Source organism: Cygnus atratus, chromosome 1, assembly GCF_013377495.2.
Source record: "Cygnus atratus isolate AKBS03 ecotype Queensland, Australia chromosome 1, CAtr_DNAZoo_HiC_assembly, whole genome shotgun sequence".
In the NCBI taxonomy this organism is placed as follows: Eukaryota; Metazoa; Chordata; class Aves; order Anseriformes; family Anatidae; genus Cygnus; species Cygnus atratus.
In genome coordinates this window covers 139,912,187-139,982,325 of record NC_066362.1, presented here as the reverse complement: position 1 = coordinate 139,982,325, position 70,139 = coordinate 139,912,187, and the positions used below count along the sequence as shown (strand labels likewise).

General features: G+C 40.5%; 5 protein-coding genes and 1 pseudogene across 5 annotated transcripts in view; 4 read left to right on the top strand and 2 right to left on the bottom strand.

The window, feature by feature from the left end:
• LOC118253555 (lysozyme g) overlaps window positions 1-2,748 on the top strand; it is a 3,591-nt gene extending 843 nt beyond the window's left edge. Inside the window, exons 4-5 of the mRNA XM_035558030.1 lie at window positions 53-191; window positions 2,615-2,748. Coding sequence (XP_035413923.1) covers window positions 53-191; window positions 2,615-2,748 — 273 coding nt within the window. The remainder of the gene's footprint in view (window positions 1-52; window positions 192-2,614) is intronic.
• A 3,938-nt stretch (window positions 2,749-6,686) lies between these two features.
• On the top strand, window positions 6,687-10,000 carry LOC118253583 (lysozyme g-like; annotated as a pseudogene).
• Window positions 10,001-17,553: 7,553 nt separating this feature from the next.
• MRPL30 (mitochondrial ribosomal protein L30) lies at window positions 17,554-20,203 on the bottom strand. The gene is made up of 5 exons (XM_035558033.2): window positions 20,052-20,203; window positions 19,734-19,814; window positions 18,767-18,913; window positions 17,830-17,903; window positions 17,554-17,741 (listed from the first exon to the last, which is right to left on the bottom strand). The coding sequence occupies exons 1-5, from the start codon at window positions 20,100-20,102 to the stop codon at window positions 17,609-17,611; spliced, it is 486 nt and encodes a 161-aa protein (XP_035413926.1). The 5' UTR covers window positions 20,103-20,203; the 3' UTR covers window positions 17,554-17,608.
• MITD1 (microtubule interacting and trafficking domain containing 1) lies at window positions 20,202-25,274 on the top strand. Its single transcript, XM_035558032.2, has 7 exons — window positions 20,202-20,442; window positions 20,736-20,837; window positions 20,971-21,107; window positions 21,187-21,273; window positions 21,905-22,020; window positions 22,377-22,437; window positions 22,525-25,274. Exons 1-7 carry the CDS (start codon window positions 20,289-20,291, stop codon window positions 22,618-22,620), a joined length of 753 nt encoding a protein of 250 aa, XP_035413925.1. The 5' UTR covers window positions 20,202-20,288; the 3' UTR covers window positions 22,621-25,274.
• Window positions 25,275-27,548: 2,274 nt separating this feature from the next.
• LIPT1 (lipoyltransferase 1) lies at window positions 27,549-29,386 on the bottom strand. Its single transcript, XM_035558031.2, has 2 exons — window positions 29,269-29,386; window positions 27,549-29,003 (listed from the first exon to the last, which is right to left on the bottom strand). Exon 2 carries the CDS (start codon window positions 28,731-28,733, stop codon window positions 27,612-27,614), a length of 1,122 nt encoding a protein of 373 aa, XP_035413924.1. The 5' UTR covers window positions 28,734-29,003; window positions 29,269-29,386; the 3' UTR covers window positions 27,549-27,611.
• Window positions 29,387-36,581: 7,195 nt separating this feature from the next.
• TSGA10 (testis specific 10) lies at window positions 36,582-66,150 on the top strand. The gene is made up of 18 exons (XM_035558035.1): window positions 36,582-36,708; window positions 37,446-37,500; window positions 38,950-39,150; window positions 39,583-39,738; window positions 40,442-40,615; window positions 40,780-40,857; window positions 43,438-43,589; window positions 45,043-45,158; window positions 50,864-51,018; window positions 52,229-52,284; window positions 52,516-52,684; window positions 54,607-54,717; window positions 55,269-55,454; window positions 57,166-57,375; window positions 60,281-60,483; window positions 60,782-60,886; window positions 62,631-62,753; window positions 65,454-66,150. The coding sequence occupies exons 3-18, from the start codon at window positions 39,124-39,126 to the stop codon at window positions 65,476-65,478; spliced, it is 2,046 nt and encodes a 681-aa protein (XP_035413928.1). The 5' UTR covers window positions 36,582-36,708; window positions 37,446-37,500; window positions 38,950-39,123; the 3' UTR covers window positions 65,479-66,150.
• Window positions 66,151-70,139: the final 3,989 nt, after the last annotated feature.

The following is a 70,139-nucleotide window of genomic DNA, read 5'->3' as shown; positions in this document are numbered from 1 at the left end:
TCCTAAACATGTCATCCATTACCACAGGGAAATGACTTTTTGATATTTCTAGGTTGACAAAAGAAGCCATAAACCCCAGGGAACGTGGAATGGAGAAGTCCATATCACTCAGGGCACAACAATACTTACCGATTTTATAAAGAGAATACAGAAGAAGTTCCCAAGCTGGACAAAGGATCAGCAGCTGAAAGGTAACGTGCAGACCACAGGTTTTGTCCAGGAGAGAAGAAAAAGTCTAGGACAAGAACACACTGAACGATTTCACAGAGTCATAGAATGGCTTGGGTTGGAACTGGATCTCCTTTAACATCACCCAGTTCCAACACCCCTGCCATGGGTGGCAATGCCACCCACCAGACCAGGTTGCCCAAAGCCCCATCCAGCCTGGCCTTGAACTCCTCCAGGGATGGGGCACCCACAGCTTCCCTGGGCAACTTGTTCCACTGCCTCACTGTCCTCTGAGTGAAGAATTTCCTCCTAACAGCTAATCTAAATCTCCCCTTTTAATTTAAAACCATTCCTTCTTGTCCCATCATTATCTGTCTTTGTAAAAAGTCACTCCCCATCTTTTTCTAAGCCCCCTTTAAGTACTGAAAGGCAGTAGTGAGGTCACCCCAGAGCCTTCAGGCTGAACAGCCCCATCTCTCTCAGCCTTTCTTCATAGGAGAGGTGTTCCAGCTCTCCGATCATCTTTGTGGCCCTCCTCTGGACCCACTCTAACAGCCCCACATCCTTCTAGTGCTTGTGGCTCCAGGCCTGGATGCAGCACTCCAGGTGGCAGAGTAGAGGTGGACAATCACCTCCCTCACCCTGCTGGCCACTCCTTTGGTGATGCAGTCCAGGACGCAGTTGGCCTTCTGGGCTGCAAGCACGCACTGCTGGCTCCTGTCAAGCTTTTGTCCACCAGAACCCCCAGGTCCTTCTCTGCAGGGCTGCTCTCAGTGAGTTCTTCTCCCAGTCTGTACTCATGCCTGGGATTGCCCCAACCCAGGTGCAGCACCTTGCACTTGGACTTGTTGAACCTCATTAGGTTCACATTAGGCTCACCGGTCTGTAGTTCCCAGGCTCCTCCTTCCTACCCTTTTTAAAAATGGGAGTGATATTTCCTGTTTTCCAGTCACCAGGGACTTCACCTGACTGCCAGGTCTTTTCAAATACATTGGAGAGAGGGTTGGCAACTACATCAGCTAGTGCCCTCAGTGCCCCTGTCAGGGCATGTCATCAGGCCCCATAGACTTGTACCTGTTCAGTTTCATCAGGTGGTCTGGAACCTGCTCTTTGCTTATAGTGGGAGGGACTTTGCTCCCTCAGCCCTCACCTACAGGTTCAGGGAAACGAGAGACATGGGAAGCCTGACTGGCAGTGAAGGCTGAGGGAAAGAAGTTGTTGTGTACTTCAGCCTTCTCCTTGTGTCATTAACAGTTCTTCATTATCATCCATCAGAGGGAATAAATCCCCTTGGTCTTTCTTTCCTGGCCAATGTACCCGTTGAATCCCTTGTTATTTTCTTGCTTCCCTTGCCAAGCTCAGTTCCATTTGTGCCTTAGCTTTCCTGCCCCCATCCCTGAACATCCAGACAGCATCCCTGTACTCTTCCCAGGCCACATGTCCCTGCTTCCCCTGCCTGTGCATTTCCTTTTTGCACCTCAGTCTTGCTCAGCTATCCCAGCTTCCTGCCCTCCCTGCTGGATTTCTTCTACATGGGGATGGAGAGCTCTTGCGCTCTAAGGAATGTGTCCTTACAGAGTTGCCAGCTCTGATCAGTTCCTCTGTCCCTAAGGACAGTGTTCCAGGGGCCCTCATCCACTAGTCCTGCAAGTTTTCTCTTTCAAAGTTCCTTTGTTCCTCAATGACTACATTTCTAAGAGTGTCACTTGGTTTTTCAGAGCTTTTATTTCACAGGCAAAAGGCAAGGTTTGGCAAACTGTGTTGTTTCTGCCTTTCCTTAACGTGGCAGCCTCTGTGTGTTTTCAGTGCCATGCAGCAAATATTTATACAGCTGAAATCTGGTTTATAGAAGAGTCAAACTCTTCTCATCTGACAACAAAGAATCTCCTACAGCCACTCAAGTTAATAAGTAGCTCTGAGTAGCTTGAACGCAGCCAGCAGCTCTCTCTGTGTTGCTGTTGATGGGGAGAAAGAGGTATTTGGGGATCGCAAAACGGTGTCATGCAACATGGAAAAACTGCCTGCTGCTTGGCAGCCAGGGAAGCCCCTGTGCAGTGCAAGGTGTGATTATGTTTTAACACTCTTTAGAGAGCAGTAGTTTTCAAGAATGAGTGAGAAGTTATGAGGCTGTTGGATCTTATATTGCGTTGTGAACAAGCCTGCTGCAGCCGGAGGCCTTGTGCTGGGCCAGGTGGGTGATGCAAATTCATCAAGCTGCAAGTGTCTGTGAACATACCCCCCAGTATCTTTACAATGTGTTGGCGGATGCAGCAATACATGTAGGCCTTTTGCAGAGCCCTGGTTAAGACAGAGAAGCTCTGATAACACCACATCCCCAATTCCAAAGTCCTGATAAGCAAAAGCTTCCTACACAAGCAAAAACAGGATGCATCAGGGTGGAATTTTGTTTAAAGTCTGCATGACATCTTTCGGTGTTTCATTTCAGGTGGGATTTCTGCCTACAATGCTGGAGCTGGGAATGTCCGAAGCTATGCAAGGATGGACATTGGCACTACCCATGATGACTACGCCAACGATGTGGTCGCTCGAGCCCAGTATTACAAGCAGCATGGATACTAGGCTGGGGCACCTGCACCGAGTGACTTCCCTACCATCGCCTTCCTGACACCCAGGAGGGAGGCAAAACACAAGGAAGAAGATGCATCCAAGTCCATACAGATGCAAATGTACAGGAATGACTTACATGAAACAAGAATTTGTAGGCTAAAGCTCCCATTTATAGAAACAATATTCAGTGAGACACTGGTAATGTAGTTTCTTTAAAAGCAATATGGTTTGGATTTTACAAAGGGAATATTAACAGACTCTTTTGTGCTATCTACATATTTCTCTTAGTTTTGGGGCCTATCTTGTATTGCTTTGAGGCGTATCTTGCATTGCTATTGATAATTTTCTGCCTTCCAGATCTTAAAGTGCATTTCTGCTCAAACCTGTTGTTCTCTTAAGAAATCAAAAGGCAAAATACTTCCTTGGGTATCTGCTTAATGATTTATTTTTTTCAGAGCTGCCTGATACTTACTTCATATTGTGGAGTAGTCATTTTTTTTCTGACCTCTAATTTTTCATATAAATGCATAGAACAGAGATGGATTTTTCTGTCAGTTTTCAGTCATACAGAAATAAGCAAATAGAAAATGAATAAATGTGTTATTAGCAAATGAAACAGGATTCCAATGTACTCATATTTCCGTAGGAGCACTCTTCATAGGAGAGGTGCTCCAGCCCTCTGATCATCCTCATGAGCCTCCTCTGGACTCACTCTAATACATCCATGTCCTTGTGCTGTGGCCCCCAGAGCTGAACACAGTGCTCCAGGTGAGCAGAGCAGAGGGGAAGAATCACCTCCCTCGCCCTGCTGGCCACACTGCTTTTGATGCAGTCCAGGGTGTGGTTGGTTTTCTGGGCTGCAAGCACACACTGCCAGCTCATGTTGATTTTTTCATTAACCAGCACCCCAAGTCCTTCTCCTCAGGGCTGCTCTCAATCCATTCTCCACCAAGATTGTATGTGCACTTGGGATTGCTCTGATCCAGGTGCAGGACCTTGCTCTTGGCCTTTATGAACATCAAGCCCATGAAGATCAACCAGGACAAAGGCAAAGCCCTGGGGCAGAATAACCCCATGCACTGGTGTAGGCTGGGGGCCAGCTGCCCAGAAAGTAATCTGTGTAAAAAGGGCCCTGGGGCTCTGGTGGACATAAGCCCTTGCAGAGAGGTTGCTGAAGAGTTGCATTAGCAAAAGCATGGCCAGCAGGCTGAGGGAAGTGATCATTTCCCTCTCTTTGGTGCTTGTAAGACCACATCTGGAGCACTGTACCCAGTTTTGGGCTCCCTGATACAAGGAGGACCCTTACATGTTGGGGGCAATTCCAACAGAGGCCACCCAGTTGGTTGCGGGCTGGAGCACAGGACACACACAGGGAGCAGCTGAGGGAGCTGGGTCCTCTCAGCCCAGAGAAGAGTCAGCTTTGGGGGGACCACACTGGCTGAGCCCTGACTGCACTGGCAGGCTCTGCAGATTCTTTCCCTTCCCCCCCAGTGGTCTGTCTGCCTGTGCTGAAGGTCAGCTCTGATGTGGGGCTTTGAGGACCCTCATCTAGAGCCACCCCTGCAACCCCCCTGCTACCGGGTAGGCCTAAAGGCCTGAGTCTGCAGCAGCTTCCCACACTTGCTGGAGTGTCCAGGCTGCTTTGTATCACACACATGTCGGGGCTTTTGTTGTGAACCACAATGCAGACATGCCATTCTCTCCCAGGAGGCTGGGTACAGGTTTGTTGAGGAAAACATTTCTTAGGATATAGAATCATAGAATCATCTAGGTTGGAAAGACCTTCAAGATCACCAAGTCCGACTGTCAACCTGACCTACCAAGTCCCATCACTAGACCATGTCTTTTGGTGTCACATCCATACATCTATCTATTAAATACCCCCAGAGATGGGGACTCCACCACTTCCCCGTGCAGCTCATTCCAATGCTTGACCATCATGTCCATGAAGAAATTCTTCCTGATATCCAATCTAAACCTCCCCTGGTCCAACTTGAGGCTGTTTCTTGTGTCTTATCACTTGTCAGCTGGGAAAAGAGACCAGCACCCTCCTCACTGTAACCTCCTTTCAGGTAGTTGTAAAGAGCAATGACGTCTGCCCTCAGTCTCCTCTTCTCCGGACTAAACAGTCCCAGTTCCCTCAGCCGCTCCTCATAAGTCTTGTTTTCTTGTCACTTCACCAGCTTCATTGCTCTTCTCTCAATGCACTCCAGCAACTCAATGTCCTTTTCGTAGTGAGGGGCCCAAAATTGAACATAGTACTCAAGGTGCGACACGTGAGGTTCCATGCATGTATGGATGATTAAATGATAATTTCTGTACAGGACTCCAGAAAACACAGGAGATCTACCTGCCTGCCTCAGTTACTGTGTTGCAGACTAAGTAATCTAGTACATCCTTTACAATCTTCCCCCAGCAATAAGGGAGTAGCAGCACAGGCCATTTGGAGATTACTGGTTTGTAAATCATCTTTATTGTTATTCTCAATTTCCAATATTTATCTATGTCAATTCTGTATGAGCGTATCTGCTTCCCGTCCAAGGTACTTTCCAGGGTTTCAGTCTTGTTTGCAATCTTGAACATGAAAAGCTCCACGCAGGGGCTGCAGTGACTTTTTGCAGCTCATTCTTGATTTGAGGTGCCAACGGTATAAGAAAGGGTTATGGAATTGGTTCTTTCAAGACAATGACACATGATGAGTTCCCTGGCTTACAATGTGAAAGAGCTGATCGGAGTAAAACAGCATTTCATTCTCACAAAACTCAGCACAGGGGAGGCATGTCAGCATGGATGAGCAGTGACGGGGAGGTCTGCCATCCAGTGGCTAGCTTTCTTATTTCCAAACAGCTACTGTGGTTTTGATACACGCTGTGTTGTTACTTGTGTGCTCATTTTGAGAAGGGATAAAACCAGGAGCTTCGCGTACCCCCTGCATATCCAAATTCTCAGTAACTGCAGCTCTGTCATGTGGTAGTGTTGTGGGGTCTTTGCTTCCAGTAACTTTATTACATCCAAAAGCTCAGGCTCCTCTTTTCCCATTGCTGTCACTTTATCGCTTCCAACAAGAGGCAGCCTGCTCTTTTCAGATGAGGCTCCTCCTACTTCCAAACAATTAGCAGCTGGGTTTTGAATCTGATTAAAAGTTACTTCTTTTTTGAATGATGGCTAGAGAAGAAACCTTGCGTTTGGGTAGCTACATGAGGAATTGTTGGGCGTTCCCATTTCCCGTAAAAGCCCTGGTGTGTAGTAAGTGCTGCGCCAGGCGTCTGCCAGCAGCCGTAACACCCGCACATCTCTAGCAAGCGCCCAGAAACGGTGGGGAGACATCCTGCAGCAAGCATGTCAGCTCGGTGACATTTCTCTAATATTCTTGTAAATAATTCATTCCACCAAAGTCTCTTTTCCATTAACTGCTGAGCCCAGGTTGGCATTGTTCCTCTCCGTTGCTGTTTGTATCTTACTTACCTTCTGCAAGAGTGTGGTTAGGCAACAGATAAACGTAGCTAAATTGCAAGTAAGACATTTACAGGATGCTTCTCTTTGATTTTTTCTGTTGATAGTACCTATAGGAAAGCAAACTGGAGCCAGTTAGTTGTGCGGGCTTTCTTTTGACTCATTGATTTTTTTATTTTGAAATGGATAAGAGCCTTTTGGAGGTGCCTTTCTGCACTGGCTCTGCAGGAAGCCTGAGTGGCAAGCTTACATTGAACACCTGAGTTTTATGCAAGCTAAAACTAGGAGAAATTAATTGTGCACAAATATGATGCCATAACTTCATCTCCTAGCATGAAAGTCCATGCAAGTATCTAAATGATGTCAATCATTTTCACTTCTGGATCTGAAGATATTTCAATGGCACGTGCTGCACACACTGCTCTGGCCTGACTTTTCATTGCAAATGCTGCTCTTTTGGCTGTTCTGATCTCTGTGGGAAGATATTGGATGTCAACATGTCTGGAGCTTCAGAGTCTGCAAACTGGAAGGGTTAGCACCAGGTGTGTGATAATTTGGTTGTTCATTCCCCCTCAAATCCATGCACAGGCCTGTGGCAAATCCAAGTCCTTGACCATCAGTGCCAAGTGAGCAGATATTTACACCATGACAAAGATCCTACTTGGGCACATACCTTTCTGTTGGGAATGGAGTAGCCTTTGGAATGCCGCAAGGAATATTCAAGACTGTCACAGCGAAGACTCAGGGTCCACTGGGCACATTCAAACCCTGCCATCAGACCTGTTTTTCTCTCTCCCTTATGAGGGTTTCTTCATGATCTAAGTTTTTGAACGTTTCCTTAGTGTAGCCGTAAATTAAAAGAAGTAAATCTGGAACTAATCCAACCAAAGGCTTGGATTTAAAATAGACACACCTTTTAGTCTGCACATTATAGAACTGCCATCTGGTTTTGAAAAAAAATATCTTTTTCTATTAGCCGTCTATTGATATCTAGGCTACTTCACAAAAATTAGTTGATTCTGTTACTGCCTCTATCTAAAGAGATTGAAAAGGATTCCGAACATCAGCTCAGTCATAATAACCATTCGAACAATTTGTTTCTGATTTTTAAAATGAAAGGAAAAGTGATGCACGATTTGCTGTAGGAGTTCCTGCTTCAGAGAAGTGTGCTGAAAAAGATTTGAAGAACATGGAGAAATATAAAGCCAAGATTATGAAAGTCAGCAACAGCGAGTATGTTGATCCAGCTGTGATAGCCAGTATTATCTTGATGGTCATATGCTGGGACACTACTGAAGGATGGTATGGGTGACCACAGAAATTGATTTGTTTTAATGCGAGTATGGCCTCTTAAAAACAGAAATCTCATCCTTGTTTTTTGAAGCAGAAAGCTTCAGTAGGGGCCTCATTGAAAGGCAACCCCTCATCTTGCTGCCAAGACATTGGGTTCAGCTGAGCAAAAGTTTACATCTCTTTTGAGGCAAGAAGTAGAGAGGTGGGACTTGGCAAGGGAAGATCGCAACCTGGCCTGTTCCCCATCCCAGCCCCTCACCCCCTCTAAAACTTGGAGCGATACCTTGGCTGGCTATTATTACTTAAATTAGGCAGGTCCAGTGGTAAGGGCTGTCACGCTCCACTGCCAGAGAAATGCAGTACAGTCCCAAGAGAAAGATGGATAAAAGGTAAAGGAAATGAAATGCTGCATCAAGCACCGTGCTGCTTACTCAGCTCAGACTTTCTAAGTTTGAAGTATTTTGTGAAGTATGAGAGGCCTAGCCAGAACTGGCTACAGTGTCCACCAGAAGGCTTTTTTTTTTTTTTTTTTTCCTTTTCCCACCACTTTTCAGACAACTTTTTGGCCATATATAACTGGCATCGACCCATTTTCCAGCTGCCAGCACCAGCGGAGGGATGCTGGTTAGTATCAGGGCAAGAGCAGCTGGCATCTACATGATGAAACTGCTGCTTGCTTCCCAGGGCTCTCTGGGGAACGAGGAGATTAATTTTTCTTATTTCATACTTTAGGTAATAAATCTCGTTTCAAAAACCTTTTTTTTAACTAAGTGTAGAGGCCCAGAGGCTGCAGCTGCATGCAGTCAGGTTAATTACCCTTTATGCACCGCAGGGACTGAGCTAGCGGGGGGAATCTTGCTTCATTATTCATGCCTACACTCACGCCTCACTTGTTTGCCAAGTTGTACGCTTATCCATACAATCCCCAAACATTTGCTGCACACATTCGGATACACTTCCCTGTGAACTCCATCCCCCTGAGGGCTGCACTGCACTACCTCGCGGGTAAGAGGCAAAGCTGCTCCTCCTGCCCTGGGAAGAGCAGAACAGAGACAGAGCCAGGGGCCGCCCTGAGGGAAAACAATGTTTTTGGCACCCTTGATGCAGATGGGGAGGACAGGAGCAATGGTCTTACAGCTGAAAAACCTTACACAACAGTAACGCTGTGACTGGCACCCTGTCATCTTTGCAGCAGCAGCTGTCTTGGTTTTATAAGGCTTGGATAGACAGAGGTGGGGCAGGCACTCCTCTCCCGTGCAGTGCACCCATAGTCTGCTGTTCACGCATCTGTTGGCTTTGCCCACTCCTTGGGCTGACCTCGCTTCCCCTCTGCATGACAAAAACAGGTAAACTATGAGAGTAAAGATCAAAATGAGTACAGGCAGCCTGTAAGTGATGAAGAGCTCTAAACTTTTTTTTTTTCTTTTTTTTTTTCTGGTGCATTGGTATTCCTTTCTTCCAGGTTGACAAATGGCGTAAGACTGTTGGGACACGGGACAGTGAAGAGCATATAAGACAAGGCACAGGGATTTTGTGTTGGATGATAAAAAAAAAATCCAGAATAAATTCCCAACGTGGAAAAAGGAACAGCAGCTCAAAGCCATGGCTTTGTCAGCTTTAAAATGGCAGCTTTATAACACTTCACACATATAAAAGTCAAGCATGGTAATGCTGTAAAACTGAGCACTTAAAAAAACTAAACACATCCCAGTCCCCCTGCTCATTTTATTGCTGCGTGGAATAGTATTTCATTGTACTCACCAAAAGGAATAGAAAAATATGATGTGTTTAGCTTTCTAGCAGACTTTTGGAAAACTCAGCAAATATCATGACATTTTTCAGTTGCAAGGAGCTTTTTTTTTCCTCTTCACCCTCCCATTTACTTTCTTTTATATTTCTATACCTACCTATAAAAAGCTACAATCCATACAACTCCAAAGACAGACCTTAATTCACATTAATTCCTAAACCATATGGTCCTCACTGAAGGAAACATGGTTTAGTCTTGGGCAGTGATCACAGCTGAAGACATCATTGTACCTGGGGCCCTTTATTCCAACTACAATACAAGTACGTCTGAGGTTATTAATGCCATTAGAGTTGAAGGAATACGAACAAAAGGAAACAGTCCTACAACTGAAGATGTTAGATTAGCAAAATACAGCAAGGAGATAATGAGCACCAAGTCTGGATGCAAATCATGATTTCTGCACAATCCTAAGACACAAATGGAACACCCCAGTGACAAAAGTAGCTGAAAATGCTAATACTGTGGCCAAAAATACTGGTGAAAAGAGACATACAAACCAAAACAATACATTTAGGTTGTGACTTTTGTTTGTGTACTGAAGAAATATCACCTCTGTTGAAGTGTTTCTTTCTCATTTCAGGTGGGATTTCAGCCTATAATGCAGGACCTAGTAATGTCCAGTCCTACGAAGGAACGGATATTGGCACAACACACAGTGAGTACGCCAATGATGCGAGAGCCAAGATTTTTAAGAGAAATGGTTACTAAGAAAGATATCTGAGTAATGATTAGATTTGAGTTACTGCTTGGAAATTTTCTCCTAATTAAAATAAAAAAAAAATCCTGCATTTCTCCCCCAGAAATGGGCTGGGGTTTGGGGGGTGGGGGGAGTGAGGGGTTTTCCAAAAAAAAAGGCTTCCCAGACTGTATGCACAGCTCAACCAAGGGAAGAGATTATGTGTCTCTATATATACTATAGCATATATATATATATGCTATAACAGAGCACCTGTTAGACCACAACTGGAGTGGAATTGTTTTAGGCCCCTTGACACTGGGAAGACCAATTAAGTAGAGGGAAGTCTGCAGAGAGCCCCAAGCTGGTTGGGGTTGGAGAACTTGCCCCATGAGGAGAGAGAGCTTCAGGGGCACCTAATAGCAGACCCCTCCTTATCTGTAGGAGATAGAATCATAGAATCGTTAAGATTAGAAAACTTCTTGTCATCTGCAAACTTACTGAGGGTGCACTCAATTCCCTCATGCAAATTATCAATAAAGATATTAAAGAGGATGGGCCCCAACACTGACCCCTGGGGAACACCACCGGTCACCACCTGGATTTAACTCCATTCACCACCACTCTGGGCCCAGCCATCTGGCCAATTTTTAACCCAGCAAAGAGAGTACCTGTCCAAGCCAAGGGCTGCCAGCTTCTCCAGCAGAATACTGTGGGAGAACATGTCAAAGGCTTTGCTGAGGGTGAGCAGGGCAAGCAGGGGGGGCGGAGAGGGCAGAGTTTCCCCCCGCCCATAAGAACAACATCTTTAACGGCTGTCGACTGCTAACTGGATTGCGATGGTCTTCACTAGGCAGAGCACTCTCACTAGAAAGTCTGTGGCCACCCAGACTGGCCGCCTGCTCAACAATGCGGCAGTTCAGGTCTCTGGGTGCAGGGAGCCTGTTGCTGCCATCTGAGGGAGGCAGAGGCGCCATGTGTGTGAGGTGTGAGCAGGTGGACGACCTGGTCCGCCTGGTGGCAGAACTCAAAGAGGAGGTGGAGAGGTTGAGGGCTATCAGGGAGTGTGAGTGGGAGATAGACTGGTGGAGTGACTCCCTGCAGGGCCTGAAGGAGAGGTACCGGGGTGAGACACCCCAGATGGGGATGGACCCCCTGCCCTGTCACTGTCGGGCAGAGGGTGGCGACCTAGAAGTTGAGGAGGGATGGAGACAGGTCCCTGCTCGACCTTTCAGGCAACGCCCCCCCCTACCGGCCCCACCTTCCCAGGTCCCCTTACGCAACAGATTTGAGGCCCTGGAGCTTGAGAGGCCAGTGGGTGAGGATGAGGTAGAAAGTCTACCCAGGAGGATGCCTAGGGCGAGGAAGCCGACCCCACGCCTCAAGACTGCCTCCACCAAGAAAGACAGAAGGGTGATCGTAGTAGGCGACTCCCTTCTCAGGGGAACGGAGGGCCCTATTTGTCGACCTGACCCTACCCGTAGGGAAGTCTGCTGCCTCCCTGGGGCCAGGGTCAGGGATGTTGCCAGGAAGCTTCCCAACCTGGTCCGCCCCTCTGACTACTACCCTCTTTTGATAGTCCAGGCTGGCAGTGATGATATTGATGAGAGAAGCCTGAAGGCTATCAAACGGGACTTTAGGGGACTGGGACGGTTAGTGGCTGGAGCGGGAATACAGGTGGTGTTTTCATCTATCCCTGCAGTAGCAGGGAGGGGTACCGAGAGGACACGGAAAGCCCACCTGATTAACACGTGGCTCAGAGGCTGGTGCCAACACAGAAATTTTGGTTTTTTTGACCATGGGGCGCTTTACTCAGCACCCGGCCTGATGGCCGCAGACGGGTCCCTATCTCTAAGGGGAAAACAGATCCTAGCCCAGGAGCTGGCAGGGCTCGTTGAGAGGGCTTTAAACTAGGAAAGAAGGGGGATGGGGCTGAAAGAAGGCCTGTTGGAGCTGTGCCAGGGGGAACAATGGCTGAGCTGGGGAAGATGGCAATGGCCCAGCTGAAGTGCATCTACACTAATGCACGGGCATGGCAACAAACAGGACGAGCTGGAAGCCATCGTGCAGCAGGAAGGCTATGACTTGGTTGCCATCACGGAAACGTGGTGGGACCACTCTCATGACTGGAGTGCTGCAATGTCTGGCTATAGGCTCTTCAGAAGGGACAGGCAGCACAGAAGGGCTGGTGGTGTGGCTCTCTATATTAGAGAGTGTTTAGATGTTGAGGAACTTGAGGCTGGGAATGATAAGGTTGAGTCCCTATGGGTTAGGATCAGAGGGAAGGCCAACAAGGCAAGCATCCTGGTGGGGGTCTGTTATAGACCGCCGAACCAGGATGAGGAGACGGATGAGGAGTTCTACAGGCAGCTGGCAGAAGCCGTGAAATCGTCAGCGCTTGTTCTCGTGGGAGACTTCAACTTCCCAGACATATCCTGGAAGCACAACACAGCCCAGAGAAAGCAGTCTAGGAGGTTTCTGGAGAGCGTGGAAGATAGCTTCCTGATGCAGCTGGTTAGAGAGCCTACCAGGGGAGGTGCCCCGCTAGACCTTCTGTTCACGAACAGTGACGGTCTGGTGGGAGATGTGGTGGTTGGGAGCTGTCTTGGGCAGAGTGACCATGAAATGGTAGAGTTCTCTATTCTTGGCGAAGTCAGGAAGGGGACCAGTAAAACCGCTGTCTTGGACTTCCGGAGGGCTGACTTTGAGCTGCTCAGGACGCTGGTTGGCCGAGTCCCTTGGGAGGCGGTTCTGAAGGGCAGAGGAGTCCAGGAAGGCTGGGCGCTCCTCAAGAAGGAAATCTTAACGGCTCAGGAGCGGTCTGTCCCCACGTGCCCAAAGACGGGCCAGCGTGGAACTAGACCGGCCTGGCTGAGCAGAGAGTTGTGGCTCGAGCTTAGGAGAAAAAGGAGGGTTTATAATCTTTGGAAAAGAGGGCGGGCTACTCAGGAGGACTACAAGGATGTAGCGAGGCTGTGCAGGGACAAAATTAGAAAGGCCAAAGCTCATCTGGAGCTCAATCTGGCTACTGCCGTTAAAGATAACAAATAACGTTTTTACAAATACATCAGCGCAAAAAGGAGGACTAAGGAGAATCTCCATCCTTTACTGGATGCGGGGAGAAACTTAGTTACAAAAGATGAGGAAAAGGCTGAGGTGCTCAATGCTTTCTTTGCCTCAGTCTTTAGTGGCAAGACTGGTTGTTCTCTGGATACCTGGTACCCTGAGCTGGTGGAAGGGGATGGGGAGCAGGATGTGGCCCTCGCTATCCATGAAGAAATGGTTGGCGACCTGCTACGACACTTGGATGTATGCAAGTCGATGGGGCCGGATAGGATCCACCTGAGGGTACTGAGTGAACTGGCGGAGGAGCTGGCCAAGCCGCTTTCCATTATTTATCGGCAGTCCTGGCTATCAGGGGAGGTTCCAGTTGACTGGCGGCTAGCAAACGTGACACCCATCTACAAGAAGGGCCGGAGGGTAGACCCAGGGAACTATAGGCCTGTTAGTTTGACCTCGGTGCCAGGGAAGCTCATGGAGCAGATTATCTTGAGTGTCATCACGCGGCACTTGCAGGGCAACCAGGCGATCAGGCCCAGTCAGCATGGGTTTATGAAAGGTAGGTCCTGCTTGACGAACCTGATCTCCTTCTATGACAACGTGACGCGTTTGATGGATGAGGGGAAGGCTGTGGATGTGGTCTACCTTGACTTCAGTAAGGCTTTTGACACCTTTTCCCACAACATTCTCCTCGAGAAACTGGCTGCTCGTGGCTTGGACTGGCGTACGCTTTGTTGGGTTAAAAACTGGCTGGATGGCCGGGCCCAAAGAGTTGTGGTGAATGGAGCCAAATCCAGTTGGAGGCCGGTTACTAGTGGAGTCCCCCAGGGCTCAGTGCTGGGGCCGGTCCTCTTTAATATCTTTATCGATGACCTGGATGAGGGGATCGAGTGCACCCTCAGTAAGTTTGCAGATGACACCAGGTTAGGTGCGTGTGTCAATCTGCTCGAGGGAAAGAAGGCTCTGCAGGAAGATCTGGATAGGCTGGACCGATGGGCTGAGGTCAACTGTATGAAGTTCAACAAGGCCAAGTGCCGGGTCCTGCACCTGGGGCGCAACAACCCCAAGCAGCGCTACAGGCTGGGAGATGAGTGGCTGGAAAGCTGCCTGGCGGAGAAGGACCTGGGAGTACTGGTTGATAGTCGGCTGAATATGAGGCAGCAGTGTGCTCAGGTGGCCAAGAAGGCCAACAGCATCCTGGCTTGCATAAGAAGCAGTGTGGCCAGCAGGTCTAAGGAGGTGATTGTCCCCCTGTACTCGGCTCTGGTGAGGCCGCACCTTGAGTACTGTGTTCAGTTTTGGGACCCTCGCTACAAGAAGGACATGGAGGTGCTCAAGAGAGTCCAGAGAAGGGCAACGAAGCTGGTGAGGGGTCTGGAGAACAAGTCTTACGAGGAGCGGCTGAGGGAGCTGGGGTTGTTTAGCCTGGAGAAGAGGAGGCTCAGGGGAGACCTCATCGCTCTCTATAGGTACCTTAAAGGAGGCTGTAGAGAGGTGGGGGTTGGTCTATTCCCCCACGTGCCTGGTGACAGGATGAGGGGGAATGGGCTAAAGTCGCGCCAGGGGAGGTTTAGGTTGGATATTAGGAAGAACTTCTTTACTGAAAGGGTTGTTAGGCATTGGAATGGGCTGCCCAGGGAGGTGGTTGAGTCGCCATCCCCGGAGGTCTTTAAAAGACATTTAGATGTAGCCCTTAGTGATATGGTTTAGTGGAGGACTTGTTAGTGTTAGGGCAGAGGTTGGACTAGGTGATCTTGGAGGTCTCTTCCAACCTAGACGATTCTGTGATTCTGTGAAGTCTAGGTAGACTACATCAACAGCCTTTCCCTCATCCATCTGGTCACAGGAGATGAGGTTGGTCAGGCAGGGCTTGCCTCTCATGAGCCTATGCCGGCTAAGACTGATCCCCTGAGTAAGTGAGGGGGATGGCGCCAGGCTTCTCACAATGGTGCAAGGTGGGAGGACAAGTGACAGACATAAGATGAAAGAAGAGAGGCTTACGCCAGTTCAAAGTCTGTATTCTGCATGTAACTTTTTCTCCCACGAAGACAGCTGGACAGCGGTGCAGGAGGTTGGACCAGAGATCTGCAAACTACCTGCTAACCTGAATTTTCCTGTCGTCTCAAGTCAGCTCATTTGTTTCTTCCACAAAAAGACAGCGTCTCCTACCTGTGCTTCATGAAGAGTCACAAGCAGGACAATGTTCCACTAACAAAGTTATATGGACACACATTATGTTTTTGCACTCTGGTTGGTTCAGGTTTTACACCTGAGGACAAACCTTTAGAAAACACGTCTCTATAGAGAAAATCTGGGAAGTTCTCCTCACAGACTGACTGTTGTGACCTTGGAGCAAATACAATTTGAGAAACACTCAAACTTACACATACATTAAAAAAAAAAAAAGTACAATCTCCTTTTTCATGAAAACTGCCAGCCTGTTAGCAGTAGACATCTCCTTAAGCTAAATATTACCATGGAATAACAGGTGCTATCTAAAATGTTGTCCATTCTCTGTACCTGGGAAGCAGTGATTAGCTCTGCTCTAACTTAGGCAGCTTACTTAACACTTTGTAAATTGTGCTCATTATTAATTATTAACTTTTATTAACTTTATTTTTTAAAATATTTTTTAAAATTTATTTTTATATTTTTTTAACTTTTATTTAACTTTATTTACTAACTTTTTTAATTAATTAACTATTAATGCTTGCTCATTAATACATTCTTTTCAGTTTACATTTCAGTACTTTTGAAGGTTGCAGCATCTGCAGCGTAATGAATCCTGTATTTGGATACATATTGTGTATAACAACCGGCAGTGCTCCCTCTGTTGGGGATTCACCAGGCCGCAGCGCTGTGGACACAAATCCCAAACATGCTTGGTAAGGGCTGAGAGATCCCAGCTTTGTCACTTCAGGCCACCATTCTTAGTCAAGGTCTAATACCTGCTGTCCCCCAAAGCCAATGTGAGCAGACTATGTGCCTACTTTCGTGGGTGCCAGTACTTGTGCCATCTCTTTTAAGCATGCTCAGTACTTTGGATGCACTACATGTCCTTCTTCAGGGCTGAAATTTCAGCTTTACCAAGCATCTCTCTGTGGGAACACGGAAACCACCACATGGACTGTAGGTACACTGCAGCACAAGATGCTGTGCAGATACTGAAAGGAAGGAGGGAAGCAAGAAAACCAACATTCATTTATCTGCCTCATTTTTTCCTTGCTACTCTATATCCTTTGGACTGACATCAGTCTTTTTTGCGTCCTTCTGACTGCAGCCTGTAATTCCTTGAAAAATTGATTTTTTTCAGCTCAATTTTGCATTTCTGCCTTTGGCCTGTCTGCAGCAGCCATTGCACTCTTCAGTGTACTACTGCGCCTATCCTTTGTCTTTCTCCTGCACACAGTATCTCTAGCTTTTATGTCCCTCTACTGATACGCCTATTCCTTTGAACTCCTACTGGTTTTTACTCTTCTCTGCAAGCATGCAGAAAGGATAAACATTCGTTTTCAGCCACTTGTATCCCTCTGATCTTCTCACAACATACAGTCATTAAGATTAACTCCTCTACAGTGACTCTAGCGTGGGAGAGGCTCACAGCATGGTAAACTATGGAATTTATGCTTGCTGGAATGAAAATTACTTTATCATTTGATAGAGCAACAGCTTCCTAATTTTAGCCACAATTCTTAAACTGTAAATAGAAATAGTTGCACACAGCACTATTCAAGATAATCCCATGAAAGGTGTTATTTTGTATGTTTGGAGCTCATAATTACTAACCTAAATCAAACAAATATGCTTTAAGGTCTCCAGATTTCTTAAGTCTGCAATATTAGCATGAGAAAAGCATTAACTTTCACATAGACTACAGCTCTTAGGCTATTATTACTAAACACTCAGAATCAAGAAATACGTATGCAGTGACACAGCATATTTCCTGAAAGACAAACTGTACAACCTAACAAGATGTGAATCACTCCTTCTGTCACTCCCGAATGGGGAGTTCAGGTCCCTATTTTAAGATACACATGAAGCCAGATGAGACTGTCTGCTAAGAAACAAGTTTGATATTTGAATGACAAAGCCTGACTCAATAAATTAAGCTGTCAATGGATATCCAGTCAGTTCTCAAATAACTTTTGAACAGAAGCCATTTCAATTCCTGTTCTTTTCTTAGCACAGTAAAGGTAGAGTCACGCACCTTTGTTGTAAACCTTTACTATTAGCTGGGAAATGCACTAACCATCATTAGTTATATCTAGTCTGCTTACTTCCCTGCTTATCTAACCTTGTTTATAAAGGTCTCTAAAAGCTGGCCATAAACTGCAATAATCTAACCAAAATGTTTAAACATGAAGTAAAAACCCCAGCCACCTAGTATTTCAGGCAAATGTTAGCAACACTGAATTTTATATTTGTACACATGTAACCCTTCCACAAATCTTTTCATCATCAGCATCATCTCTGCCACTTGTACCAGACGTGGTAAGAATTAAGCTTCCGTTTCATACACAAACACTTAACACAGGAGTTAAATTATTTATTTTAGAGAACATAAATGCAACCAGCACACCTTATGACTTAATTTCTTTCTGCTCCACAGGTTTCAGACGACTTCTAATGATAAGTTCTCCCTTGCTCGTAAGAAAGGTGTCTGACATTTCCTCTTCTGTTGGCAACCCATAAGGTAGTTTCAGCGGCTGTATCCTAAAGGCAGGAGAGTTTGCTTAGTAAGGTTCTACGACTAGAATGGAGTTATATTAAGTATTCCAAATAAAATAAGTAGCTAACAAACCTTATCAGATGTTTAACAACTTTCAGTTTGGAATTCACAGAAGGGATATTTTTGTGCAGTCTTGGTTGATGCGCCTATAAAGGATAGCATAGGTTTTAAAAATACACTTCTACAGCACAAATCTCTGTTCACTGAACTTTCCACACTATCAGTGAAGATATAAACCACATATGCATATTTAGATCTAGAGAAATAAAACTCATGTATTCCGATAATACAAAAAATATGAAATCAAAACTTGATCAAATTCTTGATTCCAGCAAAATGACAATTCCAGCTTTATTCCCATCACATTATTAATACAAATTTCTTCCAACTGTTCAAAATACCTGTAAATGTAAATACAGTAGTTTACAGGTGAGACTTGATTCACTTATGCCTTAAATTGATCAAACACTTTTTTCCTCCGTAATATAACATTGACTAGATGAATCTTTGCACAGTCTGCAATTTGGCCTATGAAAAACTGGAAAAACAAATTGACACAAACTTTTGGAGTTTATTTGAAAATTCATCATACCTTTTAGATTTGGAAGTCTTTTCAGTAATAAATGAGGCCTATTTGCCTGCTTGCAATATCTAATTAGTATCACCCAGAGAAAGCTGAGTTCTGAGTATTTACAAATCTGTTTTTATTTCAGCAGAATTCTTAAGGTAAAGTTCTCCTCAAGCACAACAGCAATACCATACACACATACTCTGAATTCCCAATAAATGGGTATTTTCCATTACTGTTCCTCTCAGCTCTTACATACATAATCCATTTCTCAGTTGTACTTTATCGTAGCTGTAAAGAAACTGAAGTTTAGTGACTGTAAAAATTGAAGCCCTTAAAAACAAGCAAACATGCAAGAAAAACTGACACCTGAATTCTACCCTGTTTCTCTACATATTTGATGTGCATAATAAGTATGAACGACAACCATCACCACAATACCTTATCCAGTCCAAGATTATGTATTATCATCTTTTCCCAATATGGGCGACCGATTACACTTTTTATTCTAGTAACAACATGGATTTTGTGGGGCTGCTCAGGATCGCCTCCATACTTTTCATGATCTCCAGGCCGTGGTTGAAATACCTAGAATAGAAGTGTCACAGATTGTTTTTCTAAACATGTGAATTATTATTACACTTAACAAAATAACTCTCTTCAGCATTGGTAAATATCTAACATCTCCGATTACATTTCTTTTCAGAAGGTAAATGCACCAAGACCTCAAATTTAGCTTTATAACATTACCAAACATATTTTTATAATGGTTTGCAGATTAATGCATTGACTCTGAAGTTAAGCCATATGACTGCATGGAGATACACAGAACCATAGAATCATTAAGGTTGGAAAAGACTTCCAAGATCATCTGGTCCAACCATCCCCCTGACACCAATGTCATCCACTAAACCATGTCCCTAAGCACCACATCCAACCTTTCCTCAAACACCCCCAGGGACGGTGACTCCACCACCTCCCTGGGCAACCCGCCCCAATGCCTGACTGCTCTTTCTGAGAAGAAATGTCTCCTAATGTCCAACCTAAATCTCCCCTGGTGCAACTTGAAGCCATTCCCTCTAGTCCCATCCCAGTTACCTGTGAGAAGAGGCCAACCCCCAGCTCCCCACAACAGCACTTCATCCATATGTATCTCACAGAAGGAACTCTATTCAGCCTATGAACGGTGAGTTTTTCCACAGGCTTTACGAATGATTCTAGGAAAAGTGAAACTAAATGGCATCTTACAAAAAGATAAGCTACAATACAAATTAAGCCCAGCTTGCAGTCTCTTTGGTTTTAGAGTCATTTACCCACATCTCCAGAAATCTGCCACAGCACAGAATTAAGCCCCAAATTAAGCAGGCTGATGTCTCTTCTCAGTGTCCTCAACTACGGCAGCACGTACCTCGTTGGGAATTCTCGACCTGGTGAACATCTGACGGGCCCAGACTGCGGGCGCTACCCCCTCGGTCCTCTTCCCCAGCACCTAAAAATAAATAAATAAATAATGTCATTCGTGGCCTTACAGCCCTGAACACCCGCCAGCAGATTACACAGCCGCTTAAATTCACATTCGGCGGGCACACAGCCTGCATTTACTACATCTCGCGGCGGCTGACGGCGAAGAGAGTACCCCGGCACTGACGTACACCGGCCTTTCCCGGCCAACAGAGACCCCAACCGGCCCCCACGGCCTCACGGCCCCCCGGGACCCCCCGGCCACCTTCCACACAGCTCCCAGCCCCATGCCGCCGCGCCCCGCCGTGGCCGCCATTTCGTGGCGCTGTTCCCCGGCCGGGCACCGCCACCGCCGCGCTCGAGTTCCGAGGCGGGGGAAGGACAAGGGTGAGGCACAGCCCGTTCCCCCGCCTCGGTTTCTATTTCCCCGGCAGCCGGTCGCCGTGCCCCGCCCGGTCCCCGTCTCCGTCCCCGTCGCCTCCCGGTCGCTGCCGCGGTGCCCATGTCGCGGGCGGGGGGCGATGGCACCGCGGCGCTGGAGCGGGCCGGGGCGGAGACGGTGAAGCGGGCGGTGGAGCTGGACCTGGCATCTCGTTTCCAGGAGTCGCTGGTGTGCTACCAGGAGGGCATCGACCTGCTGCTGCAGGTGGTCAAAGGTACCGGGCGAGGGCTGTGAGTAAAGCCGTACGGGGGGCTGCGAAACCCCCTTCCCCGCGCCGTCCCTCAGGGACCGCCAGCCGCCGTGGTCCTGAGGAGACGCGGTCGGTGTGTGCTCCCAGGGCCGGTCCCCGTCCCCGTCCCGGTCCTTGTCCCCATCCCGGTCCCAGTCCTCGTTCCCATCCCCATCCCCGTCCCCCGTCGCATCAGGGGACGAAGCAGCACCGGGAGGAGCCGGTGCCCGGGTGGCCGAGGTCTGGAGAGAACTGACCCGTGCGGTTTGGCTTTGCAGGCACAAAGGATGAGGCAAAAAAGCAGCGTTACCGGCAGAAAATATCCGAGTACATGACCAGGGCTGAAGACATTAAAAAGCACATTGAGAAAGAGAAACAAGGTGGGGAGCTGCGACTGACCCGTTCATCTTTAAATGTCTGGCATAACATGGGCAAGGTGGTTAATGTAGGAATTCTGCCGGTGTCTTTACTGAAAAAAGATATATATATATTTTTTTTCTTTTTTTTTTTCAGATGGCAAATACCATAAGCAAATCAGGATAGAGGAAAATGCGACAGGTTACAGCTATGAAAAGCTTTTCCAAGAGTATCTGACTGAGATTGTTTCTGAAGTTTGGGTGGAGGACCCGTACATTAGGCACGTTCATCAGGCAAGTGGATATTCAGCATAGCATATGCATGTAACAGCTAAAAAAATCCAAGTTACTAAATTAAACAAAACTTTTACAGCTGTATAACTTCCTACGGTTCTGTGAGATGCTGGTTAAGGGGCCATGCAAAGTGAAAACTATTCACCTCCTCACTTCCTATGATGAAGTAAGTGCATAGATCTTGGTTTCTTTTTCCCCATTCTCAGGTGACACCACACAAACACATGCAACATGTGTATATGTATATAAAACTGAAATATAAATTTATTCTTACTTACACGTACTTGTTAGAGAAAGGCTTTGATGCAGAAAACACAAGATTAAGAGAAAAATGAAATGTGATAGTTGAATATAAATAATTTCATACATTCAGAGTTCTTTGATAAGTCTAACAGATTCTTGGTAAGACGGATCTTAAATGAAAAAGATACTTTTTGTGAAAATTTTGTTGTGGAAAATGTCATCAGAAACAGTGTCAATTTTTTTCCTTTTCAAACAGCTTATATAGCTATCATTTTAGATGCTTTGATGAGCTAAAACCTTTCAAACTATCTCTGCATTTATTCTATATCAAATAGTAATCTATATCTAGTTCTCAAGGGCTGAGGGCGAGCTCTTCCTCTACATCCTGTAGCGAGTGTGCCTGTAATCTGTCTGCTTCTTATCCTGTCAGCAAAAATGCAAATCTACTCTCATCTAAGAGACTTTGAGTTTAAAGTATTACTAAAAAGGTTTTGTTGGGGATTTTAGGAAGAGGTGACCAAAAGTAGAATGTGTAATATTTTTACTTTTATCAGGGCAGTGGGAGGAATCAACAGACAAGTGGCTTGGAAGAAATAAAACAATCATTGAGGAATTATGGAGTAACGCTGAATGTTGCATTTTCATCTTCAATACATGATCGAGAAATTAGGTGAGTGATATAAAAAATCACTGAATGGCAATTAAAGTCAAACTACTACCTAACCCTAACTTCTGAGATAATTTCTAAGTACAGCTGTAGTTAGTAAAGTAGAAGGCACTGGCCGTCACTGGATAAAGTTAGTCCTCCACACCTTGACAGTTTAGTATGTTCTAACTGAACACAATATTAGATATCTTTTTTTTTTTCTTGAACAGAAGAGTGCTTTCCATTGTTCCATTGTTTGTACAGGTACCAGCTATGCTAGGAAATAATTGTGAAGGAGCTTGTAAGTCATGTGAATATAGATTTTTTTTTCAATGTGATCATACACTTACAGTTTTCAAATTTGTTAATTTTGAAAACAGATTCAACAATGGATGGATGATTAAGATCGGAAGGGGTCTTGATTATTTTAAGAAACCAGAGGTAAAAATACTTTGACCTCTTTAATTAACTAACACTGTAGAATAGCTTGTTCTGTGTTACCCATGTCAATTCTGTCAATATCTGTAGGGTCGTTTCAGCATTGGATACTGTGACTTTGACTTGCGACCTTGTCATGAAACTACAGTGGACGTCTTTCATACAAAACATACAAAGAAAATGTGATCACTGCTTCTAGTGAGTGTTTTTATAAGCATAAAAATGTAATCATGACTGGAAGATACCGCTTGGGTCCAGCTGTCCACTACCAGAAGCAAATCCATAATAGGTATTTTGTCCAGCACTCCTTTTACAATCTATAGGTTTAAGAATATTTGTGCCTTTCCACTCTGAGAAAACAAAATGATGCAGTTCACCCACTGTGCTTATTTATGCTATAATCCTAAGGAATACAATCAATGTCTAAATTTGAGCTTATGGAGAAGGGGTTTTATACTATACCTCAGTACGGTCTCTCAAAGGCCTCTTTACTGTCATTTCCATTTTTACTATTAATTTTCTTTGTCTTGAGCAAATTTCTGGGTTTGTGTCTTTAATTGACCACCTCACAAACTTCCGTGGCTGAGGCACCGCTTCAACCCATATGTTCTCTTTGATAAACAGCCCATGTATTTCATCTGATTCTTGTATTCTAGTCAAGACGACTGTTCTGCTGTGTTTTAATCAATCCCTTAATAATTGACTTCACGGACTACAAGTAACCCCAAACGTAGCATTCCGTTCTCTAAGCTCCTTGCGTGCAAACATTGTAGTGTTCAGTATGTAGACATTTTAGAGTCTTCTTGTACATTTCTCTGAATAATGGATTTGGGGCTGGAAAGGATGCAAGCAACGTTCTAGCTGTATTCTTTTCACTATTATTCATATATGTTCTTTTATTCCCTGGTGCATTTCCATCCTTTGCATTAGGCATGGAAAAGCATATGATCCTCTCCCAGTCTTCCTCTCATTTTAATGTCTGTCCTCTTATTGCAATCTGAACTGCAATGACCTATTGCCCTGCTACTTAGTCCCCTAAAAAAAGTAATAACTAATTTTTAAATTATCCTAGAAGTTGGATACCCAAAACTTTGCTGTTAATATTGATCCTAAGGAATATGCTAATTGAAAAAAAAATGACGAAAAACTTTTCTGTCTTCCCTTCATCCTCTGGAAACCGGAAATTATCACCTGAGCTGCTGCTGCTTTTTCTCCTAAAACAAGATTTTTTAACGATTGCCAGAAAAATTGCCTATTCTGACATGCAGAACAGGCAGTGGCCTCTTTTGCAGGTCCCATAAAGAATTTTCAACCTCAGGACTGACAGGTGCCTTACACTTTCTATGCCTTGTAATACAATATGTTTCTCTATTCTAGTTTTAAGCCCCTGGGCTGTGGTCTTGTACCAGGACCACAAGAGGCAGCTCTGGTCTTCCTTCTCTTGCACATTGCTAGAACATTTTCTTTCCTATGTTTCTTTTTCCTGATGGCTCATGTATTCCACTATCCTTTTTTTTTTTCTTTTTTTTTTTTTTTGCTTTATTCCTCTTTCACCTTCTGTCATTGATTGCTGTTATTCTTTTAGTCTTACCTGTGATGAGATGTATCTATTCCACAGCTGTCAACAGCTGCTCTTTGCCTTGTTTTCTGGGTGACAAGTTGCTTTCTTCATCTTTTTGCATAATAATGTCTCAGCTTTTCAGTGTTAAATCAGAAAAAGAGTAACGTGCCACAGAAGCTATACGCTATCTCCCTAAACATTCTGTAGAAGCTCTCCGTTGTGCTGCTGTGAAAATGTGTCTAGTCACTGTCATCAATTTTACTCAGTTGTGTGTAATATGTGCCGATTTTTAATGTGAATAAAGGTTATTTTTTATGATTTGTAATTTTAGTCATCTGTCTAAATTCTTTTCTGTACTACATAGGGCAACTCCAAGAAGCCAGGTAATGCCTCAGAGATCAGCCATTTATGGAAGAAAGTTCACTGTGAATACATTAAGCAACCTGAATGTGAAGTTTTGTCTGTTTTGACCTAGTCCAGTAATTTCAAGCATACAGGGGCTAAATGAAAAGCCACTATCGATATTTGAGATCAACTTTAAATTTTAGTACTTAATTGGAAATTTAGATCTTTTCAACTCAGGACTTTTGCTTTCTGCATCTTGAAATACAACGTCCTTCTCTGTTCCACTAGCAAGCCCCAATGATTTGGTCTGGTACCGATACCACAAGAGGCAACCCTGGTTTTCCCTCTCTTCATTGTTAGATTTTTTTCTGTTTTCTAATTGTGAAATCAGAAGCTAAGGCTATTGATTTCCTTCCACTTCTTGTGGATATGAAGTATCTACATACGTACAACTAAGCCTTCAGTGACACACTAGTTGGCACTGTGCTGCAATTTTTACTTGCAAGTTCTTTATCCCTGTGTAGTTCCTTTCATTGTCAGTAAGAACAATGCAGGAAGAGGAATGGGCATCAGAAAATGGAAAATAAAAATCAGTTGCCCTCTTCAGCATTTATGTTATCAGAGCAATTTAAGAGCACAAGTTTTGCAATCGTTTTACTGATTTCAGGCCATGTTCTTCTGTGATACCACGTGTATAGTCAGGTCATCACCTGGATTGAGGAGTCAGGGCTGTGCCTCCCGGTACCAGCTTAAAGAGGGTGAAGGTAATGGTAATTGTGGTAAAATAAAAAGGAGAAAAGCAATTGTATTTCTGGTAAAATCTAGGGGTATCCCCCAAAAGGGACTCCAGTATATTTTTGGACTAGATGATCTTGGAAGTCTTTTCCAACCTTAATGATTCTATGATTTCTCTCCTAAATCATGGATATTCAGGTAAACAGAGTTTCTGGACCAAGAATCCCTCTGAACAGTTTTGAATTTAACTTAGACAAAACAGTGCACTTGAGTAGCACCTTGGAGTACAGAGTGCTTATGTGCCTACTTTCAGTGGCATGCATTTTTTTGATTGGCACAAGGAGGCATCCAAAAGAAAAAAAAAAAACAAAAAAATTTGAGACACTCTAAGGGAAAAAGCGAATGATTAAACATTTTAAAGGATAGTTAGAAAAACACCAAATCCCTACTAACCCTTTGCTTCCCTAAGAATTGCTACAAAAGGAGGAAGAGTCTAAGGAGGGTATTTGTGTTTTCCCTTGCCCTCCCCTGTAATACTGAAGGATCCGTAAGCATCACTGGATTATCAGGACATGCCCATTTTTTCTGCAGTCACCAGCAGAACCTGCTGTCAGAGGGGACCTGTGATGCAAGCACCTTTACAGCAACTGCCAGGGCCAGGATGTTCACGCCCCGTGGACTCCTGGAGATGTAAGATAGCCAAAGAATTTCCAAGCATGAGAGGGAACCTCAGAAATTTAGAGAATTGTAAACTGTTACCAGTTGTTATAATCCAAGTTGGGCTGAAATAAACCAGCTCTTGTGAGCTGTTAAGCCTCGTGAAATCAGACAGTGATTAATAGACAAAGCTGGCTGGCCTTCCAAGGAACAATACTGAACTTAGGTCAGCTGGAGATCATCTTCAGGCGACACAGCAAGTCTGCCCAGGAAAAACAGACTGGGACAAAATACGTAATTGTAATAAACAGAGTACGGGGGAATCCCTTCCAGACTACTTGGACTACCCCAAGGAAGTTTTTCACTGGCATTCCAGCATAGACAATACTGCAGAAAAAGCTCCAGAGGCTGTGGCAGCTGCCTTTGTTGTAGGCTTTCAGCCAAAAATTCAAGAGCAATTACAATTTGTTGCTGTTGGGTGGCAGACTAAGCCTCTTAACTGAAGGAGTTACCATTGCTAATCTCTGCAGTGCATGTCAGGAGAGAGAGACAGTGACACTGAACTCATGGCACTGCAAATTCAACATTTTGCTCCTGTAAATACCAGCAGAAATATAGAAGCTATAAGAAGCTGAGGCAGGAGAAGAAGAGGAATAGAAAAGACTCTTCCTCTGCATCACAGTCTCAGAAATGTAATTTGGACATCCCAAAGGACATAAACATCATTGCTCCTTTACTTTCTTTAGACCAGACTGGTCTTTTTTTATCTTGCCCTATTAATGTCAAGATTGTTTCTCGCCTACTTGACACTGGTGCTTCTTGATCCAATTTATGTGCTCTGATTTTCCTGCAGCCCCATGTCTGATCACCATGCTTTCAAGTCTTGCTGCCCCTCTTAACCTAGAAAAAGACTTATGAAAATTGCTTGTACTATTTACCGTGCCCCAGTTGGAATCTACCTTGATGTGCCTGCACCTAAACAGGGCAAATTTACAGCTTTTTTTGCTGAACCTCCCATTTACAATTTAAGTACTACTCAAGGGTAATTTGGTGGAGTTGTATAGCCTGGAAGTACATAAGCTCTGTAACAGCCTCATTTGGGCAGTGTTCCTATCAGCAGAGGCTGTCACTCTGCTGCACTATGTTCTCTCCTATAGCCATGGCAATAAACTGCTTCTGTTCTGATCTGGTCAAAATGGCATTCAGGTTATTCTGCAACAACAGGGAAATAAATCTTCAGCCTTTCTTTCATAATGATACTTCTATATTGAGCTATTATTATGATTTAACATGAAAACTGTCACTTTCAGTTCACTGTTGCCTTCCAGTAGCACGTTTTCTGCTAGTACCATGAGGAAGCTGTTCCTCCATCTGCATTCCCACTTTTGGCTTACATACCAATGCTTACAGCAGCAGTGACTCCCATCATTGTACCTGGTAGGAAGGAGGCACATGTAAGGGACTGAGACATGGCCTTTGAGCTGCTATCTGCAAGGAAGGAGATAAAGACTAAGAAGCCAGTGCATCAGCACAGCAGCAGCTTTCCATCTACCCCATCCGGTCTCTGTCAGCCAATTTGTACCTTCTTTGCCACAGAACCAGTGTGGGATGCCTGCACCATTCTCCCTGGTTTAAGCAGCAATGATGTCTGTCAGCATGGAGCAATAAAGGGCTGCAGCCTCTTCTTACAGTGACTTACATCCTACAGCTTGGGAACCTTTAGTACAGGCAGAGTGAAATCTAACTGCTAGTAGGTAGTATTTAGCAAAAGAACAAAATTAAACAGTTTTGATAGCTAATAAAGAGGAGTAAAAACTTGTAGAAATTAACCTTTTAATTTTGTTTTCAATAAATTAGCAGCAGAGGTTCAAAATGTGAGTCACATTAACATTGTCATATTCTCACATAACAGATTCCACTTGCTGTGCAACTCATCATCTTGTGGACACATTCTTAGTAATGTGCTTGATAGTGCAGTGGTTTCATCTGGGCAAAACTTACTGCCAGAAAGGCTCTTCACCAGTTCACTGCACAGTGCTGGTGGCAGCCACTTCTCCGGCAGATCAATGTTACAGGCTTCAATTCTTCCATGCTTTACATCCATATCTACTTTAACATCAAGAACAGAATCCTTATAGACCATGTTAAAACATGTGCTAACGCTGAATTTTGGTGTCTTTCCATAAATCCATTCCCAGGTTTGTAGTTCTTTAGATTTATTATTAATTCCAGGAAGCACAGTCTCATCAGTTGGGTTTATTAAGGTGATATGATGATCTATTTGGTGTTGCATAGCATATTCTTCAGCAATCGCATCCAGGAGCATCTCACAAGTTAAACTAGGATCCTCTTCAAAGAGATTTTTCACTGATGCAGGCACACTGGGAGTGGCATTGCTTTTCAGTCCTTTATAAGGACTCTTTAGCACATCAGATAAAACAAACTTATCTGCATTACAGAGTAAGGTACAGTGGTGATAAGCAGTTGTCCTTCCCAGCTTTGCAGCAGTACCTGAGATTTTGTATTGCCCATCTAGCAAGATGTCATACCTGTCAGTGATGTGGATATTTAACTGTGGCCGCAAGGCTTTCAGTGCCTTCACAACTAGTTTCAAGTTTTCCATTCGTTCATATTTTTCTCTTGTTGTGAAGAAAGTCAAATTGATATTGCCTAAGTCATGATAAACTGTCCCTCCTCCACTTCTCCTGCGTGCTAATTTTATATTTTTTTGCCTCATTAGCTTGAGATTGCATTCCTGCCAGGGATTCTGATGTCTCCCTATTACCACAGCTGGGGAATTTCTCCACAGGAAGAGGACCTGCCGGTTCTCTAAATTCATGTGGTCATGGATCCAGTCTTCCACTGCTAGATTGTGGTAAACATCATTACAAATAGACTGGATAATGAGTCCTCCACTAGCTGCGTCTCTGAAGCCAGCTTTTGGAGTCCTGAGAATGCATGATAACTGTAGGCAGTTCTTGAATGATGACTGGAGTACCATGTTTTTAATAAGGAAATGGTAGATGGAAAGAATATATGGCCTGGTAAAGATGAAGGTGGCAAGCACACAACAGCGTGTTGTTGTAAGAGCAAGGAATTGCTAGCTGCAGTCATGCTCTTCCCAAAGTAAAAATGATCCCAAACTGCTGTGAGTTATAAGGCAGTCTTCTCCTCCCGAGGCTGATGATGCTGTTCCAACCCTGCCGTGCACTTAACACAACCACTGGGGCTGTCAGAGGAGCTTTTCCTTGCAGTTGATTATCTCTGGTGCCTGAAAGACCAAGGGAACAAGTGGAAGCAAATCGTATTTTCTCCCTCAATACATTCTTGCTCGTGTTTTGTGTATTTTGCTAAACTGAGCTATGGCAGTACAGCTTTATGAATACTTTTTCACTGAGCTGATACGAGAAACACACGAGTGTGCTGGCTCAGTGCCCCACCGAAAGGTCAGGGGAGCCCCTCAGCCCCGCGCCCCCCCCGGGCCGCCATCTTACACCCCTCCCCCCCCCGCCGCCATCTTCTCCCCCCACACACACCTCACCGGCCGGCCCCGCGCTGCTCACGGCGGGGCGGGGAGGGAAGGAGGGCGCCGTTAAAGCCGTGGGCGGCTCCTCAGCGCCCTCCTCGACGGCTTCCGCTTCCCGGGTTAGAGGTGCTGGAGCGTGCGCCGCGGGCAGGGGCGGGCTGAGCTAAAGCCCTGGTTTAAAACAACCACCACCCCCAGTGAAGGAATATGATAAAAGTTTGTACGTATGTAAGTGGTATTGAACGGAACAGGCCAGTGCTGATCTTCACTGGGATCATGCCAGCTAAAGGCAGATTCACAACATATAAAAGCGGACAGCTTGTGCAAGACCAATCTAGGCAATTAGGTCCTTGCCACAGGATATTCTGGATGCTAGAAGCTTTCACGACTTCAAAGGGAGGCTGAACAAGCAATTACAATGTACAGAGGCTTATCAAATTCAGAGAAAATATTCACAGTGTTCATGAAGATATAGAGACTAACTGTTGATGGCATAATTGATAGCAAGATGAAAATGATCAAAGGCTAGATGATTATAGACAGTGTATTCACCAGATTGTCTTCAGGTTTGTACTGATGAGGGCAATTCTTAAAGTCTGTGAGACCCAAGCCATAATTCTACAAGACCTATCATCTGTATTTAAATTTAGACTGCGGGGCAATGCTCAGAGCTGCAGTTTAAGTTTTATCCCCAGTGGTACCCATATCTCTTGCTGATCTACGTGTATTCATAAAGGATATTTTGCATGCTTTTCTCTCTCATTCCTGAATAACAGGACTCCCAAGACATGAAGGAATTGTAGGCAAAAAGGTTGGGAGAGTGGATTGTGAGAATTCATGTAGGCTATCCCTCTTGAAGATGAGTGACAGGAATTTTTTCTTTCTTGTACTAGAAATAGGTGACTTAGGAAGAAATACCAAATTGATATTCAGATGAAAGACATCATTTGAGGAAGCATTTGAATTTGGAGATGTAATTCCCAGATGTTTGTATATGTTCACTGATACGATATTTGATATATGTTCACTTTACCAATAAAATTGTTTATCATAGAGCCTGAATCGACTGACTGAATCTTCTGAGTAAAGAAACAATTCTAGGACACCTATATTCCCTGAGATGTGAAGGACAAAATAAGGCAGATAAAAGGTGAGAGCTTAAAGATGTGAGCTTGGGGTTGTTTCCCACTGAAGAACTGGAGCATTCACAGCAAGAACATAACTTACAAAACTCTTAAAAGAAATGTGTGGGTGTAGTAGGGCAAGTGAACAGTAAGAAACTGCTACCACATGAGAGAGAGAGACTAAAAGGAGCCTGACGTGACATGTGCCCCAGCACTTGGCATGTTGCGTTATCACATTAAAAAACAAGTTGGTAATTCTCCCCTTGTACTCGGCTCTGGTGAGGCCGCACCTCAAGTACTGTGTTCAGTTTTGGGCCCCTCGCTACAAGAAGGACATGGAGGTGCTCGAGAGAGTTCAGAGAAGGGCAACGAAGCTGGTGAGGGGTCTGGAGAACAAGTCTTACGAGGAGCGGCTGAGGGAGCTGGGATTGTTCAGCCTGGAGAAGAGGAGGCTCAGGGGCAACCTTACTGCTCTCTATAGGTACCTTAAAGGAGGCTGTAGTGAGGTGGGGGTTGGTCTATTCTCCCACGTGCCCGGTGACAGGATGAGGGGGAATGGGCGAAAGTTGCGCCAGGGGAGGTTTAGGTTGGATATTAGGAAAAGAACTTCTTTACTGAAAGGGTTGTTAGGCATTGGAATGGGCTGCCCAGGGAAGTGGTTGAGTCACCATCCCTGGAGGTCTTTAAAAGACATTTAGATGTTGAACTTAGTGATATGGTTTAGTGGAGGACTTGTTAGTGGTAGATCAGAGGTTGGACTAGGTGATCTTGGAGGTCTCTTCCAACCTAGACGATTCTGTGATTATTCTAAACAGTTTGAAATGGGCATAACTTGTTGCTAAATTAGACTGGTGATAGCTCAGCTTGGCACTGGGGTGAACTGTTCTGTAATATATAGCGTAAAAAGCACATGGACTTCATCCATAAAAGCGTGTTGATTTAGTGTTCCAAATATTAGTTGGTATAATGCAAAAGTGAGCTTGGGCCCTTGAATGCTGGTCGGAGGAAGTGAAACGCATCCTTTGGGATTTCTGATGTTCCTGAAAGAAAAAAAGATTCTGGAGCTTTTGTTTCCATTTTAGCACTTAGCCCTCAGAAATTTGCGATGCGTCGCTTCCACGTTTTGCCACGGGGTGTCACTAAAAACATACCGTGAGCTGTTGAGCTGTTGGACGCCTTGTTTCTTAGGTTGGAAGCAGGTGGGCCTAACCAAGGCAGCTCTCTCTTTTTTTTTTTTTTTTTAGTTAGAACCAGAATTTGCTAAAAATGTCGTGTGCAGAATACTAGGTGGACAGTTAAAAATGCCTTGGGGGTGTTTCTCAAGTGCTAATGAGTAAAATACATATTCAACGAGAAGTACTTTTCCTGGAAAGTGGCTATTGCTGAAGACATACCCAGCAAGATAATTCGAGATATTGTCAATATGTAAAAAGTGTGAATTTATAAACTGGATTATATTGCATTATAAACCAGAAAATCCCAAGAGATGAATAAATCTGGGAATATGCATTCCCCCCTTGGCAGGATCCAGCAAAAGCTGCTTCGCGACACTTTTCCAGATTTTTTTTTATTTATTTTCTAATCTCTTGTTTGTTTTTGCCTCTAGTGTTTCAGCCCTGAAACCTGTGAGGACAGCAGGTCTTTGAAAGCGGGATTAAGGAGCAGGGGAGCTCGTCGCACGGCGCTACGGATGCCAGGAACGGGGAGGCGACCGCGGCGTGAGGCGGGCAGCACGCGGGCCGTTGCCCGGCGCCCAACGGACGCGCGGGGCGCAGCCGTTGGGGCGTGGCGGGCCCGCCCCGGCCAGCAGGGCGGGGGCACGGCGGGGAGCGAGGAAAGGGACGCAGCGGGGTGAGTGCCTTGTTAGTCTGGAGGAGAGGAGGCTCAGGGGGGACTTTATTGCTTTCTCCAACTACCTGAAAGGAAGGTGTGGGGAGCTGGGGGTCGGCCTCTTCTCACAGGTAACTAGGGATGGGACTAGAGGGAAGGGCCTCAAGTTGCACCAGGGGAGGTTCAGGTTGGAAATGAGGAGACATTTCTTCTCAGAAAGAGCAGTCAGGCATTGGGACGGGTTGCCCAGGGAGGTGGTGGAGTCACCGTCCCTGGGGGTGTTTGAGGAAAGGTTGGACGTGGTGCTTAGGGACCATGGTTTAGTGGGTGACATTGGTGGTAGGGGGATGGTTGGACCAGATGGTCTTGGAGGTCTTTTCCAACCTTAATGATTCTATGGTTCTATGAGTACTTCAGGGAGCTGGATGATATGAAGCTGTTCGTTATTATCTTTGAAAGGCTAGGCAACCAGGAATGTTTTCAGAGAACTGTGGGAAAGCAAATATCCCTCATGCTTTCAAGAAGGAAGGAAAGGAGGATCTGGGGAACTACAGGCTGGTCAGTCCTTCTCTACCGTTGGGAAGGTATGGAGCAAATAATCTTGGAAAACATTTTGAAATATTAAGGAAAGAAGGTGACTGGGAATAGGCAGCATGGATTTATGAAGGGGGACCTTCATAATATGAAAAGGGACCTGAATATGTTCTGCATACTCTGTCTCTGCTGCAAGTGATTCTCAGTTAAATAACTGGGTGTGAATAGTTCAGGTTTGGTGGTTCGGTTTTTTTTTTGCTTGTCTGTGGTTGGATCCCACAAGTTTTGTCACTGACTTTGAACAAAGTTTCGCCTTGTAGTTGCCTGAACATAAGCGTCTGTAAGAGCAGATCAAACTACATTTAGCACCAAGTACAAAAATGACGTCAAAACACTTGAAGTAATTACACTGATTTTTATTCCTCCCAAAGGTAAGAAAGGAGAGGATTTTGGCGTTGGAGAGAGAGTTTCTAACACTGAGAAATTTTCTGAATTAGAATGCTGCTGTAAGAAAAAAGACAAAACACTCCATAAAGTGATTTTAAATGTTCTGTTTTATTATTTTTTTTTCTGCTTAAAATATTTAGACACGAATACTGCAAAATACTATGCTTCGGTACTGTAAAAATTTGTGCTGCATGTGATACAGGAGAATGCCAATTGCAAAATCAAAACCACCTTCTGATTAATTTCTTACTTACTTTGAGGAGTCTGCATTTTAGGTACTGTTGTGTACGCTGTGGAGAACAAGGAGCCAAAGAGCACCTTAAATGATTAAGCCCTGCAAAACTGGGAACTCAAAAACAGTTTTAGGGACTTAATCAGTCCAAAACTGTACTAACTGGTCATACTAAAAGGCTCGCTACAGGAGTCATTTAGTGCTGCATGAAGCTTAGAGTGGTCTTAATGTGAGTTTCATTCCTGTTGCAAGGGGGTTGCCTTATCGCAGTTCAGAGGATGGTGGTGAAATAGTGGTAGTTAAGTTACACCACTTTATGGCAAGCATAAATAATAGTTGTTTTAGGAAATATAAATGTTATCAGATTTTTCAAAAAGTTCTTTTCCACAGATTGAGTAAAAGTAGTATTGTGAGGGAGCAAATGCTACATATTCTATCTGGAAATTTGAATCCTTAGCACAGTGAGATACTGAGGCACTAACAGCTTGTAAATGACTGATCTGCTCTCTTCCCTTTCTGGAAAGACTTGGGTGATGCGTATAATTGGAGACAGTTGTGAGTATCTCAGTCAGAGAGAACAGAATATTAGGATAGGATCCATCTCATCTAAGTTGATGTGTCAAATGATGATGGCTATAATAGAGATGTCCAGGCTGTCTTCGTTGTCTGAGGAAAGAAACAGGTACTCCTAGAGCATGATTAATTTTAGGATGTATGTCCAAAATGGATCATGTGAATTGCATTTAGAAATCTCTTTGTAGATACCCAGAATTGTCAGCTGAATCGTAGTCCTAAACAAAGCCACCACTTAGGTGGCTGCTTAAAAACACATTGAGGCTACTGGTCAGCCTGATGGTGACAGAGATTTGACTCGGATTAGGTTGTATGTGGTAGTGAAATAACATGGTGAACCAGCTGCCCTAAATTTCCTTGAAACTCTTGAATGTAAGTATGGACAGAAGCTGTTGTGGTCATGGTGGTGGTGCTGAAGAGCTTCTTGCTGGTGAACGGTTGCATGTTTGTATTCTATTGCTAGATCTGTAGGCTTCTTTCAGTATCACAGTCACAGCAGACTGGCAGGTACTGAACAACACTGCGAGGCATCGGTGTGCTTGCCACTCTCCCCACCTCGCTGGCTCTTCCTTCTTTCACTTAGGGACCCGCTCCAGCAACTTTTATCATACTTATTCTTAGAAAGTTGCCAGAGAGCACTCTATCTTCCTCTCCTTTCTTTTATTCCAAAGTGTTTATGGATTTCTGAGGAATCACAGGCTGCAGTACTATGAGTTGATGATAACTAGCTGCATGTCCCTGTGTTCGGCTGAATTGAATGGAGTTTGAGCATTTACAAATGTTTCTGCCCATGCTTGGTATTTTAGAAGATGCTGGTAGGTGGAGATAATTTGCACGTTACGTCCACGTTTCTTACTAACATGTATTTCCTCTGTTTTGTTATAGCAAATAATAATAATGCTATTCTCTATCCTTTTGTGGCTAGGGAGTAAAGAAGTGGTACTGTTCTCCTCCCTGGTTTATGTCTCTGGAACAGGCCGTCATAAGCTAGAGCAGAGTGCAAAGACATGCTGGGGCAAAGGTTGTTTGTACTTCAGGGTTTTTGTTGATGATGAAGTTTTGTTGGTAGAGTGGTATTGGGTTTTGAGTCCATAAAGCCTTAAGGGATCAGTATTTTTGTCTGCTTAGACACTGCTTTCATCATATAGCATCATGTACACAACTGCAATTAGTTAAGGCGCTCAATTACAATTCCTGCCTCATAAAGGGGATTGCTAAAAAATATTTTCCGTGAAGAATCCTTAATTTTGTAGTCTAAATATGGCAGCTCTGAGTGTGTGCCAGAACTTTCTTGGTTTTCCAAGAGTAGGAGAAGGGGGGAGAAAGGTATAAATTGGTTGTATGGAGCAATGCAAATGCTTTTGGTATCGTTGGTTACTCGGGGCTTGTCATTGTAAGTGTTCGTGTAATGGATGATCTGACGCAGAGTAGGATTTAGCTTCCATGCCCTTCATTACCAGTTCTGTTCTCACTGTCAGAAGTGGGCACCATTGTGAACTTCCTTCAGTAACAGCAGAGCTGTATTCTCCCCAACCTATATAACTCAGTAAAAGGGCAGGAATCCCAAACCACAGATGAAGATGCTGCCTCTACTGCTCTTTGTGCATGCTTTCTGTGTTTTTCTTTTTAAAACTGCTTTTTCACTCAAGCACTCAGTAATTATCACGTTTCTAGGTTTATGACTATGCTTAGTTATTAATTCAGTAGCATTAGCTGGATCAGGTTTGATGAAAACAAAAAATAAAATTATAATGAAAATCAATTCATATTTTGTTCACTGAGTCTTAATGTATTTGCATGCCCATTGAGCAGAAGTGGTAAAATTAGAAGCTACAGAATGTCATGTGACAGAGTCCACCCAGCACGCTTTTTTTGCAAAGCATCTTTCGTGTCTTTCCAGATAATTTAGAATGCATTTTTTTGCACTGCTAGTAAAAAGAAGAAAACCCTTAGATTATTAGAATCAAGTGAACGTCACAGAATTCAGTACTGAGATACTGACTTTTTCCATGCATTACATGATCAGTCTGATTAAACAAGGGACTTTCTGCATCACAGCGTATTCATTTCTTGGTTAGACTGGGATTGTAGAAATCTGAGGACTCAAAACATTGGAAAGCTGTATGAGGAATTGATGCTCCTTTAAACTGAGGTGTTAAAGGTAAGTTGATACTTGCCAAAACAGTTAGCAACTCTCATTTCTTAGAAAAAGGCCATATATATATAATATATATTTTAAGACAACATTGTTTCAGGGAGATTATTAATCCCATATTGATTAATTGATGAATTAATATTAATAATTGATCTGATAAATTTCTGCCGGCCTTTAGTATGTATGGCCCTATCTCAAAGGTGATTGAAGGGCTCTCCTGAGATCTGATAGAGCCATAGTGAGTAAGGCTGTTGGAAACTTGAGACCAGGTCTTTTACTGTGAAGTAGTTCCTGCGGATCCTTGAAGATGAGGTAAAATATTCTTCCTTGTCCTCATAGACAGAAGATCTGAAGAAGATAAACCATGAGCTAAGGCAACATGTCATACAACTGCTTGAGAAGGAGGAAGTGGTTGAAAGTCAAGCGGGTAGGCTGTCCTGTAAAAATGATCATCTGTGTAAAGAACTTGCTGTAATTGCCTACCTGTCTGAGCAGCTGCAAAAAGGAAAACATTTCTTACTGAATACCACTGATAAGGAGCTTGAGGAAGCAAAGGTATCTGCTTATTAGAATTAATACTATACAGTGATTATTTTAATATTAAATTTCCTAATATGGGGAAGTATTTGCTTGACCTTTTCGGCTGAATTTTAAGCTTTCATCTCTGCTTTCAAGTATATTTGCTAGAATGAAGGAAAAGTAGCTTCTGGCCACTGTGATCTTTTTCAAGTGTAAAATGGTTCAAGGATTAAAGTCACATTTGCAGTTGAAAATACTGTAATTTCAGTGCAGATTGCTTTTGATTTCACACGATAATGGCAAATTTTGTTTTGTGCACATGCAATTACGTGATTTAATGTAGTATTCAGATGGGAGAAAGGGTAGTTGTTGGCCATTGGTGTAACTACACGCATATTTCTTTAGTCCGTAGGTATAGTCAGACTGTCCCTAAATTCAAAAGTCTCTTGGTAAAACAATTCTTGGAACAAGTATCGCATGCTTCCTTTTTCATTTCCTCACCCGAGAGTAATTCAACTGCTATTGGTTTTCTGAATCCTGGACTGCATCTGAAGATAAAACTTCAAACTGATTCCCCTCTAGATTAAATTTATTGTTGGTAAATAGTGTTTTCAGCCTACGATAACTAAACAGCATATACAAAATACTAGTTGAGATAAATAGCATATACATAATAGTAGCATGTACAAAAGAATACTTCAGATAAAATGCTGGATCTGCCCTAACGATTATAAAAAATGAATGCATCTTTTTCTCTCAATTTTTTATGATAGATTCAAATCCAACGCTGGCAGAACAAGATAAAGAAGCTGTCACACGCTAAAATCTGTGAGTTAAATATGCATTCTTAGTACGTATGTTGCTATGAAATCGGGCAACTTCCATGTTAAATTATTATTTCAACTAGTTAATTTCACTTGCTTAGTTTTCACTGATAACAGGTGAGTTATGGAATGGATAAACGTCTATTCTCATTTGTCATTCTGTTGCTGAATGGATGGGAATCTGTTTCTGGTTTGCAACTAGCTGTAAGGATTTTGCTTTTGAGAACCTTATTGACTTTTTTATGAAAATGTGTTTAGCTGTTTTGAATATGTTGTAAATCATTTATGAAACAGAAAGAAGCAACGTTTATATTTAACATTTTTATCTTATTATTCTATCTTGTTTAAGATGTCACGTTACTGTTGGAATATTTAGAAATATCTACAATGTTGTAGAAATATTTGCCAGTGATAAATGTTACTTATATTCAAATGTTAATTTGATATTAAGTGGATTCCTGAAACATAAATTGATAAGGATTTTTTTGTCATAATTTTAATTTCTTTCCATAATTTTAAGATTTGTCTCAAAATTCTGGGGGGGGGGGGGGGGGTGAGGGAAGAATGTTTTTTATTTTCATGTATATTATATTGGACCTTATGCCACAATTCTGCAAGGAATCCCCTCTGAAAAACAAACAAACAAAACAAAAAACACAACTCTGGGCATGTAGAGCTTACTGCTCAATTACCCCTGAAAGATTTTGATCCTTCAGCCAGAGAGGATTCCTTCCTGGAATTTAAGAGCTAGATTCACTGGGAGATTTAGGGGACTTCTATAACTTTTTAGGGATTTGAAGTCTATTTCTGAATGTGTCTTACAAAAAAAGGGGTGGGGGGTGGGGAGAAATTTGTGGAGCTTAATATTCCCTAGCCGCTTAAACTTTCATGAGTTCAACAGATGGATTGTAACAGAGAAGGATTAGTTGTGCAGTTTTGAACTCTGGAACCACAGTTCATCTTCAAAATCTGCTTTAGGCCCCCGTATTACTTTCTGGATTTCAACTAGAATTAGTTACACATGATGTTATTTCCATTTCAAAAGTTCATTTTTCATGGATCTTATGTAAACATAGTGACCTATTTTTTTCATACTAAAAGATTAATTAGGTATTCCAATACAAATCTACTTAATTGTCCTCCTTAGTTGTGAACTGATATATTCCAAGTCAATTAACACTTAGCTTTTATGGCCTTTTCTGTCCTGTTAGATCAGCTTTAGAAGGACATTCGAGCATACTCTGCAATTTAACATAAAAGAGAAAATATTGTCATTCAGAAGTTACTTTGAAATATTATTTTTAAATGTTTATTATATTTATATTATAAATATTTGGATATTTAATTAGGTATCTTAATTTTGAAGAGTATGTTTATGCATTTTATACTGAAGTATCATTCATTACAAAAGTTCTGTTTCAGTGAATGAATTATTTTACTTCTTTAAATACAGGTTATTTTACAAACAGAAGGTGAAATAAAGCAAGGGAAGCCACCTTCCAGGCTTGATATATTTATTAAGGCATTAGAAGAGGACAGAGACTGCTATAAAAGTGAACCTGAGAATTTGCGGAAGGTATTTAGAAACGTGTTTTCAAGTCATAAGTGGAGCTCTAACTGTGGCAGCATGTCAAAAAAAAAATCAGCCATCCAGGTGAGCTTGGAAAACACTTTGGAACAGAAAGAATGATGTAGTTTTTTTCAATATTGTTTTATCTGATGACAAATTACCAGAGCCATAATTACCAGGAAGAAAAACTAATTGATTATAAATCAATGCATACTGATTGGACAGGCAAAAAACATGAAACTAAGTGGTGCTTCACACAGAATATATGTGTATGGCTTTAACTGGTTACTTATAATTGGTTACCTTTTAATAATTTCTTAGCCTGATTTGTAATAAATATTTGCTGTTCAAAAGAAGAGTTTATAATATTAAGAAATGTGTATGAACAGTTTTGACCATCTAGTTTCCTAGGTTGAAGGCTGATTATACCTTTTACGTAAATTTGCAAACCAGATACAAAAAAGGATATCAAAATTTGTTTCTCTACTTTAACTTTATATCACATTATTCTTTAAGGAACTGAGTTCTGATCTGGAAGTTTTGAAAATATTGAGAGAGTGTGAAGGACTTAAATCAACGCTGAAAAAGCATGAACGCCATGTGGCGGAAATTCAGGGTAACTTGAAAGTTTTGACAGCTGAGAGAGACAAAATTGCCAAGCTTTATGAAAGGGTAATTCTGTTTGTTTTTCTGGTTAGTTAAAATAACTTAAGGTGATGTGCAAGAAAGATTTCAAGTGTTTTTCACGATACTTCTTTCAAGAAATATAAAAAGTTATGAAAAGTCTGAATTTGACAGTTAAATGCAAGCTTTTAAGTGCTGTCCTGAGTTAAGAATGCTTTCCTGAATCAAAGCATATATGCATAAATCGTTGCTTCATCTGTGATATTGCATAGTTTTGGGATTGCTCTGCATTACCAGCCATGTTTGCCTTATTATATTGACTGTAGTCATATTTTTTTTCTCACACCAGAAGATTTTACAGTTTTGAAGTAGAAAACAAAAATATTTTTACCGAACACTGAAATAATTTGATTTGAAAATATTGCTGAAAAGTCTCATGAGTGTTATTGGTTAGCATCCTTATTCTCTATTTTGCTGCTAAAATTCCATTTGCTGCCATGATGTGCATGTATGCACATACATGTATGCATGTATGATGTAATGCATTGTTATTTTGGCCTACTAAAAAGATAACGAATATTTTTTTCACTGATAATTGCTTTTTGCAAGCTTTTTAAAAGGAAAATCTGTTTCTTCTGTTGAGCAATTCTAACTGAAATTCTTTAACCAGTCCTACTTGTGGTTTCTGTACACGGTAATGTGCTACATTATTTATTCCATGTTTCTGCTATACTGCTTTTTTTAAAAACAGGCACAGGAAGAGATTTCCCGGCTTCGTCAGGAATTTATCAAATGCCCCAGGACTCCGAAAAGTGCTGTGACAGCTCAAGCTATGTTAAGGCATGTGGAGACAGAAAGGGATACAGCACTGTCAGATTTCCGAAGGATGACTACAGAGCGTGACAGTCTCAGGGAGCAGTTAAAGGTTTGATTTTTTTTCACTCAAGCTTATTTTGATGCAAAAATTACTTAGTATTGTAATTGAATTTGCTAAAGATTTCTATTCTAATACTGAAAGTTAATTGCATTACGTGTCTGTGGTGAGCTCTGACGTTCTATATGTGATTTCATTGTTGTTATTTGACACAGATTTCCCAAGAGGCTGCATTTAATGAAAAGGCTCACTTGCAGCAGAGAATTGAAGAGCTAGAAACTACTATTCAAAATGTAAGGGCAAGTAATTATTTATAGAATTGTAAATATAATACAGGTGACACTTAGGGTTAATCCTTCAGGATTGACCTGACTGCCTTCTGTGAGGAAATAACAGGAGGAGAGCAGTGGATGTTGTTTGCCTAGACTGTAGCAAGGCTTTTGACACTGTTAAACAGTGTCAAAGAGTAAAACTGACTCAGTGTTTTTGTATCCAGGTTAGGAAGCAGTGGTCTGGATGGGTGGGCAGCTAGGTGGGGAAAAATTTGATGGGTTGGTCAGGCTCAGCAGGTGGTAGTTAATGTCTCACTCAGCATGGAGGCTGGTAATGTGGATCACCACTTGGGTCTGTTCTGAGGTCTGTCCTGCTTAAGCTTTTCATCTCATAAGGAAGCAACTGAACATATGCTCATAAAGCTTGTAGATTTCCCAATATTGGAGAAAACAGTTGATATGCTCAAGAATAGGGCTGTTGTCCACAGGGACCAATGTCTGGGAAGAATGGCCAACAAGAACCTTACGGAAAAAAATACTTAGGAAAAAAAGATGAATGCCGAGCCCTGAATTTGTGATCAAGAGTCCCTGGCACCAATACGAGCTGGGGACTGATGGGTTTGGGAGCGGCTCTGCTGAAAAGACCCTGAAAGTCCTGGTGCACAGTGAGGTGTATGTGAGCCAGCAGTATACCATGACAGCAAAGAAGGCCAGGAGCATAGAAGGCTGTGTGAACAGGACACAGCCAGTAGCTTAAGGAAAGTGATTGTCCTCCTTTACTGAGCGCTCGTTAGACCACATCTGGAATACAGTTTTGCCCCGCAGTACAAGAACGACACTGCCAAACTGGGGCAAGTTCAACGAAGGGCTCCAAAGATAGTCAGGGCTGGAGCACTTGCCCTGTGAGAGGAGGCTGGGGGCAGCTGGGCTTGCTTAGCCTGGAGCAGAAGTGGCTTCAGGGGGACCTACGAGCTAGCTGCCAGTACTCAGCAAGAAGTCAGACAGAGACTTTTCATAGCAGTGCATGGTGGAAGGATATACAACAATAGACGTAAGTTAAAACGAGAAAGGTCCAGGCTAAATACAAGGAAACACTTTTTTCCCCAGTGAGGACAGTCAAGCAGTGAAACTGTCTTTAGCCTTGGAGATTTTCAAGACTTGACTGGACAAACCTGACCTCAGAACTACTTTGAGCAGGACTTTAGTCTAGAGACCCCTGGAGTCCATTCCAACCTCAATTGTCTTATCATGGTGTCTTACTAAGCCCCAGTGCTCCAAAAGAAAATGAAATTATACTGTTCTCTCCTATATACGTTAATATGGTGTAAATTACTTATGTTCAGTTGTTTGCTAATATATGGTCCTAAAATAGAAAATGAAAGCATTAATAAAATGGATAGAATTCTCGAGTGTAGAACTTGATTTTAAATAGGTAAGCATTGACTTCTGTAGTGCCTCTTTCTCCTAGATCTTGTGGTTATAAATTATAGTTCATTTTCATTTTTCCCCTTCAACATTTTAAATCCTATCAAGCTTGTAAATATAGTTCTAGGGATTACCTTATTAAACTGAATGCATCTGTAATGAATCCACTGAGTACTCTGAGTAGTAAATTAGCTTTAATCACACACTTGACACATGGTGTGTAGTGAATATCAGGAACAGTCTTGTTTTAGGTACATTGTTTTATTTCTTCAGTTTATTCGATGTCCTTTGAGTATGATACTTCAATATGAAATTTATGGCACTAATATTGAGAAAGGTACTGTACACCAGGAGCTTACTGACTTGCTCTTCAGTGGCCTGATCTTTGATTATAGTAATGCAGAAATTAGCACTGAAAGAATCAGTAAATAAGGAGAGGGACGAAGTGAGAATTTTTTTTACCTTAAAAGAGCTGTTTCAAATAATTTTGAAAGGACAGTTCTTTGAATATTAAGAGAATGTATAATATTACATTTTAATAATCCAGCACAGCTTGCTTTAAACTGGAAATTCTAAACTAGCTTTGTTAGAGTCTAAGCAAGAGTTTCTGGAACAGTTCTTTCTATGTTCTAGGTACATGCTTAAATGCCTCACGGTAATCGCTTGGACATATGGTGCTTAATGGAAGTGTTTTGCAGTGACTTCTCTATCCAGTTATCAGCATAGCTATATAACTTAATAGAAGCCTAAACCCAGCAGTGGTGGTGTCGTATCTTCAGCAGTGATTTCTGCCTCCATACAACTATAATAGTGTCTTCTGTTACCTAATTTCACACTGAAAATTTTAATGCTGATCAGTGCCAAACATTTTTGCCCTAGGACATAATTACCAACCCAAAATTTACGTTAATAAATCAAAATGTTCCTAGGGATCTGAAAGACGGGAAATTGTACATCAAAGGTAGCAAGAATCACATTTCAGCTCTTTGTCAACTATCTTTAGTAAGCTGGGAAGCCCTGAGTAAACAAGGTACTTGGAGATTTCTCTTTTGGTAAAAGATTTGTGTTGAATACAGATTTGAATTTGAATAAATAAGAGAAAAATATGAAAATATATGTGAATCAGATGTTTTTTTCAGTTTTTCATGTTTAATTCATGTTTAATTATGTTTATAGTTAGATAGTGAACGGTTAGAACAGATGTCCAAAATGGCACTAATGAAAGAGAACATAGATTCTCTGGAAACCGAGATGAAAATATTGGCAAGAAGAGCCCTGGACTCTGAAAATGAGCTGTGCCGCCAGAAAGCTGAATATGTTTCACTTAGGTAAGCAAAAGTATATAATTGCATTAGTTTGATAAGTAATGTTGGCCTATGTCTGTTAGTTTTCCTGTTATTTAGCTCGAAGGGAAAAGAATCTATGATAGTTGTTCTTGTGAGCCTTTCTTCTTTTTGCAATGAAATGGTTTTCCTCACTGCTTATTTATATGTAAAATGTTGGCCTGATGGTATTACGATATGCTGAAAACCATCTTCAGTAAAAAAGCAAAATTCACTCTGACTTAGATTAGGAGCTTTCTGTTAGAAGTTGCAGTGTGATTTTTTTTTTTGATGGATTGCATATTAATAAATCATTTTCATTTCTAGTTGCTGTTTTTACAGAGGCAAACACTTTCAAGCTTATGAGTGTCACATACTCAGTTTCAAACACCCTTTTCTTAGTTTTGCATTCTCTTCAAGAGCAGAAATAAAACCGAAGCCTTCCGTTGAGTTTTTGGCCTGCTGCTCAACTGAGTTCCTAACTGTGCTCAGAAACATACACTGGCACTAGATAGACTTAGGTGAAGCTGTTAGGGAAGAAAGCATAGGGCAGTGAGTACATGATAAAAAAGATAATTTAGTGACTGGAGGGGAAGATCAAGCACGTGTGAAATTTCTGCAGAGAGGTAAGAAGGACTAGATCACAGACGGAACTAGGCTACAGAGTGAACAGACTGCAGGAGAAGATACTGTGGTTCTTTCCTTTGTATTTCATAAAATGTAATTTAGTTGGGCAAATAGTTTCCTAAACCCATGTGTCCTTAAAAGTGGCTGGTATAGTTAATGCATAGCTGTTGTAGGGGTTTTTTTTGTTGGATTTTGATTGTTGGGAACGATGGGTGTTAGCATGCTATATTGTGCTGGCCCACGACACCTTTCTAAGGATACTGTGGTTTCTAAAATAACGTGAACTCCTTTGACAAATCTTGTCCTGAGTTACTGCTGCTTTATAAGATGTCAGATTTATGAATATTGTAAAAACTGAGTTCTTGAAGATTAGTTGCCACTACTAAAATATTTTTTTCTTCTCCCCCAGAACCATGTTGACAGTTCTCTTCAGTTTCTTCACTTATGAACATTAATATTATTATGTGATTTGAACACATGACTTGGGTGTAACTTAAAATAGGTCAAGCATTCCAATTTGTATCCTAAGTAAAGATTTTTATTTTAATAATTTTGACAAATTTTTAGTTCCCCCTGTTGTAGAAAGTTCTTACTTTCCTGTGATTTTTTTTATAGGGGTATTCAGACTCTAATGTCCAGAGATTAAGGTTAACATTTATAAAATATCCTGAATAGTCTAAAATATACAGAAGAATCTTGCTTTTTCTTAACTTTGGCAAGTTTAGTAGCATTTCAGAAAGGAAAAATATATATATATATTTATATATTTATATTTATATTTATATATATATAAATATCTGAATTCTCCTGTTTAATGCTTCTGCTTTTCCAGCTTATGGAATGAAGAGACAGAACAGAGTCTTTCAGAGACTCAGAGAAGCCTTATTAAGAAAAAATATGAAATGCAACTTTCAGAAGAGAAAATCAGACTCTTGGGTGAGAAAATTGGTGAGTGGCAGATAGATATTTTCTAATAAAATTCAGTAGGATAATTGTTATATTGCTACTTTTTCTTTTGTTTCTTATGGGTTGCAAGAAGAGTGTTGAATGCAAATAAATATACTTTTGATAGTTTTAATTTTTTGTGCAAAACATCTTTTTTCTTTCATCGTTGGAAGGTTTTTGCATTTTAAAATGATACAAATAAAGCTCTTGCAACTAAGTTTGGGCTGCTGCATGTACTGTTTTCTGAACGAGGTATGTTGATGCCAATGTGCAGTGTCTGAGCCTGTCCGTTAAATTTGTGAACCACTAAGGTGGTGGTTGCACCTCTCAGCATCAGTGGAAGATGACATAATCAGGAAAACATCCTTTATAGAGTATATCCTATATTCTATGTTGCACCTTTTTCATATTATGGAAGTAAAGAGGTGGACACAGTAATTATTCCTAGTGTGCCAATGAATATGTTATCATTTCCAGAAATACAACTGTATCGTGTTATAAGTCTTTTATTATTTCCTATAGATGCAATTGAAAGGATGTGTTGTTAATTGCAGTAGTGAATTTGTGAAGGGAAAATAAAACTAAGCTATAGCTAATGATATCTAATGTTAGCGTTGTCTTATACTATTAAAATATCTTTATTTCCATTAAATATTTCTTTATTCCATAAAATATTTAAAAAATATCAAATATCAAAAATTTCTTTATTCCATAAAATATCTGTATTTCCATTACTTGAAACTTTTAAACTCCAGTTATTTGGGTTTAAGCATTTCACTCGAATAAGCAAAGTGAACCTAAATTTTTGAATGCTTTGGCTAAGGTGTTTAAGCCACTCCTGAGAAGGCTAGAAAAGATATTTTGTCCATGCTATAATCTACATATTTCGTTCAAAAAGTCCTAGACCCCGGTATAGTGAAGTACGGACTTAATGTTTGATAGCAGTGTCAGTCTGTGTGTCGTTGCATGCTTTAGATCATTCCCAGAAAACGCCTGAATTAAGCATATTTTAAGCCTCAGAAAAATGGCAGTTTTTGAAAGCTGAATAGAGACTTTTCAGAATCTGGCATCAGCGTGTTGCAGCCTGGATTCAAAGAGATGTTTTCATTACTGTGAGGCAAGTCCAGGCAAAGAAGCCTGAAATTAATGGAGACTGCCTTTCTGCAATCTCTGATTATCCTCTTGATTATCCTGTCACCACAGGGATAACAGAGGAAGATGCTGACTAGAAGGAAAGAAACTACAGTGTAGGTGTGGAGAGGGAAGGTACTGAGCTGAGAGATTTTTAACTGCAGAATCAATAAGGAATGTATACTGAGACTACAGTTTGGATAAGACAGCATATTCCTTGTGAAACAGGGAAAAGTAAAGGTAATAAAGAGCTGAGAGACAAATTGAAAAGTTGGGATGCTATGCTGGACAATAATTTACAACAAGGAAGATGGGTTGTCAGAGGAGACTTTTAAGTAGGAAACAGACAGGGAGCAAGGGAGTGGAGAACCAGTGTGGAAGTGGCACCAGGGAAAGCTGGAGCTATGCAAGAAGTCAGACTGAAAAATAATAAAGGGAGTTAATGAAGAAGGATTGGAGACATAAGTGAACAGACCTAGTATCTAAGTGGTTAAAGAGACTAGGAAGAACCTTAAAATTGTATGACTGGTTCAGAGATGATAGGTAGGACTTGCAGCTATTGGACTCGCACAGGAAATAGAACCAGTGAGCAGCCATACATAAAGAAGATTTAGGACGTACAAATAAATCTGAAAGCAGGAGAAAGATTGGAAGTAAAAGGAGATTGAGTCAGAAAATGTGGATTTAGGAGCTTAGGTTTGGTAAAGAAGGAGTTTAGGATGAAAACCTTAAGACTTAGGGCTGACCAAGTGAAGAGAAAGGAGTAGCAGCTAATAGTGTCTTCTTCTTGGAAAGGCAGAATTGGAGAGGATGGAAAGAAAGTATGTGTGCCCACTAGAGAACCTTTTTGCCTTTTGGAGTCTGGAATGGAGCTCAGAATTCGCAAACCTCGTGTTACCTTTGCTGGTCAGCAAAATAATAAACTTGGCAAAGCATCTCTTCCCAGTGCTCTTCCACAGAGAAAATGGCAATATATACCCTGCTGGTTTGTCTTCTATGTCATGTGACACATGATAGGAATCCAAATCCTGCTTTTCACTTTTCACACAAATTTGGTAACTTGGTACAGAGACAGTGACTAAAAGGTTGGGAATGCCATACGTAAGGTTGTCTGTACTGCTTAATCAATAAACCCTGGTCGTTTTTTAAGTTATGATATTGTCTTTAATTACACTATCATGTGGTGTTTTTCTGTAGGAGCCTTGCTGCAACTTTTGCAGAGTTTTGTAGGGAGTAAGTCAGTGTTGTCTAGTGAAGCAAGCTTGTCTATCAGATCTTCTCCTTAGACAAAAATACAGGGAATAATGCAGGTAATTGCAGAAAGAGAAGCACATGCTATTAAAGCTGTTAGATATTGTTATGCTGTAGTTTGTACTATTGCTGTCTGTACCTTAGAATTCTGGGGTGATGCACAATCAAACTTCTCAGAATTGCTCACTAACTATACATACAGCCTCTTCTCAGAGTACCCAATTTGAGATATCAGGTAACAATTTCCAGAAATTTTCACACTCACAGCCGTGGAAGGAATCCAGGGTTGTTTTTATTGAACATGTAGTACTCTATACTGAAAATTCAGGTCATAATTCAGGCATTCAAAATACTCAGGTAGCATTGTGCGTTCATCTTTGGGCCTCCATTCGTTCTCTGTGAAATGGTGTTAAAAAAACTTTGCTTAGAATCTCAGAATGGTTGAGGGTTGGAAGGGTCCTCTGGGGGTCATCTGGTCCAACCCCCTGCTCAAGCAGGGCTTCCTAAAGCACATTGCGCAGGACCATGTCCAGGAAGCTTTTGACGATCTCCAAGGAGAGAGACTCCACCATCTCTCTGGGCAATCTGCCAGTGCTCAGTTACCTGCATAGCACAAAAGTGCTGCCTGGTGCTCAAAGGGAGCCTCTTGTGTGCCAGTTTGTGCCCACCGGGTACCACTGAGAAGAGCCTGGTGTCTATACGTTTGAAAATCACCTCCCTCACCCTCCTGGCCATGCTTCTTTTGATGCAGCCCAGGATACGGTTGGCTTTCTGGGCAGCAAGCGCACATTGCTGGCTCACGTTGAGCTTCTCATCAACCAACACCCCCAGGTTCTTCTCAGAGCTGATCCTAATCCATTCTCTATCCAGCCTGTATGTGTGCTTGGGATTGTTCCAGCCCAGGTGCAGGACCTTGCACTTGGCCATGTTGAGCTCCTCGAGGTTTGCACAGGCCTACTTGGAGCCTCTCCAGGTCCCTCCAGATGGCATCCCTTCCCTCCAGCGAGTCAACCACACCACACAGCTTGGTGTCATTGGCAAACTTGCTGAGGGTGCGCTCGATCCCACTGTTCATGTCACGGACAAAGATGTTAAACAGTGCTGGTCCTAATAGTGACCCCTGAGGTCCACTCGTTACTGATCTCCACCTGGACATTGAGCCATTGACAGCAACTCTTTGAGTGCCATCATCCAGCCAATTCCTTACCCACTGAGTGGTCCATCCATCAGATTCATGTCTCTCCATTTTAGAGACAAGGATATCATGGGGGACAGTGTCAAATGCTCTGCACAAGCCCAAGTAGATGATGTCAGTTGCTCTTATCTACCAATGCTGTAACCCCTTTGTAGAAGGCCACCAGATTTGTCAGGCACAATCTGCCCATACTGAAGCTATGTTGGCTGTCACCAATCACCTCCTTATTTTCCATGTGCCTTAGAATAGTTTCCAGGAAGATCTGCTCCATGATTTTTCTTCAGTCTGTTCCATTCCATGACCTTCCTTCATCTTTGTGTCCCTTCATTAGACTTCCCCATAGATCCATGTCTGTCTTGTCTTGGGGAGACAAGAACTGGACACAGTGCTCCATCTGTGTTTCACCTGTGCTGGAAGGATTGCTTCTCTCCACCTGCTGGCAGTGCTCTGCCTACTGCAGCCTGACATACTACTCATCTTCTCTGTGGCAAGGGCACGTTGCTGGCTCATGTTCAACTCGGTGTCCATCAGGCTCCCCAGGACCTTTTCTGCAGAGCTGCTTACCAGTTGCGTGGCCACCAGCATGTACTTGTGCCTGTACCTGGGGTTATTCCCCCCCATGTGCAGGACTTTGCAATTGCCCTTGTTGAACTTCGTGAGGTTCCTGTCAGCCCATTTCTCCAACCTGTCCAGCTCCTACTGGATGGCAACATTACCCTCTGGTGTATCCACTAATCCCCCCAGTTTTGTGTTGTCTGCATGCTTGCTGAGGGCATACTCTGCCCCATCACCCAGGTCGTTAACGAAGCTGTTAAACAGGTCTGGACCCAGTATCGACTCTGGGATACAGTGCTAGTTACCGGCCTCCAGCTAGACTTTGTGCCACTGATCACCACGCTCTGGGCCTGGCCATTCAGCCAGTTTTCAATTCACCTCATGATCTTCCCATCCAGCCGATACATCATCGGTTCGTCCATGAGGATTTTGTGGGGGACAGTGTCAATGGCCCTAATGAAGTGCAGGTAGACAATATCCACCTCTCTCCTCACCTACCAGGCCAGTCATTTCATTGTAGAAGCTTTATCAAGTTCATCAAGCATGACTTACTCTCGATAAATTCATGCTGACTACTCCTGAAGATTTTCTTGTCCTTCATGTGCCTGGAAATGGTTTCCAGAATTAGCTGCTCCATCAGAATTTTCATTAGAGCGAGGTTTGAACACTGTCTTAGTAGTTTTTAGAGCCATACATCCCAAATACATTGTGGAAATTTGAGTGTCTTTCATCTTGTGTATTAAAATAGGGAGAGGATCCGTGGAAAAACTGGAATGTGAATATATGGTATGATGTCCCTGAAAGACTGAGCCACAGATTATTTTAGTTCTGTTGTTTTATCTCCTGGAAGTACTTTAAAAGTTACGCTGATATTTAATGAGTAATTTGCAACCTGCACGCTTTTTATGAGAAGTAAAGTTCAGTGTAAGAAGGATCTCGTAGTTCTCCCCTGTGAATGCAGTGTGTATACCTCATAGAAGAACTGATTCTCTGACCTCTTAAAGGTAACGTGTAGCACTTTGTTAGCTGAATGAACATAGATCTCTTCTCAAACCTGATTTTGTAATAAGTATATTAATTGTTTCCCTCATCATTATCTTTGCATTTTTAAGTGATGTTGATTTTTTTAGGTAGTCATTTTATACACATGTACATAAAGTTCTTTTAAATCAAGGACTGTTTCACAAAGACTGTCTAATATCAGGATATCCATCTCTTTTACTTCATGTCAGTCACTCCAGGCTGCAGCCTACACATGGCTCCTATCTATTGTAATTCTGTTTAAGCCATTTATTGTTATAATACCTAATAAAGCTACTTTGAATGATCCCAACATTTGCTGTTTAAAGATATATTTTTTTTTCTTTTTTTAAGCCACGCAATTTAAGGCCTTGAAAGAAGAATGCAGTTCTACAAGTATCAGTGGGATTATTTGTGTTTCTGAAAATGTGCATGCTTTCATATTTTCTTGAAGGGGAGCTTTTGCTATGTTCTTTCACTTCTGAAGTGTATCAAAAGAACTTTTGTCTTGAATGGGTTGAATTAATAAAAATGAGACCTTTCTGATTGTGTTCAGATAACTTTTCAAAACAAAGTCTTGCACAGCAAGAGAAGATCTGTGCTTTGAAAGAAACAATTGTGCGACTTGGTAAAGAGAAGGAAACTTTGCAAGAGTGTGTGGAAGAAGAAAGAGAGAAGATTGTCGCTTTTGAGGAAAACCTGACAATTAAAGTACGTTCTAACATGTAAATAGTCAGAATGGGTTATGGAATCACAAGAGATGAAATAGAGGAAGGATCTGTTGGGTCATCACACCTATCTTATTTGGTATTTACAAATAAGTACTCAGTACTGATCTAGTTCTGCTTAAGTTTCAAGGCAAAAATAAAACTTGTGTTAGTTAACAGCAGTGAGTTTGAGCAGTGTTTGGTGTTTTGCATGATTTATACCTATCAAGACAGGAGACTTTAATTACTTTCCTAAAGTGGAGAAAGGTAAATTAGTCAACCAAATATTTTGTTTATCATAAAATTTAGCCTGAATTCTTTCTTGGGGCTCATTGATGTTAAAGATACAGTGCCAATTAATATTGCTTTTCTCATCATTGATGTTGCATCTGAATGATATCCTTTACAACTTAAAGTACTAGTTTACCTAAGTAAATTGCATCAGTTTGTTGCATAGTATGATTTCAATCTGTATAACGAAGCTGTTTAGTTCAGAAACATTATCTCACTTCTGCTTAAGTTATCTGGATAGATAACTGGATAATGGATAGATTTAGGATAAACTAAATAAGGTACTTCATAACTGTTGTGATTGTTAACTCAAGAATTTGCACTGATTTTAACAAAGTATCAAAGAAAGGATATTGCAGGGCAGACTATAATTATCTTGCCATAAGCAATGGCTACACATTTTAAAAACTGTAAACTGTAAAATGGTGTCTGTTTTAGAGAAGAGATGTCTGTCTCTCATGTCTCTTGTGTTTCCAGTGGAAAACATTTCCTTAGCCTATTTATACTCCTTTTAATATATGTATCCAAAGATAATGGAGTGAAGTGATATAATTTGTCTTAGTTTTTGTTTGTTTGTTTGTTTAAATGGAAATACAGTGGCAGAGTTCTCATTTTATCAATTAAAACCTACCAGACTCTGGTAGTTTATTAACTGTAGAAAAACTGTGATGACTTATCTAATAGATAGAAGACATCATTTACGTTAGGGCGTGTGAGCCAAATGCTACCTTTAGAACCACAAAGGATTAAAAATTTTAATTAAAATGGTTATATTCTGCAGAAGATTTTTGTCTAAACAGTACATGATGAATCTTTGTAAACCAGAATCCATTTTATATTAAACAGTTAAATTAATCAGCTCACTGAATAAAGGGAAATTATAGCAGTGAGGCGTTTATATTGATTTTGTATTTCTTTTTAAGGAGAAAACCATTTCAGATTTCAAGACTCTGATTGCTGAGCTGGAGCGTTCCACAAAGTAAGGATAGTATTTCAAGATCATTATTAAATTTTGATTAATGTTTAACATTAACTCAAAAAATGAATCATAGTATGTGCTAATGTATACATCATTTTTTTTTACTCTATTAAATATTAAAATGTTACAGCTTTGTTTCTTGACTTGCAAACTTAACCATTGGAAAAGCTATCATTTTTAATAGGCTGGGCAGTATTGTGGTACCTGAAATATTTATTATTTGCTGCATAGAAAATCTGCTGAAGCACTCTGTGTCAGTGAGAAAGATATCACCAGTTTGCGTCAACAGCTACAAGACACCAACAAAGAACTTGCACAGACTAACAAGAACAGAGAATCATTAGCTCAGGAGAATGACAGGTTACAAGAGCATCTTTCTAATATTGAGCAAGAAAATCAGGTATATTTGTATAAAGAACTCTTGACTGAAAAGGAAAATCGGGAGTTTTTCTTGTGGTGCTTGGAATTAGTGGGCCCTTATGAAAGATAAAGCTGCAAATGAATTTTTAAGCTTGTTTTTCAGACTGAGTTTTTTCACTTATTGCTTAGGTCACTTGTATAAAGAAGACCAGCTATTCTCGTGTAATGGTTTTGCTGTTTATCTCCAGAAACAACTAATTAATGCTTTTCTTTCTGGTCTTCATGTAAAACATTGTGGCAGTTATAAACACTCCTCCCGTGGAAAAGTACTGTAAAGGACACAGTGGATATTTGTTATACTGTGCTGCGGCTGTCCCAGAGCACTTACAAGCTTACGTAAAAGCTTGTATCAAAACCTTTGATTTACTAATAATTTTAACACATTACAGTTATTAAATTTCACAACTTTATTAATAGGATTGTACTTACGGTTCTTTAAAGGGGCTTTTGGAAATACTTTATTATAACACATTATATTACCTAATGTGTTACATATTTGTATACAGTTAATAATGAAATTAGTTAGCATACCTAGACTAAAGTGTAATCTCATGCACACATAATGTTCATGCATCAATGTGTTTTCCAAGAAGCCAGAAATTAACCTCGGTATCTGTAGTGGGTCATCACTGTGTAATGCTCTGCTTTTTCTTCTTTTTGCTAAAGCTTCTGCCTTCATTTAAGTTTTCTGATGTTTGCTTTTTCTCCTCCCTCGTTCAATTGCTTAGAATATCTTAATCTTTGAACATACTTTCCTACCTCCTGACTTTCTCCTCTTCTAGAAATGCTTTAATCACCAAAGGTAGGTAGTGAGTGTCAGCAGAAACACGGGTTGCTGAAAGTGATCACTCCAATGAATCACTATTCTGAACCTTCTCTCAGAATCCCTTTCGTTACTGATACGGTCAGCTGGCACAAAATAAAGCCACCTGTTCCTTCTAGCTGCTGTTAAAAGCTTCATGGTTTTCTTTGCAATGTGCCTGGATGCTTGTAGAACTTAGAAACAAACAAACAAAAATCTTAGCATCACATGATTAACTCATTTTTAATGGTCTTGCCTCTATAATGTGCATTAGTTCCTCAAGGTTTTTCTGTTAATATAGGTGAAATTCAATGTGTTTTAATTAGCATTCTCCTATCTTCACTTGGGCTTGCTGGAAAAGTTCACAGAATTCCAGAGCACCTTTCTCAGCAACTCACAGCCCTTTCACAACAGGAACATGGGTTTCTCTATAGCCTAGTGTTTTTTTGTTTGTTCATTTTGTTTGTTTTTGTTGTTTTTGTTTTGTTTTGTTTTTTTCACACATACTGCTTCTTGCAGCTGAGTGTTCTCATAGTAACTTTGTAAGGAAGGGAGAGCTTCTAGAACTGCCTTGTTCAGAAACCTTTCTGCAATTTTTTTCATTCTTTTCTGTTTCACAAGCAATAGTTGCCAGAACTTCTGTATGCATTCTCCTAATACTTGTGGCTTTATTTTTCCTGATTAGAACATAAAAACTTAGGTTTTTTGTTTGTTTTAGTTTTTTCAGTCTTCTGCATTTTCAGAAGTGAAATTTTAAGGGGTTATGGCATGTAAAAAAGGGGGAGCCCCTTAAATGGGGTAGGCTATTTTACTGACCACCTAGCTGCTGAATAAAACATCTGTCCTTTTCTAGCTAGTCACAATATTTCCTGATTTACTTTTTTCTTCATATTAAGATTTAGTATTATTTTTAAGTCAAAGAAGGTGAATATTTTTGATACATGCAACATTTTGTTTGTAGAAATCCACATGGTTTAGATTTTGTATATCCTTTAAAAAGTTACTTAATAAAGCCATAGGCTCTAGATACACATTGATTTTTTGTCAAGGTACAAATAGTATACTTTAACTTCATAAAAGAAAATAATCTTTCTTTACAGGCACTGTATAAAAAAATAGAAAACTACCAGAATGAGCTTGATGACATGAAGCTGAAAGCCCAGGACTCAAACACACACATAGTCAGGCTGAGGGGAGAACTGAAGTCTAAAGTGAGTATGTGGATTAAACCTGTTAGTAAAAGTTGTTCCTTTAATTAAAATTGAAATCATAACCGTGTTTCCACGGAAGAATTTTCTTCCTAGCCAGAACCTACTTGGATTTTGTTAATATGTTTTTAATAGTTTGAACACATTTTCTTAGCTGATTTTCCAGTATACAAGTAATGAAGTATATTGCACTGTTTTATATGTGTGTCTCTGTGTTTATTAAATTTAAAAGTTCAGTGAATTATATAGGAACTCGTGACTCTTTTGTCTTTTACCGTATGGCATTAACAGTAATAAATAATAAATAAAATCTACAATATATTGCTATACCTCATATTTTTAATATTAATTTAGCCATTTTTAACAGATGTCTCTTGAGCATCAAAATACGATCATCTGAAACAAAACACTGTTTCCTAAGAAAGTGTCCCAATGTTTTTTGGTAAATGGCAAAATTCTCTATAGAAAGAGAATTTTCTGTAATATCTGTAGACCATCAAATATCTCAGTTTGTGAAACTTGCTGGAAGTTATAAAACGAGCTTTATGTGTTAGGAGAGAGAGAACTGCAAGCTTTTGGAGAATTACCACCAAGCACGTAAACAAGGAGAAAGCTGGGAAGCAAAATGCTGTCAAGCAGAAACAGATTGTAGCTCTGTTCGACTGGCACTAATCAGTGCAGAATCTGAGAACCGCAGGCTGAAAGAGAAAATGAAGTCCCTTGAAACAGAGATAGAGCAAGTAAGTTGAAACCATTATTTCTGTAGTTCACTCTTGATATGATCTGGCAATATTTTTAAGCTTGCAGCTGTTTAAAATTATGCGTAATAACACATTTAACTCATATTTTAGAGATAGTTGCTACAATGAATTGTATGGAGTTTGAATTTACTTAATAACATAATTAGACTTCCATTAGTCACACTTGGGAAAAAATCTTTAAAAATAAAAAAAGCATATTTCAAGGAAAAAGGTTATAAAACAGCTCTCACATTTGGAATCAGCTGAAGATATAAACTCCCACAGAATTCCACAGCATACCTGAAACATGTCTAGTGCTGTGTCACCTGTTACGTTCCTGTCCATGCTTTTCTTGCTTCCAGCTTTTCAACCTTCTTTCCAGTGCTTTAGGTGTCCCAAAGATCCTTTTCCTACTTGAAATTGTGAAGAACATAAAGGGAAGTGCACAGCATGGCTTTGAAAATACATTATGAACATATAAAGTATTGAACATATAAACTATTTTCTGGTTTGGGGTTGCTGCAGTTTTTGCTGCAGATGATCTCTGCTTCCTAAATATCACATAGGCTACTGAGGACTGTCCGTGCACATTACATATTCAAGAGGAACTGATCTGCAACTGTTCATGAAGATGAGACAGATGAGAGATGACAGCATTAGCAAACGATCACAGGACATCTGTGTGTCAGATTTTGATATTTTTTTAATATAACAAAACTGGTTGGTGGTCCTAGTTTGTGCACTCAAACAGGTAGAGATTTCATCCTTCTTCCTCCTTCCCACATGCCTTATATTAATTATAGGAATAAACAGACCTCTTCATGAAAACTGTGTCAACAAATGGAGTCAGAATTCCAGATGGATATCATGTTCAGGTTTGTAAGGCATGTATCTTAAATAACTAATTTTTATTAAGAAATCTTAATGTGCTTAGTAGTGCCCTTGTGCTTTTTTTTAGGCAAGACAGAGCTAGAATTAGTGTGATGTACTCCCCCTACAATCATCTCTTTTCATCTCAGTCGTAAGAAATCTTTCCAGGAAGTCAGTGCTTTACATCTCCCCTTACTTTTGTCAACCTTCCACACTCTTTCTGCCACCCACTGAATATTAAATGGTTAAAAGTGACTGGAAATACGAGTCAGGTATGACTGGGCAAAGTACAGGCATTTTTCAAACAGGAAAAAACTGGTTATGTTAATTTAAAATACATAAAATTCTAGAAGTCTCAAGTCAGAACTGCTGCTGTTGGTTTGTGGACTACTTTTTAGTGTGGCTTCTGTCATCTCTTCATTATGCCTGAGTTTATGAGTGACAGCAGTATAAATATGACTGACAGTATTTCAGCATTCGCCGATTTTCTGCATGCAAGAATACATTTTATTGTAAAAATAAGAAGGTCTAATCTGAAATGAAATGGAGCCCATGACAGAATTTTGAACCTGATTAGCTCTGTAGAAAGAGTAGAATCCTAGGAAGAGAATTCAAAATGTCGGTAGCTGGTTTTGCTAACAGAAGCAAGAATATTTTTTTCTATTTATTTTATATACAGGAGTTATTTAAATAAATAACTTTAAAGTTTATTCCAGAATAAACTACTGCTGCCTCTTAAAATTCACCACAGCTTTGTAGAAATGTTCTTGTAGGATTTTGAAAGCGGTTTTATAATTTCTTTGCAGTACAGTTTTGATTATCTGATATTGCTTTATTGTAGCATTTAGCAACAGAAGAAGCATACCAGTCTCAGATTTCTACTTTACGCAAGTCTCTTGTGAAAATGGAAGGAGAGCTGCAAAACATACATCAGGAGAGAGTTTCTATACTTGCAAACCTCACATCTACACAAGAACTTTGCATTAAATTAGATGCAGGCAAAGAACTATTAAATCAGCAGTTAACTTCCACAGCAGAGAAGGCAGAAAGGGTATGTGAAATATATTAGAAAAATAATTTGATATTGTTGTTATACTTAAGGAATGTCAAACTACTTAGAGATCTAGAATGATCGAAGAAATCCCTATTCATCATTATTGTCTCATTTTTTATTTTTATTTTTTTAATGTTTAATTTGGCATACCTCCGGAACTTACTCCTCAGAGGGTGGATGCTGTATGCTATCTGAAAAGCTCACTCTTTTGCAAGATTTTACTTTGAATACTGAAAAGTAAGGACTTAAAATTGCGGATTGTTTTCTCAACAGATGTCTTGGATTTTACATCCAATCACTTAGTAAGCAGAATAGCTGGAGTAGTTTCTTAGCAAAGAAACTTGACACAGACATTAAAGTGCTTGGCTGTTTTAGGAATTTACAATCTCTCTTTAATAATTTCTCCTTATTTTTCCTTGAAAAACAGTTTCTGTTGGCCTTGATTTTTACAAAAAAAATACAAAATTAATATTTGATACACAAAATTAAAAAAAATCAGCTTGGATAAACTCAGAAAAATTGTTCATACATACTCAGAATATTCAGATATTTTCTGCATAATTCTATTGCTGTTCGGTCTGTTCCCTGCTCCAGCTGACATAATTTCATGTTCCTTGGGCTTCCAGCATTCTCTTTTAACCTTTACGCCATTTCTATATGCAATGAGTAAAGTTGCTGTTTGACAGTTGGTTATTTGTTCCAGCCAAATGTGTTGTAAGATGTCTTTTGTATAATTCTGGAATACTCTATGATGCATTTGATAGGGAAGATTTCCAGCGTATGACACTTGTCTGAAACTTTTGTGAGATTTAATAAGACTTCCAGTATCCTTCTGGGAAATTGTCAGAGAAGGGGCTTGCTGGGGTTTTGTGGAAAGAAGCAAAAGTTTCAGGAGAGAAAAATGCAGAAATGCAACTGGAGAGTTTTGTGAAAATTCTGAACCTGGGAAATTTTCGCTATTTTTTTCATACCTTTCAAACAGTACTCTCTCATCAGCTGCGTATAACCCTCAGATAGGGCTCTTATTTTACGTGGTAATCCACTGGAGAAAGCTACATTACTAGATTGCAGCACATGTATGTTCAGAAATCAAAACTAAACATGATGCTGAATAATGTTTTTTCAGTGGTTTTAATACAATTTATTTTCTTATAACTTACGCTGTCTACAGTTTTTAGTATTCTTTTGTTCTGAAATGCAAAAGTAAAATTGAAACAGTTTATAGGCAAGGGAACTAGATTTTGATTGACAGCTAGTGGAAATTTGGATCTTCAGAAAAAGGAAAACTTTCATTTTAATTTGTTAAAACCATATAATTTGGATTTTGCTTAGTGAAATGAAAAATGCTTTTTCTTCTGTTGGCCTATTACTCGAGTTTTCTCAGTATTGTCCTGGTTTGAACACAAAAAGGGTTATCCTCTGAAAATTCTGAGGAATGTGTTGGAGATTTGGGGTGTTTGTTGAGGAGTCTCAGCTCATAGATATTCCACAACCATTGGGTGAGCATTATTGAGCATAATGTAAAATAGGGTTGACGAAAATAGACAAAAGTGTTTACAATATCCAAAGTGGACTCGGTTAGATATATTAAAATGAAAAGATAAAGGAAAAATAGCATCTAGTTTACTTACTAGCATTAAACCAGGCAATTTTCTGCATCTTTCATTAGCTAACTCGATACAGATTTTCCTGATACACCTTCTCTGGGGTTTATTTATTTTGTGTGTGTGTGTGTGTATGTTGCCTTTTCAGTGAAACATACAAGGTTTTATGGGTATTCTTCTTTTGTAGGTTCCCCTGGGGATATCTAGATGTTTAATCTCTTGTTTTGGATTTTGTTCATTTTCCCTTCCTCCCTCCTAAATTTATTCTTGATGCTCTGTGTTGTGGTTTAGCCCGGCTGGCAGCCAAACACCACACAGCCGGTCGCTCACCCTCCCCCCTCCCTCTCCGGGATGGGGGAGAGAAACGGGAAAGTGAAGTCTGTGAGTTGAGATAAGGACAGTTTATTGAGACAGGAAAATTAATAACAATAACAATAATAATAATAATAATATATATGATAATAGTAGTAATGTGTACAAAATAAGTGATGCACAATGCAATTGCTCACCACCCGTTGACCGATGCCCAGCCTATCCCCGAGCAGCCGGCCCCCCACCCCGGCTAGCCACCCCTATATATTGTTCAGCATGACGTCAGATGGTATGGAATACCCCTTTGGCCAGTTTGGGTCAGCTGTCCTGGCTCTGTCCCCTCCCAGCCCCTGCTGCATCCCTAGCCTGCTCGCTAGCAGGACAGAGCGAGAAGCTGAAAAGTCCTTGGCTTGGTGTAAGCATTGCTCTACAACAATTAAAACATCAGCATGTTATCAGCGCTCTTCTCATCCTAATCCAAAACATAGCACCCTACCAGCTACTAGGAGGAAAATTAACTCTGTCCTACCTGAAACCAGGACACTCTGTTAAGTAAAATAAGTGTCATCTCACTCTGCTGGAGATGCAGATATTGTTTGGTTAAATGACATCTGGATGTAATCTCCTGCATGAAAATAGTTAATCAGAATTCCTTCCCTCAACAAAATGTAAAACTTCCCTCCTTCTCTTTGATAATTGTGTTTTTCACATGAAGAGTGTGTCCATTGATCCATATATTTCATAGCAGTTTGTCATTTGTATTAAATATGCTTATGTTCAGATATATACATTGGGTGAATTTATAAATCTGACACAGGGTTTTGACTGAGGTCAAATAAAACAGTTATCAACCACCTCGGAGTAAGAGTGTTTCTGGGTCATTGATACTAGAATTTATTTATTATTTATTTAAAAAAAAGGTTACCCTAGCAGATGGCCAGTAAGGTTAACAGACATACACCTAAAACTTTAAAATCTTTGTTTAGCTGCAGAGTGAGTGTGAGTCTTCCTATTCTGAAATAGAGCTGCTGAGAAAACAACTGGGAAATGAAAGGGCATCTCTGAAAAACCTGGAATCTTTGCTTGCGTCCAATTGTGAGAGAGAATTTCAGTCACAGATAGCAAAGCAAGAAAAAGACTCCGAAATTCAGCTTCTCAAGGAACAGCTTTCTTTAGCGGAAAATAAGCTGTGAGTAAATGACCAGGAGAATATTGTATTTTTTTTTTTTAATTCTTCCCAATTATAAACAGATGGTTTATATTTAGCTCCATTTTTACCTTGGATACCTTAATAGCAGAATATACCAAAAACCTACTTTTAATTCTTCAGCTATAACCTGAAGGATGTTTCCATGTAGTGCTATATTTTACTCCAAAACAGAGTCAACTGCATGGTGTAGCTCTTCTTTTCATTTTGCTTAATTGCATTTGGTACCATACTTGGAGGGTTATGGCTGCTGTCTAATTGAAGCGTATTGGCTTTACAGTGCTGTGCAGAGCCGAGATTTTACTCAGCTCAGAAATACAACAGCGCAGCTGGAGTCAGAACTGGACATCACCAAAAGACAGCTGGGAACTGAGCGGTTTGAAAGGCAAGTACATGATTTTGTATTATGCTGCCTCCACCTAATTGGGGTGAAATACAATATAGTACTAAGATTTAAACTAATTAGAAGGATAAACAGCAAAGATTGTGTTTGCTTTGCTGTACATCTCCTGTGTGTTCAGAGGCTACTCATGTCACTGAACTTTGTGTGAAACGTGCATTCTGTCTAAATTCTTTGTCTGCCAATGGAATGAGATACTGACGTGAGCTGCCCTCTGGAATGGCCTGTTTTAGGATGGGGTGGATCACTTTCCTGGAAATGCTTGTCTGTCTGCACTCATTTTCCTTGATTTATGGTGAGAGTCTAAGTGATTAGTTGGTTAAATGAGTAATTTATAGACTACTAGTCCTGTGAACGCTTCTTTTGGCTACATCTGCAGTAGAGGACTAAATCAGGACAGAGCATTGACTTGAGGGATACATACGATTTAAGTTATAATAGATACTCTGGAAGAATTTTAGCCCGTACCAACCTGCCTTCTTCCGAGTACTGCTTGGGACACAGAAGGTGCCAGGGATGGTTCCCAAATGACAATATGGAGGAAATTTTATTTTTTATTTAATGGGAGTGGGATGTGAGGAGAGAGTATAACAGTATGTACAGGCTGTTCCATATAATTTAGCCACAGGACCAGAGAACGGTCTCTGGCCTGCTTTATGAGTTAGTTTAGCTCTCTTGTCTTGGTGTCTTAAATAGTTTCTTATCTGTGAAGCAAAAATAGCAGTATTTCTCTATTTCATGGATGTATTGAGGATAAAAATACTACAGTGCCAAGCATTATTTTGGGTACATAAAGGAGATGACTAGAAGAAGCAGAGTGATGTGATTATAGCATAGGTTGAGAATGAGGTCTCCTGTTTAATTGTGGCAAATTACTTTGTTGATATTGTTCTCTCATAAGTAAGGATGAGGGCTTTGAAGGGAAAACCTCTACACTTGAGATTATGTATGTCTTTTTAAAGATGAATTTCTTAAATATCACAGTGTATGTTTCAATTTCAAACTGGATTCTCCTTTATCCTGAAGTCATGGCAAAAGATGCAGAACTTTGGTGTTAGATGTGCGAGTCAGTTAAGGTGGCATTGCGTGCTTGGTCAGCTGCATAAAACAAGCAATATTGTGTACTAATGTAGCAGTACGTTTGTTTCAAAAGAAACTCAGTCTTCTTTAAATCTACTCACTTTTTACTCTTCTTTCTCCATTCACCCTGCGTGAATGCATCCATTTTGTAATGTTTGGGTATTCCCAGGTGGGGGATACAAATGTTGCTTCTTGAGGTGTTCAATGGCAAAATGTTGAATCAGCCTCGGTACTTAAGCTCTTCTCCTAGTTAAGGATAATTCGTTACTCACGTGGTTATTTACAGTTGCAGTAACATTAAGATTTAATTTACAATTTGTTAGCACCACAAATATTAGTGAGCCTCTTTCTGAGGCACAGATCCTTTGTTACCATTCTTGAAAAAAAATTCTCTTCAAGGGAATTACAAACACAATCACCTGAATTGTTTTGGAAAGAACAAAGTTAGGTTGCGTTATGCAGTCTGTAAGTCAGTAGTTGCAAACACACTATGCAGAAAGAGATTTGCTAATCTGTCTTTCAGAGTATATTATGAATACCATTAAATCATTTAAAAAAAAAAAGATGGCAAAGGAAATGGTAATGGCTATAAGATAACTGATGATTTTTGAAAAGTGCTTAGCCTGTGTCTAAAATTATTTTTATCTAGGGAACGTGCTGTACAGGAGCTTCGACACCAAAATCGTACAATCCCCTATCAGTTAAGCTCTACGTTAAGAACACCATCACCTGAATGTACACACCGTCGATCTCTGGATTGGTCCCTGGAAGGGTAAGCAGTTCAGCAACATTTAAGTTCCAAACACTGAAAAAAAAAATAAAATGTTAGACTCTGATATTTCTTCTTGAAATATCGGCTCAATTCCACAGAATTACACTGCTCAAAAAAAGTTACAAGATTCAGGACCATAATCTTTTGATGGTACTCCTTTTATTTTGTTTTATTCAGCTATGTCAAAACTATATTGTTGATAGCAACCACTTGCACCAGGATGCTATAGCCATAAATTCTTGAAACAATAATAGTAATAATGTTACATAAAATCTCCACTTGACTTGCCATCATTTTGTGCAGCTATAAATATTTTCATATTTCCTACATAAAAGCTCATAACAATCCAGCCTTTCTTCTTCTAGTAGCTTTCAGAATCGTTTTTACTCCTTATATGTATATATCCGTGAGCATTTTTTCCAAGAAACATAAATGCATTCTAAAAGTCTTCAAACATATGTAACACTACAGAGGAACAAAGCCAATTTTCCTTTTAGGAGTCACTGAAAGGAACCTCCATTGTATACAGCTACTCCCATCAGATTCAGTCTGAGCTTAATTTCCTATTTGGTAGCTGCTTACTTGTTGCATCACAATTTTGATGGAGATAGATGGCAGCATGCATTAAAAATAATTGCCAGTTGAGAGGGAAAAATTCTCAATTCAAGATTTACAGGGAATTATTTCTGCTTTTGAGGTGGTTATGTACTTCCAAGATGAATTTTGTTAACAGTTTTGGTAACTCAGATAATTGATTCATCTTTGTTATCATGGACTCCTCTAAGTACTTAAGTCCTAGTAATACAAGGCAGGTTTCTTTGGGTCAACGAGATGGTCCTAGTGCCCTTAGTTGGAAAACACAGCAGTGCAAGCTTGTTACTTAGTCTACTTCTCTCTACTCAGAATACAGCATAGGTTTTAAATTTGTTGGAAAAAGCTCTGTATCATTTAGAACAATTTAATTTATTTTTTATTACCATAACATTTTCTTCTATTTTTGATAGTCTAAAGAAAAGAGGGTTCCATCATCGTATTGATAGAGGTGATTATGGTGCTGTTTCTATTTGTATCGACCCCTTATCAGGGTGATAATATTCCTTTCTAATTAGTAAACTAAATAAATTGGTTTAAAGTAAAAACTGTTTAAATTTCATATCAAGACTAATCTTCTACAAACTAGATTATGAATTCAACTCCTTTCTTGTTTGCTTTTTGTATTGTTTTTCTCATTACTAGCCTGATGTGGCATGATCTGCTTTTGTAATTCCTATGGAACAAGGAGTTTAAATAAAGACTAAAAATAAATGATGTGAAGCAAGTACAAATACTTTGTTTGCTTAAGATCTTCAGCTGGTCTAAGCTAAAACTTTCTGCATTAATTCAATGTAGCTTTTGAATGTAAATGAACTTCCATTTTTTTCTACTAAATTATTTTTAATTTTTGAGTGCCCAAGATACTAATATCATTCATAAATTTTTACTTAACCAGTTCTTTTTTATAATTTCTTGGCCAAGTGAGGAGAACTAGGGTTGTTCCAGATTTTTTTTTTTAATAAATGGTCTGTGTATTGATACAGTGATGAACAAAATAGCCTGTTTGAAAAGACTCTCCTGAGATAAAGAGGTCTAAATCTCAATCTGTCTTTTTATATAGGTGATTTGTATTTGTTTTACCTATGTCTGGGTGAGTGCTCTAATGTCCAAAATACTAAAGCTCTTTATACATTTGATGTTAAGAACTTAAGAGTTTGCATCAAGAAGACAGAACAGTAGAAATTACTGAAATATTTATAGATGATGAAATCATTTCCCTCCCAGCAAAATCTAGAAAGATTCAGAAAAAAATTGTTGAGACCAGGATGAAAGAAAGAAAAGACAATGTAAAGTATGACCTGACAGAGATTATATTAATGCAAACATTTGGGTGTAATCATCAGCAGAATCACAGAATTAATTAAGGCAATTTAAATGTATATACGAGTTGATGAAATGTGATCTAGCTGTAAGTTCCTGTTGGATTTGACGGAATGCAATACTAGAAGTAGACTTCTAGGAGGTGAAATTTCATTTTTTGATGCTTGAAGATAACTTACCAGGGATTCAAAAAGATACTGTAGAAGACAATGACTTACTGGTGGAAAGGCGTCTTCCACATCTAATGCCTGCCTCTGCGGTGCATGAAGCATACTGAGACAGCAGTGCTGGAATCACTGTTGACACCCTTCCTCCTCTACAGTATTTTTGTGTGTTATTTCAGCACACAGACCATGGTGGAAGATGAGTCAGGCAATCACCTTTTTATTTATTGAGAAGGTGCTATCAGAAGTAAACTGGACAGTAACTTTTTCTCATTCTCTCATCTTTGTGTCTTTATTGCCCCAGACTCCTTGTCTCAGTACAGTGAAATGAACATGCCTTGTATTTTGTCTTGCAGACCTGATTGAAAAGACTTTCTGTACAACTTTTGTAGATGATAGGAGTGCAAAGACTGTCTTTCTCTTCAGAGAGCATTATAGCACTTTTGCACAATACAGTCTAATTCTTCAAATCATCTGGATTGACTGCTGAAGAGACTGGAAGGCCTGCTTATATTGCTTTCAGAAATCTTAAATTTTTGCACATGGAAACATCAGAAAGTATTTCTATATTCACCGAACATTAAACAAATTAGACTTGGTTTTGTTTTGTTTTGTTTTCTAGGAATTCTTCATTCAAGGACTTTTAATGCTATATTCACAATGGCCTGTGAAGACCCTGCACATGATCTGGAGAGTTAGAGTTCAAGTTTAATTTTAATTTCATTATCATTTTTCCCTGCTGAATGCTTAATTTCATTAAATCTATTTCACAAATGCTTGCATGGGCTTTTGGACACTCTTAATGTTGTTCAGCAGGAAGAAATCAGTCTAGATGGCTTCCCTTCCCTCCTCTCTGCCATCTCTTTTATTTTTGTGTGATACAGCCCATCTCAGTAAACAGAGAAAAATGCAGGTTCTGTTGAATGTACTGACACTGTGCTTATTTTAAAAAGTGCCTTGTTTTAAAAAGTGATATAACTGAAAAAGGGGATATAATATAACAATATGAAACTTTATAAAGGTGTCTATATTCAGGTGTTAGAATTTGAATGTATTGTTGCTGAACTGTGTGAAGATTATGCTTGAAAGAGTTTTTCTTTTTTTCCCCCTTAAAACCTGACCTACTCCTTAATTTGGCTAAAAGAGGATAGTGATGCCAGGAGATACAGCTGTGTTGTGATATCTATGTATGAAGATATGTATTTTTCGTATCTTTCTGATATACGTATACACTTGAGGTGTGTTCAACTTTTGAGAATTTTACTATAACTGCACTGATTTTCTACTTAAAGAGCTTTTTAATATGAATGAATACTGTTTGGTGATAGTTATTGTTGCTTAATCTTGCTCAAAATTTCAGCTCTTTATATCATAATACTTGTCACTGTTGTATATTTGCCAACTTTAAATGCCAGGAGGGAATGTAGAATTCTCTCCTAGAAACCAACTGGAAAATCCCTGCCTCTGTCTTTGGCAATATATAAATAATTCCTATTTAAATCAGTAAATTATTCACTTTTTGCTTTTGCTTTTTTTAAACAGTTCATCCTTCTTACTGTATTCCCTTCCTCAAAAGAAACAATACTTTATTCTTCAATGGAGGTGACTTGATTTTAATTTGTAGGTCCTGATTCTTCCTTCTTTATTTATGGCACTCTTACTCAGCCACGGAAGTCATTTCAGCAGTCACCAGTGTTAATGGGACTACTTGCAAGTAATAAAGACAGCGGGATCAGACTTAATGATACTGTACATTTCCTCATTATGCAGTTATTAAAAGGTATATTGTACGCTATTCCCAGATGAGAGAAGATGATCATCTCATCATCCCAGAAGATATGAAAGAGTGATACGTTGTTTTGCAGTCATATTGCCATGCAGATTTTTTAGAAGATCATCACAAAGAAGTTTGAGAAATGTGATCTTAGTCTGTAAAACTAATACCCTGTAATTCAGAAGACAAGATTAAAAGGTTAAATTAATATAAAATAGATAAAACTAGGTTCTTCCTGGGAGTGGATATGCTGTGCAGAGGGCTGTGTCCTAATATGTAATTCCTTAGTTGCAATGATGTTAACTTTTCTGTATAAGATCATAAAAAAGTCAGTAACTAGGTGCTCCCCTACCAAATGTTACAGAAGGTAAAAGCTCAAGATTCTTAAGCAATTTGGACTTTTATGTCTTTATGTAAGTAGAAAGGATTACAGGAATATGAGATTAAAAATATCAAGATGTAATAAACCTACTTTTTGTTAAAAAAAAAAAAAAGTGATAAAGTGATAGGCTTTATTACTAGGATTAGCCTTTGTTTAGAAAACAGTATGGAAACAAGGACTTTATTTTTCTGCAAATTGCAAAAGGATCATCAGGTCATGGATGGGGCCAAAGGAACTTTTGTCAGTTCCAATGGGCTATAGACCTCCAGTGACTTCTGACAGCAATTAGTTGCTATATGATTATTCATAGTTAAAAAAAAAAAATCATTCAGGTGAGCATATTCAGAGAGCAAAGAGCAGTTGCACTGTAGTGGCAACCCTGCTACTTCTGACTTAATGCAAAGTCAGAAACTGAAAGAAAAAGAAAGAAGAAAGAAAAGCGAAAAAAGAAGAATGAATTGAATTTGCTTAAATTTGCAAATAATACATTTCAGTTTAACAAAAAGCCTGCTTGTTGACGCAAAATGTTTGTTGTAACCAAAGAGGACTTGAACAGTGTGTGTTTGGTGGGACTTGCGTGTATTGTTCTAGCAGTATATTCTAAAAATCTTCATACCAATGCTGAATGTGAAAGTTTGCTTCATCCTTAAATAAAAATAAATAATGAGCTCAGAATTTTGGAAGTTCTCTACTTCTGGTGGCAAATTCTCAAATCTTTTTTAACACATCTTAATTTTTCCATAAAGCAGGAAGTGCTATTGAATATGCCTGAAATGAAATGTATTATATTTTGTGACAGTGTCTATTTTCTTATCATGTTGTTTATGCATCATAGGGTGATTTTCTTGCTGTTGCTTTATTATAGTATTTTGTTTGGAAATAAACATATAAAAAATCTATTTACCATTTGTTTACATTTGTGACTTATAACTGTGAACAATGCTATACTTAAAAACTTGATTTTTATACATTTTTAAATTACCATTTACCACAATATTTTTACAAAGTCAAGCCTAAATAAATATTTTTCATGAAATAAGAGCGTGTTGAACTTGATCTCAGATATTGTGAGATGATCTAAAATGATCTGTTTTGCACAACAAAAGAGCCTATAGCATTTTTAAAAGGGTTCAGGTTCTTCGGCAGCAATGTTTTTGTAATTTCTAGCCACTGTTTTTGGAGCTATTTCATTTAATTTTGCTTACTTGTGGCTGTGGAAACTGTTATCATTAACCACTAAAAGGTATTTTCCTTGAGCATAACTGGTTGTCAGGATTTGTAGATTAAAGAACTTGCTGCCTTTGGTATCCTCCATCCTTAGTCTCTTCTTCATCCTAGAAGAAATAGAAGCTACTACTTACAGGAAACAGTATCTCTGCTTACACGTATAGTTCTAACAAAGAGGAAGAATTCATTCTTTTGCTGGGCAGAAGTATTTCACTGGTTTGTTTGTTTGTTTTTGTTTTTGTTTTGTTTTGTTTTCTAAAATCTATGCAGGCAAACTTTCAGCAGCATTTGAAGCCATATACCTACATGATTTCTGCTGCTGTCTCCACGGAAAGTCAACCAGATTTATTTATTTTTTATTATTTTTCTGTTCAGTCACTAATAAAGCTTGATCTTCACTAACATGTAATCAGAGTTAAGATTCTGGTGTCAGTGTTAGAACAAGTGTTTTTAGCTTTTATCCTGAAATAATGATCATGACGTGAAGTGGCAGTGGTAGTACCAGAAAGAACTATTTTTTTCCTGTCTTTCTTCTGAGGACAACTAATCCGGTCAGTGTCACTGCAGGCTGTAGAGTTTTAAGACAGCCACATGGCTATTAGCACCAGATGCGCTTTAGCAGCTCAGTTTACTCTTGCTTTTTGTATATTTATTTTATCTGATTTTGTTCTTAAATGTTACAATAAAATGCATATGAGGTTAGTATATATGGAATATTTAACTAGGTGGCATTAACTCCTATTTTCATTTCTTGGTGATTTCAGTATTTCAGCCATGCAATGAGGAATAAAAGTTGTGTTACTGATACAGACTACGCAGACTGGACTGTCTGTAAAAAAAAAAAAAAAAAAAAAAGTGTCATCTTTTATTAAAAGGAGACTTTATATATTTTTTTAACATATCTTGCACCCTTCATAATCTTTCCTCTGATCTACTGGACCTTCACATTCATTTCCAGCAGAGGGAGTATGTGGAATGAAGATGAATGAATTACAGCTGTTGCGGTATTCACACACACAGTTACCCAAACACGTGGAAAGATATTTCACAGTTGATTTTACATTTCGGACACTTCCCATGCAGAAGAAAAACAGCTTGATTAGATGGACAAAAATTTCACGTGACTTGACTTGGTTTGACCATGTTGAAACACGCATCCCTGTATCATGACAAGGATTGGATTTTTTATTAACAAACTTTAAAAAAAAAAAAAAGTTTGCTTATAATTAAAACATTCGGTATAGGACACGGCCTGAAATGATGTCTCCACCAAATGGATTTTTTTGACCTGACTCCCTAGTAAATTGCTGTTTTAGTTTTTTCTGAAGGTCTCCCACATTTGACTTGTATTAAAACCCATAAAGCAGTATTATCATTTACTTTAATAGATGTAAAAGAAGCCCAAACTTAGTTTTAAGTGTCCTAGGTTGTGCCTTCTCATGCACTTCGTATTTTCAGAGTTTTTCTTTATTTTCTGAGGTGGGGGAAGAACAAACATTTTTATCTCTAAGGCAGCCAACACCCAGGCAATTCCATAGAGTACACAAAGCAGGAGCCTTTGTTGGAACCTCGCAGGTGAACAATGCGCTTCTCAGGCCTGCTTTGGACAAAGACACGTCTTTCCTTCACGCAGTGATATTTTTTTAAGTTACCATTGACAGAATAGCTTGTGCGTTTTAAAAACGGTGCTACTTAACAGGGATAAAATGTCTAAGTAGATTTATTTCCTGGCCTGCAGCGGCTGCTCCAGAAGTAACGCAGAAATGAAGTTTGGGCGTCAGGCTGAACCCGCACCCCTCTTCCCTTTCCTCACCCCTCCAGCTGCCCCCAACCCGCCCCAGAGCCCCGCCTCGCCGCCTCCCCGACCCGGCCTGCCCCGGCTGCCGCTCCCTGGGCCGGGCCGGGCCGGGCCGGGCGAGGCAGGT

What these genes read in the sequence shown, in the direction of transcription:
- TSGA10 (XM_035558035.1), top strand. Translation starts at nt 39,124, where the DNA reads ATGTCAAAAAAAAAATCAGCCATCCAG. An exon ending in TAGAAACTACTATTCAAAAT is followed by an intron (nt 40,858 to 43,437) that starts GTAAGGGCAAGT and finishes TTATGTTTATAG; the next exon opens with TTAGATAGTGAACGGTTAGA. An exon ending in GGAACTGAGCGGTTTGAAAG is followed by an intron (nt 60,887 to 62,630) that starts GCAAGTACATGA and finishes ATTTTTATCTAG; the next exon opens with GGAACGTGCTGTACAGGAGC.
- MRPL30 (XM_035558033.2), bottom strand. Translation starts at nt 20,102, where the DNA reads ATGGCGGCCACGGCGGGGCGCGGCGGCATGGGGCTGGGAGCTGTGTGG. An exon ending in GGCTGGGAGCTGTGTGGAAG is followed by an intron (nt 19,815 to 20,051) that starts GTGGCCGGGGGG and finishes ATTTATTTTTAG; the next exon opens with GTGCTGGGGAAGAGGACCGA. An exon ending in ATAATCTTGGACTGGATAAG is followed by an intron (nt 17,904 to 18,766) that starts GTATTGTGGTGA and finishes TATCCTTTATAG; the next exon opens with GCGCATCAACCAAGACTGCA.
- LIPT1 (XM_035558031.2), bottom strand. Translation starts at nt 28,733, where the DNA reads ATGGTACTCCAGTCATCATTCAAGAACTGCCTACAGTTATCATGCATT.
- MITD1 (XM_035558032.2), top strand. Translation starts at nt 20,289, where the DNA reads ATGTCGCGGGCGGGGGGCGATGGCACCGCGGCGCTGGAGCGGGCCGGG. An exon ending in TCCTCACTTCCTATGATGAA is followed by an intron (nt 21,274 to 21,904) that starts GTAAGTGCATAG and finishes TACTTTTATCAG; the next exon opens with GGCAGTGGGAGGAATCAACA. An exon ending in ATTATTTTAAGAAACCAGAG is followed by an intron (nt 22,438 to 22,524) that starts GTAAAAATACTT and finishes CAATATCTGTAG; the next exon opens with GGTCGTTTCAGCATTGGATA.